This window comes from Rhea americana, unplaced genomic scaffold (assembly GCF_003343005.1).
Source record: "Rhea americana isolate MKP2758 unplaced genomic scaffold, rheAme1 scaffold_47, whole genome shotgun sequence".
Taxonomy (NCBI): domain Eukaryota; kingdom Metazoa; phylum Chordata; class Aves; order Rheiformes; family Rheidae; genus Rhea; species Rhea americana.
In genome coordinates, this window is record NW_028186612.1 from 4,690,578 (window position 1) to 4,762,666 (window position 72,089).

A 72,089-nucleotide genomic window follows, 5' to 3' on the forward strand; every position below is an offset into this window, starting at 1 on the left:
ACCTTCCTCCCCCACTCCTCCCACACCTTCCCTCTGAATTTCAATAGTTTTAAAGAATTGTCATGGCAATAAGAGCCCCTGGAGACAATCTAGAGGACTGAAATTTCCCAATTATTCCACAATAAATTTGCTTTCAGTATTGCAACTTCACCATGATGATGGGTGCCTGTCCTTGGTAAACCTCAAAAAAAAAAAAAAAAAAAAAAAATCAGTCCTGCTCCATTTTCACTTAGTTTTGTCCTTTTTGATGTGACTCCATTCAGGATAAAATATTGATTGTAGCCTTTTTCTCAATGCTAAATTCTGATACTTTTTCCTGGTTATGATCCCTGGGAGATATGAAACTGTAGCAATGTCATCTCAAAAATCTTGACAACTTAGGTCACATTGTTTACTTTTGTCTTTGGAAGCTCCCTATTTTCTAAATGTCAATAAAATCAGTGGTTGTTACTGCCTTCTTTAGGTAAAATGGTAAGATCATGAAATATTTGATTGTATCATTAAGGATTCTTTCAACTTTCCAGTATCATGAGACTGTTTAACCTCATTAATTGCTTCATAAATACTGGGACGTATTGAACTGTTTCATTCCGGCAGTGAAATGTAGCCGCTTCTCAAACACGTTGGGCTCGGGGGCTGAACTATGTCTGGCCTTGCATGTTGGTGGAAGAGACAGTTCAGTTTCCCAAGTAAACTGCTGTAGTACCATGGTCAAGGGGTCAGGATGCATGAGGCAAATGAGGTGTGTATTAATGAGTATTGAGTCCTCAAGGCTAGGAAGAAACAAAGATAGCCTAAAGTAATTATACCTTTGCTCTTACTAGCTCAGGAAATTCAACTACTCTGTCCAGTGAGGTCATCTGGCTTTGGTAGATTACTTTAACTTTCTTTCACTGTCTCACAACCTCCAGCAACAAAACAGGGTGAACTGACTCCTAACAAACCATGCACATATCCATAGACATTTTTTCAAAAATGATTTAAATAAAATAAAGAGCCACATTTCACTTATATTGGATCAATTTCTGTGTAACTTTCCTTGTGATCATAGTAATGGAGAAGGTCTTGCAGAAAGAGTGCAGAGAGAAAGTGGCAGAAAACAAGTGTTTTAAAGCAGTTTGGTTAGATTATTCTGTGTGTTGGGTGAAGACTGCAGAAATAGGGGTGTGAAGGATGAAACTGCCATGAAAGCAGATAAGATACTTTACAAATTAAGCAAGTTGGTAGCACAAGCTCATCTAAACCATTCTGCAAAGAGCAGCGACTGAATCCTGCAGAGAACTGCAAATGTCAGACTCTCGCCTTCGGAGAACATATGCGGAGAAGCACATTTTCTTCACTGCAGCTCTGCCATCTTAAAGGCAACCTGCCAAAACTGGAAAGAACTTGGCAGAGACGATGCATTCACTAAGGAGTACGTTGCTCACGGAGGTCAAAACAATGAGTGGAGAGAAAGTATAATAATTACTAATATGATGGTTGCCTCTACTCAGGAGAAATGTGGGAGTGGAACTGCAAGGGTTGTGATAATGAAGACTGAAGAGCTTGGATGGAGCAGATAGAAAGTGATAACTTGTCTGCGTCTGTGGTTTAGTATCTTTCAGATGCTCTTTTTGGTGAAACTAAGAAGCTCCAAGTTACATAAGCTATAGAGGAAACTTTTTTTTTTCACTGTTGATGACAAAATAGTCATTTTTAAAGAAAAAAAAAGATGCATAAGCCCATTATTTTCTTTAAGGCATACCCTTTTCCTTAATCAAAAACAGCTGGAAATTTGCACTGACTAGTTGCAGTAGGAAGGAACTCATTTTCCTGGAATGTCTGTGTTGCAGAAATTGATGGAATAAAACTGAAAAGACACAAAACTCAGGTTTTCCAAAACGATCAGTGATCATCAGTGTTTCAGTGTGGTAGATTTCAGCATTAAACTCCCATATACCAATGTTCACTGTTTGCCCCTGAAAATGAAAGTCTTTGAAATGTTTACATCAGACCCTCTATGTGCTCTGGTACATCGGAAAGCAGTAAGTAATGCCTCCCGTTTTTTTTTTTTTTTCTTTTTTTCTTTTTTTTAATTAGTCATGACTTCAACAGCAATGAATAAACATTTATAAATGATTCACATGTGGTGACTGAAATGGAAAATTATAATATGAACACCAAAAATTTACTCTTCAGCAATCTGTTTTGCTAACATATGGACCATGAAAAGTACAACCCTGTGAAATGTTGAGGTGTTACTTGTATGAAACACCACTGTTTATGATACTTTTTCAAGCACTAGCCCAAATGGGTGTGAACCGCGTGAGTTCTAGCTCAGTTGTGGTGTAGCCTGAGTATATTACAGAAAACGTGATGGATGCTCAGCCAAGATTTTTTCTTTATTCTAGAATCTGTGGAGAGGAAAGGAGAGATAATGTGTCGGGATGCTGCAACATTGAGTCTTCCCTGACATGGGCTTGTGATCTCAGCACCAGTCACTTCAGTTATATAGAATTTTCAAGGAATATAGTGATACTCAGTATTGATAAGACAGGTTGAACTCTAGTAGTCCTACTACTAAAAATATTTTGAGTAGTGCAAATGTTCGTATTGCCTAATTGAACCTTCTCAGATGGTAGTTTGAAGTAATCAGCAAAACACTCATGCAAGTACTAACAGTACTGACATTATTTTGAAACTGTGTGACACACTGAACTAGAGCCCTGTAGATGTGGGTTCTCTTACAAGTTTTTCTTATAGCTTTGCCAGCTGAAAAAGCAAATTTAACTCTATATTCTGTAATTTTTCTGTGCTATGTCTCTGCTGGAAAATGTTTCAGCTTTCAAGATTCCCTAGCTTCTGAAATGAGACTAGGGAAAATAAGGGAGTTTGATAGAAACAATTATAAGTGTTCATTTAAGAAGTTCTGGAGTTTCATCCTCTACAGCAAGAGTTCTAGAGAACTCTTGTTGGCCAGAGCACTGATCTGATTTTGTTGAGTCAGCTCTGTGAAAATATGCCCAGTTTAGGCAAGATATAAGGCTCAGCTGTTGGGGTGAGGAAGGCCACCCAGAAAAAATGACTGAAAAAGACAATCCCTATGCATACATTGAAAGGAGAGGTTGCCAGTTTCAGTCATCTAAAGACTCCTTCAGCACTGCATGTACTCAGTCCCTTCACAGCCCCAACCCAAAACCAAACTCTGAATACTTTGCCCCCCGCAGACTGTTCCAAATGGGGTCTTTCCCTGCCCTCCCTTTTGTAAATATAGCTTACCCTATGGGTGCTCCTCATGGCTGTGGTGACCCTAGGAGCTAGGAAGTCTCAGCATTCCCTCCCCAAGCCGTGTAGATAAGCAGTAAAGAGGCCACTTGACTGAACTGCAGAAAGATGAGCTGGGGAAGGCAGAGAAAATGGAGTGTCAAGGCAGGAGCAGGGATGTAGGATGGACTGTTGTGGGAAGATAGCACCTGGGGTTGAGAGTCAATTCTGAGGAAGGACACAATATGGGGAGGGAATAGCGAAGATGAACTTTTAAAGGTATTTCATATCTTGTGTCTTTGATTTTGCAGTGTTAGCATTTGCTTGATGCTGTTATGGAACCTGGGGTTCCTCAAGGTAGTATATACTCGTAGACAAAATTTTTCATATTTACAGCAGAGCTGGAATACAACTCACCTCACGACATGTAGAAATGAGAAGTTTAACTCTGAGTGAGACTCTTGTCTGGCAGTGGGGAGAAACAGGTATTTCTGGAGTGATTGATCTGACTTATCTTAAACCTTATATTAGGATGAAATTAATCAGCTAAGTTTACCTTTTTCTTTCCTTTGACTGCAGAGATATTTAACTGGCTCAGATTTAGATACCAAACTTTCAGAAGCCTGAAGTAAAGTGAGGCGAGTCCACCTTAAATTTGACCTTTAAATCGATGTGCAAAATGTACCAAACTATATTCGTGTTCACGTGCCTGTGTGCAGATTTGTTTTTTATTTCAAGACGTGTTAACATGGTCATTGTATTATGTATAAACACACTAACACAGAGGCAGATGGAAGCCAAAATAAGAAGTACATTTTATTAGAAGATAATCAATATTAAAAATACCTGCTAGGAGGGGGTTTGCTTCATGTCTACCATATTTTTTTAATGCAGTATAACCAACATTTAGAGCTGTTCATCCCTCCTAAAATTGTTTTGTGTCACAGAAATAAAAAAAAAAAACAGGTGTCTCTCCAGAATGCCAAGAATTCCCATAATCTTGGGTACATCGCTCAACTCATCCATTCCCATCTTTGAGCATGCAGCAAGGTCAAAAGGATGTAAAGCAACAGCTTAGAGAGTTGTTAATATTTAGTTCCCACTTAACTGTACTGTTACGTCACTTCTGTGCAAAAAGATAAATGCTTCGGATCAGCAACTGAATAGGAGAAGCAGAAGCTGAAAAGGAGGTGAAAGATGCTAAGAAAGGCTGAAGAGGCGAAGTCTGATACTTGCTTTGGAACATGAACTGTAGTGTCTTACACCACTGTGCCTTGTACATCCTGAGTCTTGCGGTGCTTGTAAGTAACTGTATGAAATAAATGTTTAATTTAGTGTTTTTCAATAATTGCACAATTTCTTCTTGGAGCAGATGGTCCGATAGAGCTCTGCTTCTTTGCATGACTATCTTTTCTCTTTATTTGCTTTGGATTCTTGTTAAACAAAGCAAGATGCTGTGTAAAGTGTGATCAGCAGCAGAAGGGACACATGCTGCAGGATCTGTGTACCAATGCATTTCATTGCTTTCATACCACACACTCACTAAGGAGAAACAAAATTATTGGCAGCAGACTATTTTTATGCAGGCTTTAAAAGATAGTGACAAAGAAGAGCTGTTACAACAGAGCAATTGAGCTCAGAAAGAGTTTTCTTAAATTTTAGCAAATGAAGTCTTATTAGTTATCATTTCGTCTGCCTTTTTATTAACAATAATTTTACTTAGTATGTGAGCAGCCGAGATGCTACAGATGACAAATGAGTTGAGCCAGCAGAGATTTGTAAGCCAGAATTAGAAAAGTCTAGTAAGATTTAAAAAAAAAATCCCTAAAGGTTTTGCTGATATTTTACTTCAGGCAATGATGAGTGAACTAGAATTCAGGATCATATCAATGTCAGGAAAGGTGTGAGAAAAGTGGGGGAAGGGTAATTTCTTTGCCTTTGACAGCAATGACATTTTCAGCATCTTCCTTTTATGATCCTTGTGCTGTATCATTTCCTCTTCCCTGAGGATTATAACTCAGAGAATCTCTTCTCTGAAGGATCATTTTTGTGAGGGGCTGCACAGCAGCCAGTTCTTTGTGGTTCGAGAGAAACACAGAATTGCGAAATGACTGAAAATACTTTTTCCTGGTGTGAGGCTATGGTTTCCTTTGCATTATCTCTGCAACAAACTCTGCTCCCCTGTAGCGTGATCACAGGAGTACCATTGCTTATGAGCAGAGCATCAGGATGCTGTGCGACTAGTTAATAGTATTACCGAAAATTTCTGTAACAGCCTGTCCCATTTACCACAGAGAGCTATTACGTTCTTCTACAAAATCACACTGGTTGCAATGGGATCAAAACCCATATGTTTATGTGTAATTGGATGATATATATCTCCTAGTGTGCATTTACATATTTTATTATGATAGAGGACAGGCAAACAACTGTTATTTTGACTAGAAAATGATGGAAAAAGCCATTTGTTTTCATTGTTGGTATAACTTAATAGTATGCTTTCCCTGGAAGAGATGAAGTCAACTTTTGGAAAGTTTTTAAGTGTTTAAGAGGTTGGCTTTCAGCTGAGCTTATTTATTTATTTGTTGCTTTCATTGCTATTGTAGTTCCTACTGTAGTGTGAAAGGTATGGAGATGTTGAGCTATTCTGATGTACATGAGAGAAAACAGAAGTAAAGCAACATTCAAGTAACAAGTTTTGCATGATGCTATGAAAACACCCATAATACTTAATTTGTTTTCTATCCAATGTGTGGTTTCCATGTTCATCTTAAGAGCATGATCTGACAGGGTCATTTTTATTTTTTATTTTTTTTTAATGACACAAGAAAGACTTTCAGCTGGGACCCTCTGACAAGATGAGAGATCTGTTTGATTTTCAGTGGTTATGCTAACCCACAACTCCATTTAATACAGTAATTAGTGGAGGCAGCAACCACAAATTTCTATTTGGAACGTTTCACTGCTTACTTCTTTTGCAGTTTCGGTCTTGCACCTCAGCAAGAAGGTTTTCATATAACATAATTTTGGAAGATAGCCCCGAAGGAGTGGGGCAGCAGGGGCAACCCTAGGTATCAGGTACTGCCATGGGCTCAGGGGGGCTGGTCAGGGCCAGACAGGCATATTAGTGCCTTCAGGGCCCTGACAGCAGCTCAGCTTGGGTGAGCCTTCCTTCATTACATCAATTCCCCTTTCAGTTCTTTAATCTAGAAAAAGCTCTAATACTCACAGGATATTTTTAGCTTCCACGTTTTCCACTTGCTCCTTACTCTTTGTATCCATTAACTGAGGATGTTGGTTAAAGTGGACATGGATGAATGGCAATCAGTGCTCTGCCTTGCCAGTGGGAACATCGTGAATATGTAGTTGACATTTCTACATGCCAAAATCCTTAAAAGGGTGCCTAGTGTCCAGTGAGTTTGTTGCCCAGTTTGATGTGACCTGGTGGACTACTAAGGATTCTTTGAGAATGCAAACTGGTTGGAAAATCAGGGACCCTTAAAAGGCCTGCATTATCCCAGCAATAATGATAAATCAGTAAATAACATGGAAAAAAATGGCTTTTAAAAGACTCCAGAACTGTTATCCTTAAACTGGCATGGACTTGGAGCAATGAGTTGCAAAACTGTCGTCCATCTGTTGTCTCCTCCTTGAGTTCCTCTTCTTTTAAATCCTGTTAACAGTCACTGAAACTTGTCAGATAAGTTTCTCTCTTTTTTTTTTTACTTGAAAGTCATATGTGTGGATGCAGAAGCATTTCAGATTGCGTGATTAAGAATCTACTTCCTAACTAAGCCTTGCTGAAATGTTTCTTCTCTTGAAAAATGGTAAATGAAAACTTGAATGAATGGAGCTTCTTTGACTTGCTAAGTAGTTGAACCTAGATTTGCTACATCCTAGACGATCATTTTAACCTTTAGCTTCTTAAAAATCTGTTGCTGTTCAACTGGCAACAGATTTTTAAAATGAGACATATATGTTCCATTCAGCTTTGTGAAATGATTGTAGCCACTTGCCTTCAAGAGAAGAATCTGGGTTTTGGACCAAAAATGGATGGAAGAGTTTTTGCAGGTCAATGAGTCAGTCATTTGAAGAGGGAGTATCTGTTTGCAAAATCTCCATCCTCCTCTTTCTATATCACAGATCATTTTCCCCTGGATTTCTTTCATACTGCAGCAAGGTCTACAGAATAGACATGCCTGCAGATCTCACCTGCTATCCACCAAGAGAAGTTGTTCTTTACAATCTACCATCTTCAAGTATGTAAACAATCATGAAAAGTGCTAGAACCTCTACTTCATGTTTCCTCTACTAATTACCAGAATTAAGAAAAAAAAAATCAACTTGGGGTTTCTCTTTTGCCTCATCTACCCAAAACAGGAAGCTGCCTAAGGTGCAAGAGCCCACATTCATCCACCATTTCACTGAAGAGTTTAAAGTAAGATGGCAGTTATCCAAGGCTCACTCTCTGTTCTGCAGGGAGAGTAATCTCTCCTGAGGACAACTCAGCTCCTAGGTAATCTGAATCACCTTCTGAGAGAGGTGTGCAATGAAAAGACAGGAGACAGTGGGCACAAACTGAAATATATAAAAGTTTGTTTAAACATAAGAAAAAGCTTTTTTAACTGTGAGGTGGTCAGACAATGGAAGAGGTTGCCCAGAGAGGCTGTGGAGCCTCCATCCTTGGAGATACTTGGACAAGGTTCTGAGTAACCTTTCCTAGCTGACACTGCTTTGAACAGGGCTTTGGACTAGATGATATCCAGAGATGCCTTTCAACCTCAGCCATTTGGTGACTCTGTGATTCTATGCCTGTCTCTATCTATGAAATACAGAGGGTGTTTCTACAGGGAGAAACCTAACACGGGTGAACCAGCAAATTGACAGACTGAAAAAAATCTTTGTGGAGCTTCATTTCTCTATGAATCCTAGAAGCCAGAAACATCTGTCTTATTGCGAGTCAAAATATCTTTGCAGTGATGATCTGCACACAAGCCTGCGTACAGGCAGTGGTTGCAGAGGGATTCATTTGAGTCAGTGCTGGAGCCAAGATCTGATTGAGTTATTTATAGTCTAGGGGATCCTAGTGAATGGAGCATAAGGCACAGTTCACATTACCCAAAAGTAAATGTCTAAACTAAATTAAATGAACTGTGTACACAAATGCCAGTATCTCTCTATCAGGTTCATAGAAGGAGCCTACGATAAATAGATATGAACATCTGCATAGATGCAGAAACCAAGTAGAGTTGAGTTGCACACACACAGATTCATGTTTGTACAAAACAACCTCTTACACCTCTTTACCATAGTTTGGAGCTTCTAGAAGTGAGTAAAGGAGGAAGGAACAGACAATGATTTTAAGCAAGTAAATCTATGGGATGTGTTCAGAGTGTTTGGGAATCTGATTCTACATCTTTATAGAGACAGATGTTCTAGGGAGGTGGATATACCTAGAACAGAGCCTGAATGGGAGCGGGATAAATCTTTTCACTTTATTTTTCCTACATTCTGTCATAACAGTGTTTATTCAAGCAATAGTTAATACTGTCCTGAATATAAACTGTGAGAACATCTCTTAAGGTCAAGGCTTTTTAGAGGAGGAGGCAATAATTTAAATTCCTGACACTTGATCAGCCTCACCTTTTTCTTTGAGATGCCTGAGGTAAAATGTTCTTATGAGTTTGGAGATTTATAAAGAAAAAGAAAAAATACATATTCTGGACTAGTTAGCAAGCCAAACATTCTTTATTCTTGCCATGAACATTTCAGTGAGCGAAGACAGTTTTCACAGGCAAAATACATCTAGTCATTTCTTTTATGCCAAGAGAAATAATTTAGGACCATGCAAATGGGTACATTTCCTGTCTGCTGAGATTTTTCTGGGCATAGTTCACCAGACCAAGAGAATGCTGTAAAATAGTTTTTCAATAAATGGACAACTGTTTTTTTTTTTTCCTAATGACTATTAAAGCTACTTTTTGCAACAGCTTCCATACACAAAGGGAAAATGAGGTTTTCAGCATAGATGACTTTCATTGTCTAGGGTGAGTGTCAGGAGAGGAAAATAGATAAATGTTGGTATGAGAAGAGATAGCAGATGAACTGTCTACCAGTTTAACAGGAAAACCTAAAAGTGCAGTAGGTGGGAAGCAGAACAGCTCCTTGAAATACATACACTTGGGTAAATGCCATTTACAACCACCATGGTCCAGGCCCCAGAAGGGAAAGGGATGCACAGTGAATCCAGCGCTCTCTTAAAAAAGTAGGCTAGAAGCCTAGAGTTAGTCAACGAACAGTTCAAATGCTCTGCAGATCAGCACGGGATAAGGATGTTAACACGGAGGGGAAACACCGGTTTGATAGAACCATTATGTTCTGCCCTCTGAACGACCTGAAAGCAAGCTATTTATTTCCCAGATTCCCTGAATATTAATTGTCCTTGTGCGGAACAAAACCGAGCCATATGCCAACCACCTGCTCACCACGCAGCTCGTATCCTGATTTTATTTCCTTGTGTGTGTGGTGCGTGCGTGTGTTTGTATGTCTGTATACACACATACACAATGCACTGGCACCCATGGCCCGGGAGCAGAGCTGAGCTGCGAGTGTCACCGGCTGCAGCCGGCCTGCCAGGACGGGAGACAACAGCTACGGCTGGGCAAAGCACGCAATGTTTTTTGGGGGGAAAAGGTGCGTGTGCTTTCCTACAGGGCACGCACGGGGCGGTCTGGATCCCTTCAAACTCTCTTGCAGTAAGCAGCTTGACTAAGCAACGAAAGTGAGAAAGCAGAAAAGAGGCTATTGTTAAAATTCTGGATGCCAATTTTTTCTATACCCCAAAGCAACGAATGCTGTTGGTCAGAGTTTTTCTCTAAACAACAGAATTTTACATCTTACCCTGTATATAGAAAGGCAGGTAGTAGAAGAGAGAGAATGGATTCATTCCTTCTGGAGTGAATGGTTGAAGGGCCCATTCAGAAGACAATTTTTGAAGCAAGCATACTTGGTTCTACATGTTTCACTGGAGGTTAGCAGGGGCATGTCTGTTCTGGGAAGTAGGAGGGCTTTGCAGCATGCCCACAGTGTTGGTTCCTTCACTTAAGAGGAGATGCTTCCAGGTATGCTCTGTTTCCTGGGCCCAGAAGAGACTAAAATAATGGTGTAAATAAGGCCTGCACCCAAACCTGGGCTCTAGGAAAGTCTTTGAAGCATTGCAATAAAATACAGCCAGAGAAATCTTGTGCACTTTCCAGTATGAAGCCTTAGCTCTATTCTCTAACAGCTGTACTGACTGAGGATCTGCTCTAATATAAATCAGCACCTCTCAGCTGCCTTTGGCAGGGCTCAGCTGGATTCACTAGCTGAAAACATTCAACGTTTTGTCAGGAGACAGTCAGTGTCTGTTAGCAGGCAGGGCTCTGTGGCACTTCCACTGCTAAATCCTAAGCCAGTGCTCTACAATTTTTATGCAGCCTTGTTAGCTGCATAAGCGTGGGTCTGGACTTAATGGCGCATGAGATCCTTCCCAACCCCTTATTCCTAATCATCTTAAACTCTTCTCGCTCTAGGTTGCTGGGAATGTTCACCCAGAATGTGATTTTATAACTGAGCTGAAGAAAAAGGAGGTTGAATGTCTGAAGGACTCAGAAGAGCGTGGAAATGCAACGCCAGGTATCTATGAGTGAAGGCTGAAAAGAGAGATGAAGAAGTGAGACTCTGCTAGAGTCAGGACAGAGCATACTGGCAATGTGAACTCGTTCTCCTGCTATGTGATATGGAATGTACTCTGTGTATAAGTCAAACAGTTTGAATGTTTCATTCAATGTCCCACATCCCTGTGCTCTGGTCAGCTTTTCTTCTATTTCCCTTTCCCCTATTCCTTCTGTTTCTTTTTTTTTTCCAGCCCTTTTTCATATTTGGATATGGACAGTCTATCTCTCTGAGTGCATCCAGTCCCACTCTTTCCCCTATCCATCTGGTTCAGATAGCAGTGATGAAGCAGCTGTATCTATTGACTCATGCAGTTATTGCAGGTTAGGTCTCTTCCCCGATTGCTTGATTTTGCATAGCGTACACAAGCCAAAGCCTAGGGTTTCTTACAAGACTGATTTTTGTTAATCAGTTCCTCCAAGTCATAACAAGGTCATCACTTGCTATCTTGTTTGATCTTATCAGAAGCTAGCAATGGCCTCCACGTTTTAGTTCTACTGTATCAAATATATGCTTTTAAAACATAAAGTTCAGTGAATAGGGATAGTTCAAACTGAAATGTTCACTGCGTGTCACCTGAGAAAAGGAGAATTTTACTCCTTATTGTGTGGAGAAGTCGTTATTATAGCCAGTCAATCACAGAATCTGCTCTGTGAGAAAATTTGGCATCTTCAGAAAGACGAGGGTCTTAAATGCAGTGGTAAGTGTGCTGAAACTTTCCCCTTAAGAAATGAGTTTGAAGAAGGGATGGTAGACAGAAGCTGAATCTGTTCAAACTCCCAGAAGGGAGTTTGACTGCAAAAGTTGCTGTATCTTACTGTTTTGTCCTGTCAAAGAATACAGCCTAAGGTATATTCCGGTGTGCAGGAAGAATCACTGACAGGTAGGAAAGTGGCTACGGGAAGGTGAATATACAGAGATGGAAGAATGTGCTTATTTTATTCCTTTACATTTAGGTGTCTACACCTAGGTGCCTGCTTGTGATTAAGGTCTAAGTTTCTATCGTAGTTAACGGAGCTATATCAGTGCAGTCAGTGAAGCCTAAAGACATGGTCAGCCTCAAGCAGACACCTAGCTTGGAACAGCTGGATAAAGACCTTAGCTTGGATCTTAGTTGTAGATCAGGTGTGTGTTTTTTTTTTTTTTTTTTTATCTTCCATTCTTTCTTTCTTTTCTTTGTCCCACTTCTTATCTGTCTTATAAAAACACTTAAAAACTGAATTGTTTGGTTTGGAAATTCTTAAAAAGTATCTGTATTTGCTTATTAACTTACACCGAGTGTTGGATAACTTCAGTAAATCCTTGTGTAAAGGTGTGTTGATCACTAAAACCGGGATAACCTCCTAAAAAGTGCCATAACTTGGTCTTTCTTCCAGTTGCCCATTCTCTCACATTTCCAGAATACAGTTCATTTATTGCATTATCTCTAAAAAAAAATCACCCTAGTCTAAGACAGGTCTAACTTAAGCAGAGTAAATAGTCCTCTGGAGGTGTTTATATATCATTATAGATTAAAAATTAAGCCTGCATCATTTTTATAAGAAATGTAACTGGTAGCGGGACAAAGTTAAAAAGAAAATTCGTTCATTTTGATCAAATTTAATTATGATTAAAAATATATTTTGCTTTCTATTTGCGAGGTTGCAAGAGAAGCTGGGACAAGCTACTGTGCTGGCCAGAAGCAGATGCTGGAGAGACACTTGCCTTACCCTGCCCAAACATCCTCTTTCACTTCATGAAGGAGCCAGGTGATGCACCAGCATGACTCTACTATTATTTTGTCCCAAGCCTGGGAAGCACACTTCTTTAAAAAAATGGCTCAATGAAATTCCTGCCCTGTGCTAAGATCAGAAAAAAAGATTTTTCATTACTGGAAAGATTTTCATAGAAGCTGAGAGCACTTGGCAGTTCTCCTTAGATCTTAAGCAGTATCCAGCTGGATATAATCCCATAGTCTGTGATGAGACCCTGAGCTGAAGAACACTGAAATCAATGGAGTGATTCTATGAGTGACTCCCATTAGTTTCCACAGTCTTTGGGATCAGCTCGTTGGGTAACTTTTCTATCAAGCTCATACAAGGGTTGTCTGGGTCAGAATTTAAGCATGGGCTTTTATGAGATTTATGCTCTGCTTGGTGTGGGATGAAATGAAAGGCTGAGGAATGAATAACGTGATTGTACTTTAAGATCAAGGTTGGTGGTACAAAATAAAATTTTGTCATTAAGTTAGTATGGGTATTGGATCAAATGCAAGACTGTGCAAGCTAATGCGGTTCAGTGTCTTTGTGGCTGCTTACTTTCTGGGTGACTTTGACCAGGAACAATTTGCAAGCCCATAAAGAGGAAATGATCTTCCAGGAAAGGTCTAAATTTGGCAGTTCTACAAGAAGAAGAAAAAAAAGGAAAACCTAACCTATGCCTCATCCAACACATGCTAGTTATAAATGAGGGATAAGGAAAATCCCTTTCATCTGTGCAGTTTCATTTCCTGCTCTGAGTTTCTCTTACTTATCCTTCATCTGACTCATAAATCTTTTTAAATATGGAAACGTGTTACCTTCACAGAAAAACTTATACCAGCCTTAATCTCCAAAGAAAGAGTAAGACTGTGGGGAGGTGCTGTGAGAGAATGGTGCATTAGACGGGTGAGTGCTGAATGAGGCAAAAGTCTGATGGAGCAGTGCTTCCCAATCTTTTTCAGCGGACCTCCTTGCCATTGCTGTGATTTCTTCCTTACCCCTTCCCACTTCTACTTTTTTCTCTGTTTCTCCCCTTGGTTTATATCCAGATCAAAATTAAAAGTTCTATACCTGAATATTTGTACGTAGGCGTGCATACCAACTCTGTGAGATGCTAATGGAGATGGTCCTTTCATGCTAGCAAGATCTCTTGGTTTTTGTTTTCTGTGGTCTGTGGCTCTTCACCGATTAAAAAAAAAGAAAAAAAGAAAAAAAAAGTGCTTCTATTTCAGCTGGGCTGGTGAGAAGGAACTGCACAAAGAAAGGGTGGTCTGACCCGTTCCCTTCCTACCATATTGCTTGTCCAGTTGAAGATGAGATTCCATTTGAAGAAGTAAGTTTGATTAAATAAATATTTGAGTGATGTACTAACATTATAGGATTCCTTTCTATTTCTGAAGACCCCTGGGGAAGGAAACTCAGCTGAACCTGAAATGTTCTTACCACATATGGAATGCAGTTCAAATTTTACTCTGGTCTCTGGAGAATTATTAAGGATATTTTATTATTCATGCTTAACAGTGTAATAAAGTCAGTTGCAAATTCCATAGACTTGTGAGGTTCTGTTGAACTTGTGCCAAGATATATCAGCTAAAGGTGAGACCCACAGTCTTCATAAAATATGGATTAAGTTATTTAAGACCTGTCATTTGGAAGATTTTACAGCATCACAACAGTACAGTAAATATGTTGCTTTAGTATGAGTTTTTCAAGTTCTGCAAAATCTTAGTTCTAGAGGGGATGTTGGTTTCTCATTCTGCCTTTCACAGTTTAACTTGATTCATCAAGGAAGCAGAAATAAAATATGTGCTCCAAAATCCAGATCTCTGTAATGCAGATCAGAAACAGACCTAGCAGTTCAGTTAAATTTGTGAACTCTGTGACATTTAAACTTTATCTAGACAGAAAAGAATTAATGCTTGATCTGATGAGGATACCAATATACTGTATAGATATGCTTAGCCTGATATAACTACTCTTTCAGAGAAAAGAAACAAGTCTAAGTAATGAATATGATATCACTTACTGAAAAACTATCACAGTCCTGCTAGTGTTATATGAAATCTGTGTTGTGATTGGAACTTACTGCTTATTAGCTACTTCAGAGTAAACTAGGAATAACTCAGTGGAATGAATCAGAAAAATATCTACTAAAGTAAACAGATAGAAAGGAGATGGGAATTAACCCCTGCAGACTGAGTAGGATTTACGTCATCAAACTTAAGATGTTAAAAATTAGTTTTCTAGTCCAATACTAATTCTTTGCACTACCTCTATACAGAGTAGGCACCACACTTTTGACCTTATTAGTAGGGCAAATGTCTTCTTTTTTGTCCAACATAGAGAAACTGAAAATAATATTCATACCATATTTGATATGATGACCACTGAGCTTGCTGCAGAGAGCTTAGTTCATATGGCACTGGAGATATTTGTCTTTCTGTCTTCCCACTGTTCTCTGTACTGGTTACTATCGTACTGTTTAACTCAAACTTCCTTTGCAGTCTCTGAGCCACAGTACCTGCTGCTTTCTGTAAATAAACACTGCTGAACTGTAACTCTTGATTTCCATCACCCTCCTTTATTTTATTGCTTCCTTGCAGTTCTGGTGTAAAAACAATCACAAATAAGTCTGCTGCATTTTTTTGGCAGTAATCCATATTTTGTGTCTAAGTGAACTCCTCAGCTGCTTGTTTATCCACTTAAGGATTGGATTATTGCTTTGTGTGTTTTCATCTCTGATTTGTAAGTGGAGGTGGCAAGCTAAGACGAACCTAGCACAGCTTTGGTATGCTTCTTATGAAGTGGTATCTTCTAGACTTCCTGCGTAGCTTTGAAGCTCTGATGCCTTGTTTCAGCTGTGGCTGGAATTTTGCATAGTCAGGTATATTGTAAATCATATACAATCTATGATTCGTCCATCAATTAGAATAAATGCATCTTATTTTACTTCTTTTACTTATTTACTTGTACTTTCCACATTATTTAATTGTACCAACCTGAAAAAAAAATGTTGTGTAGTCCAAAGCTAATCACCACAGAGTAGACATATATTAAAGCTTTAGTTTTGAGCACTGGGACAGGTTGCCCAGAGAGGTTGTGGAGTCTCCTTCTCTGGAGATATTCAAAACTCACCTGGAAGTGATCCTGTCTGATGTGCTCTAGATGCCCCTGCTTGAGTGGGGGGGTTGGACTAGAATTTTGCTGGCTATGTCCACACTTGTAAATAAAACAGACTAGAGACCTTTCTGTGTTGTCCCAGACAATATTGTCCCACTGTCCCAGTGGGGGCAGTGCTGGAACAGCCTGTGGCTTTTTTCTATTCTCAGTCGTGGCCAGGAAATATGAATTAGACTGGGCCAAAATTGATCCAGGATTGCATTAACAATTAAACAGACAGTCCCGTGACCACGCTCGGATGCTGCCCTTTTTAGTACTTTAGATTCATCTGCTCAGACTTAGACTGATAACTTTTAGATACCTAGAATAAATGAAATAAATCCTAGACAATATCAGCCTTATAATGACTTAAGTCTCAAAGAATTAAACTTTAAAACAAGTCTCTGTCCTTCCCCACAGTGAACTGCATAGTTGTGTGGATGTTAGGATATAGAAACATTGAAACTGGACCCAAAGTGCAGACCATGTGAGATTAAAAGGAAAGAACTGGACTGCATTTTAATTTCAGATCTGCAGCCTACGCCTTATCCATTCTATTTTCTGCTTCCCTGGGTGATGTTTGAAGTCAGCTCATCCTCACTTAAGAAGCATGTGTGATTGACTATCTGATTGAGTAAAATTTGAGTTTGGGAATAAGGATGAAGGGAAAAAAAGGATAAACTTCAAAATAAAATAGAAAAATAATAGAAAGTGCAAAAGAATAGGTGGCAAGGCTGTAAGTAAAGAAGTAGATTGAAGGGAAGTCGAGAGACATAAGGAAAGATTGGTGCAGCACTCTTTATTCATCACACAGACAGCTATCAAAAAGATTATCCTTCTAGTACTGCTGTGGAGAAAATGAAATGCCATGTTTATTGAAGTATATAAGAGTTTTTTTCCAACACCTTTGAGTGAGACGGACTTAGTTTTTTAGGATCTTATGAATGAGCTTGAAACCATCTTAAAACTTCTCAAACTGTGCTATGTCCATGCATCCATAGAATGGGTCTTCATAAAAAAAGTCATGAATGTTTGATTTCCATTGAATTTTGCTTTGGGATTAAAGGGGACAAAAAGGCAGTCAGGGATGTGAACAGACTGGAAGCACCAACTAAAGCAAAACTATCGGAATTTTTAAAACAGCTTTCATTTGGCTGCAGGTTATGTGACGATTCATTCTCTTTTTTTTACAGCAATCTTACTTTTCTACTATAAAGATCATCTATACTGTAGGATACAGTATATCTATCACCTCACTTATTATTGCTGTGACAGTTCTTATTGCATTCAGGTATGTAGAGTTGTCCTTTAACATTAACTCATTTAATAGTCCTTCGATCATGTCAGAAAACATTAGACATAAAAAAATAGTACAGATAGAAATTCAGAAAAATGAAACCGATAGACAGGATTGGTTTAATAATATTAAATTGAGGCTAGCCATGAAAGAATATGATCAAAGAAAGTCAGAAATGAGAAGAATCAGAGCTGGGAAATAAACCCAGGCTGTCTACTGGCAGAAGTTAGCAACTCGCTTTGATCCTAAATAACGGGTAGGTATGTTTGTTTGCTTTAGCTGGAATGAAGGACACTTTCGGTAAGCTAAGTGTGCTTGTCTTGTACAGGCTCAGTTGATTTTATATTAATGAGAAGATAAAAGAAAAACTCCATTCTGCGTCAGTGTTCCTACAGTACTGTGTATATGAACACGGAAATATTTGTACTCTAGACAAGTTTTGAAAGTTTGGCTCTGAATTTGGCTAAGATGGTATGATTTCTTTCCTACTGAACTATCCACCTATGAGGCATTTTCAGGTAATAATTAGGGTATTTGGAGTAAAAGCGGTTGTTTATTATCACTTTTACTGTATAGATCATGTTTGCTGTCATGTAGCGTTTGTTTTATTAATCTTTGTTTGTTCCATGTAATTGTTTATACCTTTGAGTAAAACTTGGAGGTTTATTATTATGTTGTGAAAATCAGGTTTCCCTGGGGAAAGTTTCTCGACCTCTGTGGTTCCTAGCTCATGCCTGGAAATCAGCAGATACGCTCGTTGACAGCCACGCTGACCTTGTGAAAACAAAGCAAGTCAAAGAAGTGGAAAGAAACAATGAACACAAAGAAACTTATAATAGGGAGGAAAGCGTTATAGTTCAACAGCGGGGTTGGTATTTCAGTTCAGCAACAAAATTCTGTATACTGTAAACTGGCTTTAAGATTAGGTGACCCTGTTTTTACCGGAACTGGAGTGAATTCAGCTTTTAATAAGACTAGGTTATCGTTTTAGCTAAGAGTTAGCTTTAAGGGAAGACATAGAATTGAAGTTGCATAACTCCTCCAAAAATCTGTATTTATCAATAGAAAAATAGTCAGAAAAATTACTTTTAACTAACTAAAGGTAAGAATTTAAAATAGATGTGCTAACTTATTTTAAAGCAGTTATCTGCATTCATTTAATTCATAAAAGTAATTCTGATAAATTAAAGAAGTAGCCTTTAATTCTGGATCAAGCTGTCTATATAGTGATTTAATGCAATTTCAATTATACATGGGATTGTGCAGTGTAGACAATCTTGCTAAATGATTATTGCCTCATTCAATGAGAAAATTCTCTATGTAGTCTGAGATATCTCTGCTTTTCTTGTGCATGGACGCTACTTAGCCACAGTCAAAATAATATCAGGGAAGGACATTGCTCAAATACAGGTTTTCCTTGGCCCAAAAATGATGCTAACTGAAAACCAGCCCTGCTCAGGTACAGAAAACATGAACTAAAGCTGAGATTCTTGGAAACTGTGAGATTCTTGGAAACATTAAGGGAGCTTGGCACCATCTAAAGGAGAGAGGAGATTAAGAGCTAGGCTGTGGGTAAATTGCACTACATGATGAAGATTCCTATTGACTAGCAACGGATTAAAGTTTTCTTTCTATATGTACCTGGAGGCATCTGAGATGGAACAAGGCCTTCTCATATATTTGAATTAATGTCAGCATAAGTGAGTGAATTACTTCAGAAGGACTTTTCTTCTTTTTATCCAGGAGGCTTCACTGTCCCAGAAATTACATCCACATACATCTCTTTTTTACTTTTATCTTAAAAGCTATTGCCATTTTCATTAAGGATGCTGTACTTTTCCAAGAGGAAGATATTGACCATTGCAGCCTCTCTACAGTAAGCACCCGAAAAGCAGGATATAGTGGTACTTGGTATTTTTTGCATGGTGTCAATATATGGTTTCGTTTTTCGTTATTACTTTTTCTTATATTTTAAATGTTAGTGTGGTATCCATCATTAATTAATTCTTTTATGCTTTATATTTTACCTTGATACACTTGGATTTCATGTCCTTCTATGTTTTGAATGCATCAGTTTGTAGTTCTGTAATACTCTAAATCTTTGTTATAGAAAAATAAGTGTTGTAATACTATTAACCTTCTATAATTTGAAGTTTAAAATTGAAGACATGTGAATGGTTCATAACACATGCTTTTAAATATGTTTTTTTCTGGAGGTGTTGGACTCTATCTTCCGAGGGAAAGCTCTGAATTGTAGCCTACGGGACATACAAGGTTCTAGGCAACAACTTGGCTTTTTTTCAGTCCAACCATAAAAACTAGCAATAAACCAACAGTTTTCAAAATCATGCTTCTGGGCTGATTTTTCTGCATTGCTCTTGGCCACACAAAATTTTAAAACTGAACTTAGGAGGAAAAGCAAAATATGATGTTTCCTTGAACATATTTTTTTCCAAGGGATATCGAGAGTTGGACTCTACTTGTATGAGGTACATTGAAGGCCAGTGCATTGGTGAGAGAAATCACATGCTTGGAAGACTGAGCTATATTTCTAGCATGGAGACCTAAAGCAAAGTCTGGTAGAGGTTGCAAGCTACTATGATAGCTAAAACTTTACTGTTCAGAAAGCTGTATTACAGCGGAAGATCTCTTTTTTAATGCATATGTAACTGTGAAATCTTACTCTGCATATCCCAGTCAGAATTACAGATGCTTAATTCATTTGCAAATGAATCACTTTTCCACATGTGTAATGTCAAAACTTTGCCTTTTTTATTCCCTAGACCAAATGCAAGATCTCAGTTGTTTTCTGTCACTACTTTATGATGACCAATTTCATGTGGTTGCTAGTAGAAGCTCTTTACCTAAACTGTCTACTACTATCATCCCTTTCTCACGGAAGAAGATATTTTTGGTGGCTTGTTCTGTTTGGCTGGGGTAAGTAAGGGTTTGAGTTGATGTTGAAAAGAGTAAGATATTCCAGAAGACTTTATCCATCTCACAAAAATACTGGAGGTGGGATCTAGTCTGTCTAATTGCTTTGCTTTTAATTTTACACATCTGCTAGTGAGGAACAATCGAATGTTTTAGAAGTAAGGCAATAAATGCCATATGAAATGTTTGGAAAATTAAGTATATTTGAGGACCCACGGAGAGACATCCAGTCACTTCATTTAGAAACCTTCTTCTCGCCACTGAAAACACAGATGCCTCCAAGGAGCTCTCCTAACTACCTAAGCGAGGTGTATCTTTCTCTATGCAACTAACAAAAAAAGCTAAGAGCTTCAGTTAATGTAGAATATTGTGAGTCTTCTTCTAAGAATGGGTCCGTCTTGAGGTGTAGCAGGTATCATCATAGGTCATGCATGGTCGTTTTGTGAATAAAGCACTCACTCAGGAGCTCTATCCACTAGATAGTTAGATGTGAGACAGCAATATCCCCAATCCTTTTTGTTGTAGTCTGCAATAAATGGATGGTTCAGACTTCAGTGGAGGCTTAAACATCAAAAATTAAGGAGCTGCCCCAAAAACCTGCTGTGTAAAGGAAAAGCCAAAGGACTCAACCCAGGGGCAACACGGGCAGGTGGAGGTGCTTTCCTAGAGACTGGAAATCTGGCTTTCAGCCAATTCAGGAAAACAATCCTTGTGTCTTGCCGCCAAAGGTTAAGGTAGGCCTGACAGCTAAGCAGACTGAACCACCCTTTGTGTTTTAGGAAGATTTGTTGTTCAGGAAGGATAAAGATAAACTGGATCTCATTCTGTCTTTGTGAATTGCTAACATTTCTGTTGTTTGAGGATTTGGTAAATGCTACTCCCTAATATTTTGTCATACTAAAAACACAACTTGTTACATAAATCCATGTTTGAATCTCCTGTTAGCATGCAGAGACTTCAGGTGAAATCACACTGATGAATACAGNTTTTCCATGTCTTTTTGTCTGGCAGGTTTCCCAACGCTTTTCACTCTTATATGGATATTAGCAAAATTCTACTTTGAAGACACAGCGTAAGTCGTTTTGTACACTGTTCTATCTTCTTGCGTTGTAATTCTAAGACAATAGTCCATCCTTTTGCCACCTCTGGATCCCTGTTATGAAGTTCTGAGTTCTGAAGGCTTATTCTGCAAAAATATGAGTGATTAACCAAAAAGAAGATGATGAAGGCTCATGTCATTTCAATGACATGTAAATAGTATTCATTACCCTCATTTCCTTTTCCTACATCATCCCTTAGATAAGTACCTGTGATGGGAGTTTTAAATTTCCATTTCACTACAGACGTAGTGAACAGGGATTATGACCTCCATTAGAGCGTATGATGGTGCAGATATAACTATGGAGGAGATTCTTCCCAGGAACCTGAGGCATTTATCTGTGCTGCAGGAAAACAAAGAAATTTTAGTGGGATAATCAGACTAAGAAAGCAAAATCTGAAGAACTTCTGGTATGAAATATTTTCTGATGCTTCTGAGGTCTGGAATGCTCACTATTTTTCACAAAGAAAATGTTTCCTGTCTTAAGTGACTTTGAAGAACAAAGCTATATTTTGGTATAATTCATGGCACCACTTAGTCAAATCTTTCATCAGAATTGTTGCATCCATGGCTGTCACTTAACATTTTGGAGTAATTTTATCTTTTTGGAAAGGGCAGGATAATCTATAAAGAATATGTCTTGTAAAAAGCTGAGTTTAAGTATTTGGATGCATGAGATATGCTGCTATACTTGCCTGAACTGCTGCAAAAATATATATGGCACATTATTTGTGCAACAAAAATATACCTGTTCAAAATTCCACTGCCACTGCTATGAGGTGTCTTGATTGTAGTGGTTACCTATACCTCTTTTCTAATCTTTCTGTTATTTTCTCAGATGCTGGGATATTAACCAAGGTTCTCCTTACTGGTGGCTAATCAAAGGGCCTATTATAATTTCTGTTGGGGTACGTGGAATGCTTCTAAACTTGTCAAAATTAATGAGGTGGAAAAAAAAACTTTAAAAATCAAATCTAGTTGCTGCTTGCTGAAATATTGTTTGCAGTAAGAAAGGGGCATGGTGGAATTTCTACAGTAAAAATATTTTATCAATTGCCTACATCTTAATTAGGCCAAAAAGAGGGAGAGAACCAGACCATAACCAAAAATCTTTCAAAGAAATCAGAGTTTTCATATAATTTTCAGTTCACGTGAAATTAGGTGGCTAAACCTTCCTTAAAGTAGTTGAAGAAGCAAGTTTTAGCCTAAGAGCATAGAATCAGCAAAAAATTTAAACCCAAGCTTTCAAGAGCTATAGGTTTATTCTTATAAACAATAACAATGATAACAGCTCTTGAGCTTGACATTTATTGAGTAAACTGGTGAACCTTAAATGATTAGGGTGTATGATTACTCCCATGTCATTAAACTCAAGTGATATGTGATAAAGCAGCTATTGGGTGGCCTTAAAGTAATCTGTTCAAAGATTAATTGGAGGACAGATGCATAAAATAAAGGGTGTAAAGGTGAAAAATGTGAATGAAGAATCTCCACTTAAAATCAGGTCACAGTTTGTTGTATTTCAGCATAGTAATACATTTCTGTCTCCTTTTAGTTTTTCCCCTACTGGTGCTCATCTGACACATATGTTTGAGGTCAAGAGATTCAGGGGATTGGGAAGATGATGCATTTTTCTGCTGGAAAGTAGTTGATGTGTGACTGAATGATTAAAAAAAAAAAAAGATTGGACTTTTTGGTGAAATGGGGACACTATCACACCAAATTAAGCATTTGGGCACACCTGGTGAAGATGTGTGCACAGCTGTTGTGTGCACGCACACACACAAAGTGCTTGCGGAGAAATTCTCTGATTGTGGAAAGCTGATTTGTAGCGTTGTACCAAATTACAACCTCAGAAAATTTGCTTCGCAAGTTAGGATTGACCCTTACTAGCTTTGGAGTTAAACTTCTTAGTTCTCTAAAGAGTCAACAAAGAGAAATAGGCGCTTTTGGTATATGATTCATCTGACTTATTTATAATAGATGTCTACACTGGGAGGAGATGACTCATCCCCACCCCACCCTAGACTCTATTGACTATGCAGGCTGGCTCTCCATTGACTGCAAAGGGAGAACAGGGTGATCAACTCAGATGCAGACATTTCATTGTAATTGTCTACACTGAGCCCTAGGAATAGTACTAATAATATCTAAAGCCAGAATTTATTGCAATAGCTGTCTTAAAACAGAAGAATGAAAATGGTATGAGCTACAAAGAAACTATGAATCATACAAGCTATTAACAAAAATAGTTCGCTTAGCAGAGTCAAATTCTCAAGTTTTCAAGTTCAGCTGTTTCTTTAAGGAGGAATGCAATGTGTTAAGATGCTTGAATGCTTCTAACAGGAGTTCTGTTAATAATCTTACACTGGTCTCGTTGAACCTGCAAAAATTGCACAATAACTGAAATCAAAAAATTATTTTCATAGAAAAGACTCATTGGAAAAAATAACTGATTTTTTTTCCCCAAAAACATTTTAAATAGGTCAGTTTCATCTTATTTATCAACATTATCAGAATTCTACTGAAAAAGCTAGACCCCAGACAAATCAACTTCAACAACTCATCTCAGTACAGGTAACGTATTGAACACAAAAATGAGCAATGGTTTATCCATAAAAGGTCATATCTTCTTTCCTAAATAGAGGAAAAACATGGTCATTGTTACAGACAGGCCCAGTTTGGCTAAGATTAAAATTCAGGAATTCCTGGCCTTATTCCATTCCTCCCAAAACCAGATAAAGTATCGGACTCATCTCACCTAATATTAACCCTCCAAACACGAAGTAGTTATACCAGTTTAATTATTTAACTTCCAACTACAACCAGTGGAGAGAGGAGAGAACCATTCGCTGAATTCATATAAGATCTCTGATTTAGGACAGGAAAAATTGCTCTCTAGAGGTGCCGTTGTCTGTATGTTGACTACAGAGGGAGCCAGCATAGTTCTTCCTCTATATTTTGTTTTAATCGAATGCTCCAACTTTCAGTGGCTAAAATTAGGCAAGACGTATTCTCTGCTTGTGTTTTCCTGAACTGTAGTCTTAGTCAGAAAGACAAAATGACAAAATAGCATAAGAAAAGACAGGAATGTGGTACTGCTGATTGGCAATAAGCAAAAGAAATCTATTTTCAACTATTTTCTTATGACATTTGTTGCTCAGTGTTGTAGTCCCAAGAGATATGAACTCCACATGTGGGCATTTAGATCATTTTTAAACTTCTGATGATCACTTCTGCATACCGCATGCCTTGGTCTTTATTCAGGAAACTAACGTTACCTTATTTCTTTTTCTGTCCTACTTTAGACGTCTCTCAAGGTCAACTCTGCTTTTAATCCCGTTATTTGGAACCCATTATATTGTCTTCAACTTTCTTCCAGAATATACGAGCCTGGGAGTCCGGCTTTATTTAGAGCTCTGTATTGGATCTTTTCAGGTAAATCCACTCCAGAGGCACCAGGTTTATTAGATTTTCTAATTTAATCCAGTTTCTACGTAACAGCTAGTAGTGCTACCAGTGGTATCTTTCCCATCTTCTCTGAAAAGATTAGTCCACTTTGGGCTGACATTAAACCATCCAGGGTCAATCAAAGCTGGAACTCCAGACTCCATTCTAACTTTTTGGCAATAAATGAATAGAGAGGTGAACAAATTAACACAGAATAGATCCAGGAGCTGTGCCACATTATTCCTCTTGAGGATTTAACCCATCCTGTTTATCCTCCCATATCGATCAATCCTGTCCAAATACACTTTGCAGAACCCACTCCTGAGTATCCACACTTGGGTTTGTCATTCACTGAGTTAAGTAACAATGTAAAGAAAAAGTAAACTAAACGAAATGATGAGATGTTTAGCTAATATCTGTCCACACAGGTCCACTGACTTGACAGGATTTTCCTGGCTTATTTCAGTTCAGGATATTACCAAAAATATTCAGTAAGCCATATTTTTGATCTCGTCTGATATACTACAAAGACACAGAAATTGACTGAAAACCTGTATGAGCGCTGTGCACAGGATCTCCTTATGAGATATGTATATTTCCCTACTGATTTACACAGCCTAAAAAAATAGCTTGCAGTATGTTTGGCTGTAGAACCCACCACACTTTTGCCAGCATAACCCAAAGAGAAATCCATTTTCCAGTTTCTGCCCTTACCAGCTTTCATGAAAGGGCACTAATTAGTTGATGGCCTGGTTGTGCAGCTTTCCTGGAGATACATACCAAATTTTCCAATTTGTAGCAATACTCTTATTTATAATGATACTTATTGTTTCACATAAACAGTAACACCATGAAGCTGGATGGTGCAAGTGGCTTTTTCAACAGTCAACTATTTTCTTTTTTCGCTTGTTTGTTCTTCTTCAGGGGTTTATTGTAGCAGTTCTCTACTGTTTCCTGAACCAAGAGGTAAGGGAATTCTTTACAATATTGCTTTGACTGGTAGACATATGGAGTTAATAATTAGTTTCATATAAGTGGATAATCAAATCTAGCGTCACAGAAAGGTCTGTTAACATGAGAATCAATGAAGTTGAATTTCATTACAATTATCTTCATGGGAATGAAGCCATCTAGTGGAGAAATGAACTGCTACTACTTTGCTCTCTAGTTCAACAAGCATTTTTATCCTTTCTGTGTGTTTTTGTCCTGCAGTGGTGCTTCGGAAACTCATGGTAGGTCCAGACTTCACAGTACAAGCCCTGAACAAATGCATATCAGAGAGATTTTCAATTACCAAAGGGTTATGGTTAAACTGGAAATAGTGTTTAACTTATAATAGTTACCCAATGTCAAAATATTCATCATATTCATTTTTTTAACACAGTCATTACGCTTCACAGTATTTCTTCACATTGATATATTCTTTTCCAAATAGAATATGAAGATCTGAATTTTATTGTGCATGAGGCAGGGAATCATTCCACTTAGCTTTAGCATAACTATAAAGTCAGGGCAAATTATAAAGCATTATAATAAAGATGCATCTTGAGTGAATTTCAAAGATTGCTGCAATGACCATAAAGCCACAGATTAATTTATCCTCTGTATCTTAAAGTGGGATGAAACTCTGGAATTTCCTATCTCTTTTTGGCCTGTAAGGCAGCTGAAATGGCTGTTTTAGACTTTGACTGGGATTCGGTTTCAGACTAAACTACAAGTTACTGGTTTCCAACTGATACCTTGAAAAGGGGAGAGTGTCCTAATTCATATAAGCCATCCCACAGAGCATCTTCTAGAGCATCAAAGGTATGTTTTGGAGGTGAATCCTGCTCCTAACCAACATAGCTGGTGACACTTTAAGAGCTATTCCAGTGGCCAAGTGCAGATGCTTGCGTTAGTGTGAGCTGACCTGCTCTGTAGACTCCAAGGACTATATTGACTAGATACGCATTTCCAAGTTTAAAATTTAGTGGTGATTGATTGAACACAAGCAACATTATATAACACTCCACCAGCCTGTTAATAATCCTAATATTTTCTGGAGATAGGTAATATAGCTTTACGTCCAACTTGACACCCCAGAAATACAACCTTCCAAATTAGATATTTCATTCTTATTAAACATCTGGGAAGACAAATTTCTAAAGAGAATTAAATGTGAAAGCAGGCTTTAGTGGCTGGTCTGGACCCAGCCACTGTGGACATGTGTGCATGGTTACTAACAACAGAAAGCAAATGTCTCTTGACTGTTGATGGCTTTCCCCTCCCAATCTTAAATAGGAAAGTAGTATTTATTATTTCTCAGCCACAAGTTGGTGAGTGCTGCAGATTATACGTTTCTAGAAACAGCTGGAAACAAGAAGACATCCCTTAGCAACCGACAAAGAACATGCAATGTGGAGAGGATGTGTTTAATTCTGTAGGCAGTGTTGGTGAGACTATTACTGGAAAATATTTCCAGTGGAATGTTTTAAAAAAATGGAGAAGGTACTGAAAGAGCCTGAGAAAATGTTTTACAGTGCTAGAGTTAGAAAGCTCAAGTTGTTTCATTTCTCAGAAGAGGTTTAAGTAATTTGACTGTGTACAAATACATCATAGTATAAGTACTTTGATGTGGAGAAAGTTACTTAGTGCTAATGGGCTTTTTAATTCAGCAGAGGAAGGTGGACTGAGGTTTACTGTGTGGAAATTGAAATCAGATAGCTTAAAAATGGAAGTGAGTCTTTTTCCTTTTTGCTGTGCCACAGCTCTAACAATAACCTTTGATTGCTGGGCCCAGAACCATTAAGTAGGACCACAGGACTGGGAGGACCCACCTAAAGTGAGTCGTTACTTCCTGAACGTAAGAGCGGTGTTCATTTGCCCCTTTGAACAGTGGAGATCCAACTGAGCTAGCCACACTAGGCTTTTTCATTGCTGCAGAGAAACAAGCATGCTAAGAAAAGCCAGACGAAAAATTCTCTGGAGGTTCCTACTTTTCTGTGTCAGCTAGAAAAGGAGTCCAGAGTGACTAGCTCAGACGGAGATGTCTCAGTTTTACCCATCTCTAGCCACCACTCACATCTTACCTCATCCATACCGGTCCTCCTCCCAACAGTAATTGACCATAAAATTTCATTTTCTTTCTTTCTGAGGTGCAAACGGAAATTGGCCGGAGATGGCACGGTAAGACGTACGGACTTATGCCTGTGTGGAGGAGGACAAGATGGACTACACCATCTAGTTCTGGAATGAAAATGACCACATCTGTATGCTAAATACAGCTTCAGGATCTGGAGCCTGAAAGTGATTAGGGAAAAAACACTTACTGATTACAGCTTAAACTCTCTGAGCAACTTGGAGGAAGATCTACTTCTGCAAAAGTTCTGCCCAGCAGACGTCTCTCACGGGACAAGCATTCCAGTGTCCGATCAAACACTGACTGGCTGATTGAAATAACCCTCTCACAGATATACTATGCATCACAGCAACCACAAAAATCACCTCTTTTTGGTTCATTTTCTGTACTTTTTCACCAATGAATCATACAGAATAACGGATCTAGGGAGTGGACATCACTAGTAACCATTAGTGGCACCATAGATGATCAGCTCTGGAAATCAGTATTCCATCCCCATGAACTGGGACTTGAAGTCAGTTTGACTTGTTCGATACTTGTTCCTTGTTTTGATTCAATGGATTTATGAATAAGAAGCCAAATGTTGTGACAAACTACAGTATGATTTAAAAAAATTCTCTCCTTTTTTTCCTCTATTTTCTCTTTAGAAATGAGAAGATTCGAAGTTAAAGACAAAAATGAGCACACTCTCAGGCTCGTGTTCATGTATTCTAGTAGCTACAGTCTAAAAAGTTTCTGATAACCACATAGTAACAAGGTGAGGTGTTGGGAAGGACAGGTCTCCGTAAGATCATTATTAAGGATAACAACTCTTCACAAGTAAATTACTAAATGAAAAAATACTTATTGGTGTAATGGATATTGCTGCAAAGTAGTGGAAGAGAGAAACAGTAGTAGCAGAAACAAATCCATCAAGTAAGAAGGTGAGATATTTAAGAAATAAAGAGAGAATTAAGTGGTATAAGAAGAGCAAATCCATTAAGAAGAACTAGAACAAATCAAGCAAATGCTTAAGCTGGGCAGCGTGATTCGGGCCTTGGAACAGAAAAAAGTTTGGAGTACTTCATTTTGCTGTCTGCACGAAGAGAGAACAAATGCTCTGTCCTGTTTCTGGAGTCAATGGGCAGCAGCAGCAACGAAGGTGCTGGAGGACCAACTCCCAGCTACGGAAGGGCCAGGTGACTGTCAGGAACACTACTAAGTATCTTTCCATATCTGGCTGTTTTTGCTGTCCAGTGCTGCAAAATATTCAGAATCTTGGAAATAATTTTGTATTCCCAATGTTTGTACCTGAGATTTTTTTTTTCCCCTCAAATAATTGTCACTGGTAGATTAACATCCTTGATGGAAGCATCAGGGCTTGGAAAGGAGCAAGGAAAGTCAAACTACTGAAGAGGGAGGGCCATGAGACTGAAAAGTTTTCACTATGCTCTTCTGGCCATTCCAGTGGGCTGCCAAGTCAGATTAAACAGTAGAAATAATAGAGGAAAGTGGAGCTGCCTTCTTTTTTCCTTTCTAGGAGTCAGAAAATTACAATTAACTTGAAGAAGTAGAATGTTATACTACCTAGTTTCGCATGTAAAAGCCAGCTGCCAGGCATAGATCTTCCTCTTTCCATGTAAAAGAACCGTTTTTCTCTTTATTTTTCCCCAGTCTGTGAAGAACATGCCAGTTCCTGAGGTCTGTCCTGAGGGTGGGGTAAGAGTCTGAGGGAGCAGGAGGAGGAGGTGTGCATCTCCAGTTCTGCAATGACCCCGTGGAGTTTGCATTGCGACATGGGGCCCGAGATGTTGTTTGTACAGGTTGCCTTCCCTTTTCCAGAAGGATTCAAGGAGATTTTAGATGGAAGCGTATACCCAATGCATGGTGATTTGTTTAAAGTAAGAGACTAACAAATAGGTGACCTTTCACAGCTTTCAGTGTTTCAAAGTTTCAGTTTGTTAACAGCATCTAGTTAATGTGAAGAGCATCTAGTTAATGTGAAGAGCTGTGATCTGTGAGCGTGACTGTTGAGGTAGCTGAGTGAGTCTTTTTTCCTGGAGGTGGAACTCTTTCCGCCTCGAAAAGATGGGCTAGAAAGGGAGCCCAGAGTGGCTAACTCAGCCTGAGAAGTCTAAATTTTACCCACTCTAGCCATTTGTGCTTGGGGACAAAATTTCCTTAGAGCTTCTGCATTTCCATTGATATTGTATAAATAATTGTAAAATTGAAAATTTATCATGTGCTCCATAACTGGAAGATGGAAGAAGAGGAAATAAAAAACAGACAAGATGCTTTCTGCTGAACAGATCAGTCGTTGTCGGCTGAGCCGGTTTCTCAAAATGTGATGCCGTTTTGCCCATCCCCATGTCTCAACCGGTGGAATAACATCATAAGATGGGACATATTAGGACTCTTTAACTCTTACTGTATTATTTGGATTTTCTGGCTTGTAATTAGGTCCTACAGTTCTGAAATATGTATTTCCTTGTATTTTCTCCAATGTAAATTGATTACATGACCTTTTTATTGTGCGTTATCATGATAACTTTGAAATTAACAGAACACATTAATGACAGACATGAAAGCACACGAATATATGAACTTCTCAGGACTCTTTTTCTCTGCTTTCATTGCAGACTGCATTAAAGGCTAGGCCCCAAAACCCTCAGAGTCAAGAATCCCAGAAGTCTTAGTAAAAAATTTCCATTGGCTTCAGATTATAGTTTATAGGGACAATATTTGACTGCACTACAGTATCTGCAGAAGGCTGAAGTGTGAAAAAATATTTTCTGGTATAGACGTTATCATTCTATTTTCAGTCTAATATATATGTGGCCATTTTTTTTCCCTATAAAAAGCCCTAACTTTTCACTTGTCCAAACCTTCTCCTTAATGTGCTTGTTATTAAGGTCCTGAGATCCATCTCCAGATTCAATTTTAAATTATTACAGAGAAAATTTTGGGTGCGAGAATGGCATCTAGTCTCACCTAAATTTAGCTACCAAAAATAAGTTATTTGTCCTATTCTAGTCCTCTCAGCCTTCCCTACCAAGAATCTTTGGAGAATACTTCATTCAATTCTGAAATAAATAGCTAATACAGCAGAAATACTCTCCTGAGCTTAAACTGGACACATAGATGGCTAAAATCAGATGAGGTGACTCCTACTATTTCTATGTTATAGGCAGACCTTGTTGGTCCCCAGAAGATTTTCCTGTAATTGCATCTTGCTGTGTTTCTTACAGCTGCCTCTCCATCATGTGCTATTACCCATTTTTGGAGTGAGGGATATATGGACAACTCGTTGACATTGATGCAATGTTTCTAGTGATTGTCTTTTCACCTTTGTGCTTCTTTCCAGACAAAAAGTCTCTCAAATGTAAAACCCGAAATTCAGAGTATTGATGAATCCTAAGGAAAAAGTGGGTTAAGTAAAACACTGGTATGTGCTTTGCAAAAAAGAACCATTCTTCAAAGACCTTAGAAAATGATATACCTGAATTATACACACCACCTACAAAAATATTAGTAGATAAAACTGTGATTTTTGTCCTTGATTTGATGCACTTTGCTTTCGGAGGAAAGAAGATCCATCTGCTAAAGGGAAGTAGATATGTTCCTGCCTCTGCTCCCATTATGTTTGCAGTAATAATGCCATTTCCCTTTGATTTCACATAGTGAGTTATGTCTAGCCTTGTAAGGTAATTTGCCAGTAGCAGAGAGTTTGCCTTCATCTACACTTATTTGATGAAAGCAATTGTACTCCCTACCCATCATTCTTTAAGTAGACTATTACTATCCGTGATGAACTAGGCATGGCATAGATTTTAGAGTTACATAACACTTTCAGTAAATTCAATCTTGACTGTGAAATGTTACACAGAATTTAAAAATTAAGCATTTTTTTTCTTTTTTTCCGTCCTTTTTTTTTTTTTTTTTTTTAAAGGAAATGAATCACATGGAATTTAGATGATAATTATCCAGCCAAGCACTAACTTTGGAATCCGTGCAGACTTATTTCATAACATTAGGTTCTTGCCTGCCATATGCAAAATTTGATAAAATTGTTATAAAAAATGTGACGAGCAGAAGCTCATTGACCTTTGAGGAAGAAATTATGCTAAGTATGATTTGCTTTCTCTTGGAGTAGGGCCAGAGCAAAGTAAAAATGATCTGTAGATATATAATCAGGTCCAGTGTATGCAAATTGCTGGATGGCTTACAGTGCTGTGATTAAAGCTAGAGGTAAATCAGAGTTTACAGATGTGATGGCTGACCTGATCTAACTGCAGTCTGCAGGCAAAAATAAAGGTAGTGAGTGCTTTTCTGCCAACTTAAGCACAACCTAATGCTTCTTTTCTTGCCTTAAAGACACCTGCCAGCTTCCTAAAAATCAATATTTTTGACATCATGACCTCACCCATTTATTCCCTTGAATGGAAATCTCCCATTGTAGAAGAACAAATTATTTTCTTGTACATTACATATTCAGGCTGTACTTTCTGTTATTCTCTTGTATATCTTTTACGTTGTTTTTTCATCTGGCTTAGTGTCTTACATTGCTTCCCAACACTGCAGAACCATTAATAACTTTAATATGAATCAATAGTCATAGCAAAGTCTCTCCTGCTACTATATGTATGTGTATATATATATATGTATACATACATATATACATATACATATATATATATATATATATATATCCCGTACACATATGAGCAGCTAGAGAGAGGCAAAAAGAAAAAAAAAGAAATAAATTAGAAAACAAAACGGTGCATCATATTCTGAAAAACAATGAACACGTTTCTTCTGGCTCCATCTAGAATTGAGGTAGGATTATTATTATAACATAAGCATCATGACATAATTTTAGCTTTGAGAGAACAAAGTGTGTCTTTTCAATGTTTTATCTGAATTATTTGAATTTCAATGCTTTATTTGAATTATGATTCAAAGTGTAAGACAACAAATGCTTGACACCTCCACCAAGAGATGTCCCACGCTCATAGGGACAGAGGTCAAAGCTTTGGTCTTACAATAGGATGTCACAGAGAAAATCAAATATAAAAGCACAGAAGTGTTTATCTACAATAGATTAGGCGTAAAAAAGGGCCAGCAAAGCTGATCTGAGATGCTCACAGCGTGTTTTATTTATAACGGCACAGTTCCCTGATGATCACGGAGAATTCCAAGAATCGAAACTCAATGAGATCAGACGTGTAATCTACATCAGCTTTGATTACAAGAGAGCCAACTACATCTTCACAGTCACTATCCAGGTTGAATTCTGCTTTTGTGTTATCAAACGAAGATATTAACATGCTTAAGGTGTCCTTAAAGTGAATGAGTTTGCAATTATTCCATATAGATAAAAGCTTTTAATCAGACCTTACCTACTCCAAAGCACTCCTGAAGAGAATGATAGTTTTTATTTGGTAAAAATGATTATATAGCATACTCTGATAAGTGTAGAGCTTTAAAAAATCACTTTATATAAATACTGTATTATTTCTTATGCTTGTCTAATATAGACATTACTTAATAACAAATAAAATACATCGTGTTCATACTTCACACTAGTGCATTAAATGACTTGAAATGTTAATTTCTATTATACTTTGGTTCATATGCCAACAACTTTAATATAGATTAATATTTCATAATATGAGAAATGAAAATAAAAGGATTATTTTTAGTTTTATGCAGTGATAGGATTCTCCTGGCCTTTTGTGTGTGCTTTTATCAAACTAGACAAAGAATATCTCAAAGCTGCAGGAAGACATACTGTGAATCCATAATAGGGTAGTATACCCACAAATATCTGAAATAAATCTGTATTTCTTTATTTTCTCTATTACACTGACTTAACCCAACTCGCTGCTTTATCTGCACTGTGGTCTGGGTCTGACACCTACAGAACAGTCTGGATGATGGTCAAGCTTCTTGCTCCAGCTTTATCTTGGTTGGCTGTTCCTTCTGGTCAATCCAGTTCCAAATTGAAGGTCTACACGTACCCATTTCCTTTTCCCAGATTTTACTGGAATCAGACTGATCTCTCACTGTTTTTTTTCAAGTTTAAAATATTAGCAAAATTATTTCTTTCTTCTAGTAGCTGCCTATTCTGCAGATGGAAAATATTCACTTAGCCAAATATCACCTTTTAACCCACCCTGGAGTAATCCTTTTCTCCAGTAAGAAAGGACTAGCTCTTTAGGCTAGATTCCTCATGACTGGGACAAACAGCTAGAACCGCACCGTTAAATTAGGAATGGGCTTTACCTCTAGCTACTGCAGCCATACTCAGGTTAGGGAGTGACCAGAGGGTGAGGTAGCACCTCTCCTGCACTGCCTAAGCACCACCTTCTCCTTAACTGCTAAGGTTGTTCTCCAGCCAGATCATTTCCTTGGTCCAGCTGGCTATATCTACACAAGTGCTGATGACACCACACAGAACATTATAGAAACATATTTTTGGCAATAGCTTTAATTTCCATTGATTTAGTTTGGTTTCAGGATGAGCTGAATTATGTCTATATTTTTTCAGATCCTACATTGCATGTAAAAGTTGTACCTTTCAGTTCCTGAAATTGAAATTCATATTCATTTCACTGATAATAGGAGTAGTTAATGTCATAAGAATTTTAATTTTGCCAAAGAATAGGAAATACTTTCATAAGCCTACAAGCTACCAGCTGAGTGGGCAAAGGAATCACATAGCTCAGTATAGGCTCATCGAGACTGTCTGTCCAAAAGTCTCTCTTTTAAGAAGAACCTTTTCAGAAATCCAAAGAATAAAAGTCGAATCTATTTTACAGTAGCTGGATGTTGGTTCAACTTTCATTACTTGGAATGAAACTGGATACAGTGAACTGACATTTTTAGTAGAACTTTATATTGTCAGCGACTTCTGCCTGGCGGAACTGAGAAGTCACTTTGATAAGGTAGCAAGACGCTGGGATGCTAGTAGGAAAATGTAGAGTTTATTTTCATCAATTCATCATGCAGGGTATTTTTTTTTTCAGGTTCCCCTCTCCGCTATTCCTTTGGATAAATTTCTGAACTCCCCACTCAGAATGACTAATGCTTTTAATGGGTCAGTTGGAAAAGTAAGGCATCACATGATGTGGACATCAGAATCTAATTCTTAATTACTATCTTCCAAATTTTCAGTCTTCATACAGACTTAACTCTTAAGGCCAGATTCAGGAGAGATATCACATGAAAATGGCTACTTGGACAAAACCAAGAAAACCAAGTTCAGGGTAGGAATATTGATTAAATCTCTGATACATGCTAGAAGACTCAGGATAAGGTCTGCAGAGAAGATGAGAATAAAGTTATCCAAGTCCATTGCAGAAATGGCATCTTCTTCCTTTGGAAAAAGGAAATTTGAAATAAACACTAAGAGAGGATACTTGTGACTGAAGTAAGAAGCAGGGACGAGAGGGCTACAGAAACTCCATCATTTAAGGTTTTTGAGAAGAATTTGATCAAACGTTTATGAAGTTTAGAGAGGGCTTATCTTTCCATGACGGTGGAGGATGAAATGGATTGCTGTTTCTCAACCTATAATCAAAAATAACAATGCTGACCAGAAAGTCATAAAGTGATCTTTCAATCGCTTCCACCCTCTCTAGCAAAAGAAGTACGCTCCTGTTGCAAAATGTACAATCTAGAAAATGAGTTGCGGTGGGGGAAATTAAAGTACTATATGGTCACTCTAGAAATAGCCTAATTTTTATGTAGTTGATAATGAAAATCACTGTGTGATTTTTCCATAGAGGAGAGGAGAAGGAGTCAAACTGTTTCAGAAATACCAGACAAGATGATTTCAGCATCCTTTTAGCTCTTATTTTCTGTGACTGAGATGGGCTTCTCTCCACAACTTTGTTGGTGTCTAGGCATCTTTTAGGCTCGTTTAGCTTCATAAGATTTTTTTCTCAAGTAGGCAGTTTATTTTACCTGCAGATTAGTTCTTGCTCTACAGGTGAATTTTATTATTATTCTTGTATGTATTTATATATCTATTTTAGTCTAGAGATACATCAGGACTCCACTAGATGGCAGCTGGAGACCTTCACAGACCTCATACCACTGACACCAGATTGTACTTTCCTTGGTTTCCCTTGACACAAATCAATTAAGATATTCCATTCAATGGATGAATTATTTCACTGCCTATCCAATGAGACTCCCAGCACTCGGTACAGCACCAGTGGACTTCACTACACCTCCTAGAGCTAGGACATTACTTTTTTTTCTTTCCCCTTTCTGCTTGACCTGGATCTCCAAAATGATCACAAAGCAGCCTGTGGCCCGGTGGGCTGTCCTGTGCGAGTCCAGCTCTACGCAGTAGTCGTGTGTGTTTGCACTGGACATGTCTATGTACCACAAGCTCAAGGTGCCCTTGAGGCCCTTCAAGTCGAGAGCACCTTGGGTGAGGGCAATGCTATCGCCGTGGCTGCACAGAGCTCAGTTCAAGCTCTAAAATCCACCACCAAGGGAAAGCTTGAGCTAAGGACTGAGCCAAGTGCAGTGCAACAGCACTTCAGCTTTTGTGGTGGTAGAAAGGTAGTTCAGGGATGTTCCCACAGTGTTTTAGTCACTTAGTTGTGACAGCAGTTAGTTTAGGTATTTGTCAAAAGGAGAGAAGGCAGGAATGACTGAAAAGTGAATTTTATGGCTAAATGAGCATTAATAGAATTATTTTCCATATGTGACCATCATGGATTATAGAGTTGTCATATTTTATGCAGGGAATTAAAAAGAATGCCGTTCCAGTTCTGACTGAAAATGACTTTTTCACTTTACATACAGAAAAATTTGCAACAATAAAGGTATTGAAAACATTAACTTACTATTCATTTCATCACCAGCACTAAAAGGAATATTTTGGAAAAGTCAATGTTTTATTGGAAAAATGAACATTTTCTACTGATTTTGCAATATCTGTATTTAATATTTCTGAAGAGTTCTAGCACTCTTGGACAAAATTCAGTCACAACTGAGGAAACCAGCTGGATCTATTCACATACTGCATGCTGCAAATGGGCTTAAGTCTCTTCCTGGGGCAATGCTTATATTAATTGAAAGCACATTTTTTTTTAATCTTTGTTGACATAAAATTGGCTCTAGTATCATCCTAACAGATGTTTCATGGGGTTTACTTTTGTCAAAGATGATGTTTTTTTTTTTTTCATCTAAGGGTGTGCCTACCATAGGAGCTGTGTGGTCTTACTAATGGGAGAATGAATCTTTTACCGTTAAAGATGTATTCCTAGTGGGAGCATCTGGTCACCTGCAAAGAGAAGGGACTCATTTGGCATTATTTAGTTGTCTAAAGTAGATGCCTAAGCCAAGCCAGAAACCCAGACTATGTTTATAGTCAAAGAAGAAAAATAGATCATTTTAAGATGTGATTTACCTGATCTGTTGTGGATACCTTGCTTTAGGATGACATGAATTGGACCATGGACTCCCTGACTAGATCTCCATGGCTTATAAAGGGGCTCCATCTAGATCATCTACAGATGTCTACATTCAGCCAGATGATCTCTCCCATCATGCTGTCCTACATACAGACAAGTGGCAGAAAGCTGTGAACATTGATCATGGTCACTGTAGCAAGACCATACAAAACTGTAGTGTTCAAGACCACCCTGGAGACACTTCCAAGCTGTTTCTCATCAGGCTTGGCTAGTTTTACTATAATCTTACTAGTTAAGTATTTTGTTTGTGTCCCAGGATTCCTTATGCATTCACAAATCCTTTTGCTTTCCTGCACGAGGGTGTGTCAGGACCTTGCAGGAGATGTCAGGGCTATTATCCAGGAGACTTTTAGTGATCTGCTCAAGTGTGCAATCCCTGGACACATGCTAGTCCATTTACACTAGTGCAATTGCTCTGGTATTTTCCCTAGGTACACGTGCCTGTAATGGTATTTCTCAGAAAGTATAATTTCCGGCAGGCAACTTTTGCCAGGTGATTACCCAACACTCTCTGTAGTCTGGTCCTGCTGCTGGAGGAGGTTTCTGGGCCCTGTTAAAAGTAATGCAATAGCCTAGCCTTGGAGATGAATGTCGACAGGTCTTGAGTCCAAGAATGAGCATTACAAGCAACATAAATACACCCTATATTTTTTATACCAGGATTTTTCTGTGTGAGCTATCCAGAGAATCCCAGCGTTTATTTCAGTGCTTAAGCTAAGCAGATGCTTATCATCTTTGCTGGAGTGGAGCCTTAGGCAAGAATGTTTCTGGCATTTGCATGGGCATGGGACATATACACTGAGGTACCTGTGTGCAAGCACGATCTATCCTCATCCCTCGGCTTTTAATGCATCTGTTTTCCTGAGTGCCTTTTCAGAAGCTTGGTAACAAAAGGAAAGTAGCTTTTAACTGCTGGTTGGATTTTAATCTAAGTCTCTCTGCTTTAAAAGCTTGGGGAAAAAATAGAGAGTAGCTTTTAATAAAGTAGCAACTATTGGAACACCAGTAATTTTCTTTCCTCCTAAGACATAATGGAGAATATAATTTAATTTGATTAATTCACAGATCACATTTAAAATGCTAGGTTCTCTCTCTCTTTTTTTTCCCCCTATGTCTCTTTTTTTCTTTTCCCCATACTTTCCTTTTGGCACTTGCATTTATAAGCTGTCTGAAAACAATTCAGATGCTTTTAGCAGGAAGTGGCTACTTCTGTACCCAGCAGGAACATTGCCAGAACATTGGTACCTCGACTTCTGATATGTGATGGAGGGGAACATTTGGTGAGTCATGTAATGACACAGTGAGACAAAAGAAACCTAAATTCCTCTAATTTTTCTACTCTTTTGCTTCACAGGTGACTACTCAGGATTTGTTCATGTACATTTCTAATCGTGCTGCACTTTCCTTTCTTTATATGCGTATATTTAAGCAATGAACTATTAAAATTACAAAAAGAAAAATGAAATAATACGTTGGCATTCGAGCTAGCTGGATTTTTTTTTTTTTTTTGCTTGTTTTCAGAGAGCAGCAAGTGTGTCAAAAATCCTTTTTCAGTGAAAACAAGATATTTTGTATAGAGTATTGATTTTGAAGAAGGTTTTCAAGTTCATGCTGGAATGTTTGATCAGTCTGAAAAAGTGAAAGACAGACCTAAATCTCAGACCTTTTCAATACAATTTCATTCCGTGAAATCATTTTGAAGGTTCTATTTTGAGTCTTCCTTAGAGCTCCCACAAGCTATTGGGTAAATGCTTAATATTGCCTTTGTTTATGGCATAATGACAATACACAAAGACAGTCCATTAACCGTTTGAAACCATTTGAAACCATTAATCTGCAGCTTAATTTCAGGGAGGAATGTTACACTCCTCATGTTCTATTCCTTCAGGGCAGAATGGGATTTTGTTTGTTTGTGTGTTTTATCTCCATTATATCACCTCCCATCTGGCTATGTATAAAAAAAAAAAAAAAAAAAGGAAAAGCCACTATCAGGTAAAGATATTTCAAGAAATATACACACACACACACACAAACATACATTTTTTTTTCTGGCGTTACCTTACTCAATACCTCTGCTGTTCTTCCTTATATAGAGATATTATCTTTCTGACTGCTCCACGTATTCCAGGTTAATTTATCCCTGCGTGTCTGTTTACCTGAACACTTATAAAATTGCTACAGAAATTGTAACCAGTGGAAACATTTTGATAATGAGATTGTTAGCAGAGATAGGGACAGTGTGTGGCACCAGTAAGAGGAGACACAGCAAACAGAGAAATATAGTCTGATGAGAGATTCTTCTAAAAACCTGTCTCCTGCAAAAGGCTTTGGGGATCTGATGTGCTGAAAAGCTTTTTGATGATAAAACAGGGCTTTTAGCAGCAAAATTGGACAAACACCAGGTAGCTGATTTCACATCGGGTGAAAACGTGCAGAGCGAATGGCAGCAGGGGGGTACTTGGCCCTTGTGGCTAGTCTGTGTTCTGCCACGAGTGAAGGAATTACAGGAATTCACATGCGCTGCATGAAAATAAAATGCGAGAGCCTGTTGCTAGGGGTGTGTGTAGCAGCCAGCCCAAATAACCTAGCACGGATGTAATCCTGAATTAAATAGATGCTCAGTGAGAAACAGGTATCAGGCCCTGGCAGCAAGAGGGGAGGAAGGTGTTTTGGTGAGGGAGGCAGTTGGGTGGACTGTGCCTTGTTGACAGGTCAGAGCTCACACCACAAATAAGAAGATGGTTAGAGCTAGCGAGATGCTTCCCTTCTGCAGGAGGCAGAGGCATCCAAGGAGGTTAGCCCAGTGTACTGGTCGAGGATGTTGTGCAGAGACTGCAAAGGCTCACCTGGCCCTTGGGAGGTTGTCCCTTGCTGCTCATCTTTGTGGGCTCCAGTAAGACTGCTGTATGCAAAATGTCTAACCAAAATATTGCTTTCAAAAAAAGAAAAAAAAAAAAAAAAGTGTTCCAAAAGGTTGGGTTTCATCTAATCAAAACCAAGGTGTGTATCATATGCTTCCTTTGTAGTCAATAGACTAAACAGATTACCTCCTGAAGATGGTTCATTTTATCCTGAGAAAAGTATGTTAGATAAAGCGATGAACCATACTCCAGCCACGATATTACTCACCAGTGGATCTCAAGGGTGCCTTTCTGCAATTCAGATGTTTGACTTTTGGACATCTAACTTTAAATGCCTACATTACAGCGGATGAATCCTAACTCAAGAATCAAAGTTAGCTACTCCCTCTACTGTCTGTATTTGTAAAAAATGGCTTTCTGACAAAAAGGCATGTGGGATAATGAGAATGAGACGGAAGGGTAAAGGAGAGACTGAAGGAGAAGTAGAGGCACTTTGTGAGAAGTTTCAGACACAGAAGGAGAAAAAAAAAACAGAAAAGAGCTGGTGGAAGATAAGTGGAGCTGGCCACAGGGCAGACAACCAAAAGGGGTAGTTCCTGGACATTAGGTAAAAAGTCAGGGCAATTACTCTGTAGTGGGGAAACAAAGTGAACTTGCTGAAAAAAGTCAAAGTCTGCTCAATTGCTCCTCTTGTTTGCTAGGCTGCTCACTTCACAGTCCTCTGCAGGAGACTCAAGAGACACTCCTGAACACTTTCAACAGGTGAAATGATTAATTTATTCCTCTGTCTTCTAAGTCTAAGGTAAGACTTTGAAGAGGAGAACCCTGCTGCTTTATGTTCTGATTTTTTTTTTTTTTTTTTTTTAGGACAAGCTAAAAATGTCAACTGTTTCATAATTCTGGAATATGGTTCCTAGAAATGATTTTTTTTCTTTTCCTCTCTGCTGTTTAATACAACTCTGCTTGGATAATATTCATGAAATGAAGTTTGACTTTTTTAGTTGTCTATTAGCTGCTTTATTATTTCTTCAGGAGTTCTGTTTCAAAATTTATTAGGAAACATTACAAAAGACACAGACTTCTGATTCAGATTCAGAGGCAGCTCTCTGATTTCTCTTATGTTCCACATTGAACTTGCATTAGGGCAAGTTTTTTTCATACCGCCTTTCCTAGGTATTTCAAGTACAAACTGTACTGACCGATAGGCATGTAATTTCCATGTGTAATTCAAATAATTTGGGTGGGACTTTCCTTACTTGGATGATTTTTACTTAGATGACTTTTAAATTCCATATAGTCAAATTAGGCTCCCTGAATATGCAATGGAGAGGAGGAGACATCTTCCAGAGAGCAGTTTTTCTGATCTTGGATGTAGTATCCTGAAATGAAATAAATTGTCCTCTGGAGATGCCTTACTCTAATCCGTAATGGGATGCAAGAGGACAGCTATATCAGACTAACTTTAAATATTAAGTTAAAGGAGATGAATTCTGTCCTTCTGTATGCTAAGGCTGCAGAGAATCTTCTTCTTACTAATTCATTAATACTAATTTGTAGCTATTAGTACTCATATTCACCTTCATAGAAGAGTGTAGGTGATCTAGAGGTGGGACTGATATTAGCTAAATTTAACCACGTTGCATAAAGTGCTAGATTCAGTTGTTCATAAATTGGTGCATACTGCTGTTTGAGATGTCCTGAAGTATCTTATACAGCTGCATGAGGCTGGCAAACATCATGTAGGAGTGCATGAAACCTTCCGAGAAGAAGGGAAGGTGGAAGTTTCTCTTGTAGGAGAAGCTGATTAGGTAGTGTCTAAACATGTGATTCAGTTGCCCAAATGTAATCACCTAGTGCCATATGAGATGATTCAGGACAGCTGTATGGAACTGCAGGCTACGACTCAGCACTTTCAGGAGATCCGTGCAGCTGAAGGTCAGGGAACAGACTTTAGGACATCTTTAAGAGGTCTTAATGGTTCCTTAGTTTTATACACAGTTGGCTCGAGTCCTACAGCTGCTGGACACTGTAGACATTTGCATTCAGGTTTTTGTATCTGGAGCTAAATCTCACTAAAAGCGAGAGTGTTATTATCAAGGACTTGATCCAGCGATCCACATACAAGCCTCTTGTGTCCTTTGAGATGCCTTGGATTATTCAGTGTGGCACATATGACTAAGGGCCCACTGGAGACCTGTGCCATTCTGGGACAGATGCTAGAGGCCTGCTGAGGTAAGAGTTTGCAGAAGACTGTCATACATGTTTCTTGAGCTGCCGATGTGTGAAATAACTCATTCTTTGTATCATACAGACTTCAGCTCAAAACTTTGATACAACTGCTATTTATTGTTCACTAATAATCCTGTTTGGAGTTAAGTATTATTTTATGTCCTGGTTATTTTTGAAAACAGTACCCTAAGAGAGTCTGAGATTACTGACTGGGACTACTGACCCTTGCCATGTGCCAAAGATGTAGTTGTCTCTAACCTTCAGCCATGCCATGTGGTAAGACAACTCTGTTCAGCTCTACCAACCGAGCTGAATGGGATTTATGAGAAATGATCGCAGGATATACCCAGTGATACTGTTGCTATTCTGGCAACATGATTTTTGTTACTGCAGTTGAGAATAGAATAATTTTATTTTTAATGCCTGTCTTGAGGTTAGAAACCACAGACAAGACTTCATTTTAGTCTCTTACTGTAGTGTCTTCTCAAGAAGATGAAAATGAAGGTGTGAAGACTTCAAGCATTACAGAGGCTCAGAAAGAACAAAGACAGTGAGAAAGAGAACAGCAGAAGCTGAAGAAGCAGCATATTCTACTATGAAATATTATTCTTAAAGATGTATGCAAAGGAAATGCAGCATTGTAAAGGGGACTGAAGATAATCCCAGACACTGATGACAATGTTCAGACAATGAAAGTAAATTGTTTAATTGCATATGCAAATTGCAGAAGAATTAATCAAAATTCATGGTCCCATAGAGAATCATTGCAGTGTCTAGTTTAAATGACAGAAGGCCTGAAAGCAGAAGAAAGTGTTTACATTATTGCATAGGTGGAAGGAGAGATTTTTCAAAGGTGCATAACTTTTTTTTTTTTTGCATAAAGCAGAATACATGGTAACAAAATATTATACTCCTAATTGGCTTGGGCAAGCTGAAACCTCCCCAAATTAGACTGCATTCTAAAAGTTAGATTTTGTCTCAGAGGATGCTGTGGGAGGAGTGAGTACAGGGGTCATCGTAGAGATAAAAGAAGACTTAGTAAGTGATGAAAATAAACTAGCCCAATCAAAACTAGTGAGCAGCTGGAGTTCTTTCTACCTCCCATTAGCTAATTGAAAATTAGAAATCTAACCTAAGCTGGTTGTGTAGACTCCCTCAGTCAAAGCTGTGAAATCCAGTGAGGTGAAATCCAGAACTTCCTATATGTCATTCATCTAACCTCTGTCAGCCACACCTTAAGAGATACTGAATTGATCTTGGAGGTGCCTGTATGTCTCCATTGACTGTAGAGAAGATGCTTAGCTTTTAGATGAGATGAATCCTACCTCAACTGTCTGCTCAAAGCAGTAAGATAGACATTTCCAAAATTATTGTTCGGTCATACGTGCATTTCACAACAGAGGAGAGTGGTACATAGACAGAATCTGTCTCCTTATAGGTATCTGAGAGTATAAACGGAGAGATAAATAGATGACTTCAGGTTGATGAATTGCTTTCATCTTCAGTTGATTGACATTTTGCTTCTGAGTTTTCCCAGGTCTTAAATCTCTATTTCCATTAATACAGAAACCCTTACTCTATACCTAGATTGAGAGTGCTTAAGAAGTGGGGAAATTCTGCCTACAAAGGACATCCAAAAGAAGATACATACATTATTCATTCCCCCCTGGGTAAGGGTATGGACCAGATTAGTTACTTCTCATGAGCAACCACTGGTAGATTGGCCCCAGCAATTATTATAGCCATTGCATGTCTAGGAGGCAGATGATCAGTCAGCCAATCTGTTAGACTTGCTGTCTTGGCATCTGACCTATCTACCTATCTATGTGTTCATATCTCCTAGCTAGAACTATTTATCTGTCTGTCTGTCTGTCTCTCTAGGGAGATAGTTCTGTCTGCCTATCTATTGCTTTTAACAATCCTTAATTTGTAAGATATATTCTCAGTTGATAGCAATGTAACAACATTCAAACCTAGCTGATCACCAGGAGTTTTCTTTTCCTTATGGGTCAACCCAATACTGTTTCCTCTCCCCATAAGGCGAGTTGAATGACAATAAATGCAATTGGCATTCAGATGAGCTTGATGAGGGACAATGAAATCAAAGAGGCATCGTGGATCCCCGGAATAGAAAAAATCGCTTTCTCTTTTCAGCTCCGTAAGATTTTGCATATTAAAGATAAGTAATTTATTGTGATTTTATTAATCAGGATTTAATTACAGATGCATTCACTAATAAATATTGTCACCAACAGCTGTTTCCATTAATATACTGCATAAATCATTTCCCTACCCATTAATTAAGTGGATGGTGTCCTGCTGAGAAAAGACCCCTTCCTACCACCTTTCTCCCGCCACTCCACTTAGACATTTTGTCTTCAAGGTTGCTATTTATGGAATAAGACTCAGTATAAAAGTGGTCCAATAGGACAGCTCTTTCAATGGTTGTTCACACTCAAACATCCACAGGGATTTTCCCTATGCTATTAATTCATGAGAGAAAAAGGGGACATTTATGAGCGTATTTATCTATAGAACATATTTCTCCTGAAAATCAAGCATTTCTCTGTCAAGTAGCTTCCAAGTAGTCTAAAAGAGCCAATTTATTTACTTTGCACTGTTAAGTAATTGAAGAGACTAAGGCAGGAATAATAACATGGGTTTGGTAGTTCACAAACATGAAATTTGAAATTGTAAGGATCCTCCAGAATGATTATTGTGCATTTTGAGTCATGTATCAATAATAAGTAATTTAGTGATCTGTTTTGAAGCTCTCTATGCAGCCTGTGCCCTGATTTTTCTCAATTTTCTCTCAATGAAATCCATGTTCTGATAGGCATGCTCCCTAATTTCTCATTGCAGCTAAGCACAAAACTAAAGAATCACTGAAAATACAGATGGGAAGGACCTCAAGAGGTCCTCTAGTCTCTATTCTTAGACAAGACAAGCTCCAAGACAAGCTCTTCTCATCTAAATAATCATTTTAGATATTTATCTACTATGCTCCAAAATAAATCCAGAAATTAAAATATTGCAATCTAGCTAGTGATCCTTTTTGCTAGGATACTTTGCTTTATAACTAGCCTAAACACATCTTGCTGTAATTTAAGCCCTTTTCTTTTTGTCCTAGCAACAGTATACACCACCATGAATGTACAGCCTTCCTTTTGACAGACACATTTTATGTCTTTAAAAGACTGTTATGTGGGGACCTCAATAATAAGTATTCTTTTACTTGCCCTGCACAGGTTTCCTACTCAGAAGGTAACAGAAACATTTGTAAAACCCTATAAATTAAGATACTGAATGCCAAGAGGATAAACATAACAAAAAAAAAACAAAAAAAAAAAAAAAAAAGAGAGAGAGAGAGAGAAAGCCGAATAAAAACACTTCTGCATTATGCTCTTGTCTTTGAATCTAGTGTGCATAAATGATGGAAAATAAAGTTGACAAAAATGTCAAAAATAGTTCCATACATGCATTTTTTCTCTTCTCAGGTTTTCTGGTAGATACAAAGCACAATTTTATTATGCTTCTTTAGGCTTTGTGAAATGATTTAGATTAATTTGCTAATTAATTACAATTAATTTTATTGTCAGAGTTCTCCATTCAAGCTACTTAAACAAAAAAACTGCTTAAAGTATCTTGCCAGAGGTCCTACTTATCAAGAGTACAATATTCCCTGTATAACCGTAAATATTTAGAAGCTACGTGTATCAGTCTATGCTGGTCTTCCATTTTTTATAGTCACCAGGGAGGAACATGCAGTAATTTTATTTTAAATGAGGCAAATCATCCTATAGCAGTGTTTGTTTCTCTCCAATGCATATAAGGGGACCTAAAAGTGACTTGTGCAGGCTTAGGCAGGTAGCGTGCCTACTTTAGAGTAAATAAAACTCGTCTACAAAATAAATCACATCTATAAGGATAGAGTGGATAAACTAATGCATATGGGTTTGTAACAATAAGTATTGCCATTTTCTTGACAGTAAGACACACATACCTACTTGCCCAAGAAAAATTGCTTAGAACAAAGCTCACAGCAAAAAATATTCACCTAATTTCTTGGTGGGTGGTTTACTGACCAGACTGTATAACTGCCACCCAGACTGACATCGTTCCTCTATTAAGCAACTTATCAAATATCTAGGCTATTACTGAGATAATCCCCGCTGATTATACACCAGTAATTCTTCACTTAGTGAAGAAAGGGGATATAATGAAATGCACACCTAAGTTTTGCTTTTTAAAATTGCTTTCCTGCTCCTTCTGGCAATGGGTCTGTCTACTTTCCATTTGATTCCAAGCGAGCATTTTAAAATCTAAACTTTAAATCTGTAAAAGAGCTTCAGGATTCACATTGAGTGGATAGAGAAAATTCTATCAAATTTCCTCCATTCTTTGAGTGATGGAGTTCTTAAGATACTTAACTATAAGAAAGTTAGCCTTTTATCACAGGCAGTTCTTGCTTTACATTAACCAAGGCTCATCCTGAATTTAATTAGCACTTCTGAATTTCTGCACGCAATTCTGGAAAATACAATCAGGAAGTGAGTGACTTAAGACTGTTCCGTGATAATACCACTTATTATCATACAAGCTGTTGAATGGTCTCCGTATGCATAAAATCAGAGCTACAGCATTTCAAATGCGTGACTGTCGTGACCTAACACAGTCGTGGGCAAGTGGGGCGAGCAGGTAGCTTGCCTATGTGACCACTCATTGGGAGAGATCACTGCATCCAATGAAGTCGGTAAAATATCTATATCTGCCTGTCAGACCCTAAAAAGTTGACTCTTTCTCCATTTCTTTTTTTTTCTTTCTTTCTTTTTTTTTTTTNTTTTTTTTTTTTTTTGATTCACATTGGTGATTTTCTTTTCTACAGGTAAAAACCTGTAGATGAGATAAAAATAAGACTACAATTACTATTAGTGTGAGGACTACACAAAAGGAAACTGCGAGAGCCTGCATACCGCTCCTCTTAAAATAGATACCAAATCACTGTCATTGACATCGCTTTTGTCTGTGCAGTAGCTACAGGGCTGTAATATTCTCTCTGTGTTGGCAGTTCTTGAGCAATATGTAAGAAACCAAGAACTCAGCTAAAACAGAAGTTGTATAAATTGGCATAAACATCTGCTGGGGATCTGATAGATATAAGGGGAATAATGGAGGCAAAAGAAGATATTTAATTTGCTCCAAGAGTGGCAGAGTCTGATTTCATTCTCTGCAGAATTAGGGCACATTAGGAATTCAGCTGCTGCTTTTTGCATATCAGGTAAGGATGACAAATCAGCTAAATTAAACAACTCCTTCAAATCTGTCCGGAGGTTGCATTGAGTCTGAAATAAATTATTATAGTATCTTGCAGGTATTGCTATTGAGCCAGGTTTATGTTGGTCTTTAAATTTCTTGAGATGGGAATTGTACCTTATAAGATTTATGAAAATAGCTATGTGCAGTCCTAAAGTGTATATTAATACAGAAGAGCCTAGTGTTAGACAGCATTAGGAAAACAAAGAGAAATCCAAATAAATGTCAGTTTTAATAGTAAGGGCAAATAAGCCAAGAAATAAGTCTCCTCATCCCTCACCCTCCTTCCCTTTGAACCATGCAGTGGTTTCTTCAGCTTTTGAAAAGTGGCTGTTCACATCAGAGCCCATGCCTTCCTAGAAGAGGGCTTCATCCCAAACCACAAAGGGTCTTTTGGCCCCATGGAAAAGTGATCAGATGAAATTATGGAGCCAGCCAGGTGGAAGCGGCCAGACAACACCAACTTATGATCCTTCCCACCTTTAAGAATCTCATACACCTTGCACATTTTTTTTTCTTTCCCAAATTCTGAGGGTCTCTCACTGTCCTACAGACTGGCAAGGCCTTATCAAGCTGCTCTTCGGCCATAGGTAGACCTGCCTGCCAGTCACCCCAGCTGGCCATTTGTCTCTATAAGCTCTCCCTTTAGCCACCTACCACCATCATCTGCCCATCTATTATCTTATTCCTTAGCAGAAATACTACAGTCTCAGTCCCACATACTGCAGAACAAAATCTCCTTTTTCCCTGTTCTCATTCAGGATTTTGTTGCTTTAAGGCTGTGATATACTGCATTTGTTTGGTTTGACTATTTCCACTACTCATGTAGGGATAGTTAGTTCGCTCAGTTTTGTCACGTTAGAGTAATCACATTGTTTCATTAACTGTATGATGTCCCTGAGTTTGCAACAAGAATGTCACATAAAAGCATAAAATGCAAATTGTCCATTTTTTAGGCATTCCAATTAGTTCTTCTATTCAGCTACCTTTATTTCCACTGAGGATGAACAAAGCACTACCGCTTTTTGAGTTTACTCCCTCTAGAGTCTTGCAGAAGGAATTGCTCTTCTCGTTTAGACCTCAGCAACTAGACTGACTCCTCCTTTGCATATTCTGTTTTAAAAAAGGGAAAAAAAAAGAAAAAGAAAAAGAAAAAGAAAGAGAAAAAAAGGAAAAAAATCATTCCATTTTATTGCTTATGAAAATCATGATTATGAAAATGATACCTTCATAGAAAGGGTGATCCAGCAGACTGGATATTGCATTAACATTCAGGTGAAGAGTTCAGCCTTGTAGCCCCCTGTGTAGTGACTTCTTGTGTGAGACTTAATAAATCACTTTGGGTCAGATGTGTGAAGCTGGATAAAGTGTGACAGCACTGGTTGCAGAGGAGGTGCCGAGCTACCGAGGAGGATTTGCAGCGTTCAGGGCAGAGTTAGGGGCAGAGGGAAGCGATCTGTAAAAGCCACCTCTGCGAGCAGGAAAGGGCTGGGCAATAAGCAATGCTAAAGAGGGGACTGTGACTTGAATTCTGCCACTCTGGAGGATTTCAGTGTTTTCTTCTGAACTGTAAGAAGCCACCTTTTCTTCATAGCAAATTCATAGCAAATTCACAGCCTTGTGCACTCTCCTGGAATGAAGTAACTTGGTCTTCTGTTTAAAGAAAAAAAAAAAGAAAATTTTTCTTCCCAAGTCATGTGTAAGGGGAGTAAGTTCTGCCTCCCTTTACCTGGGAGGATGCTTGACAGCATATTCCCTTCCACCGTGAGAAACTTTGGAGTGCTCCTGAGAATAACTCTGCACATGTGCACGGGGTACTCCAACCACCAAGCTATCAGACGTGCTGGGCTCGTGCAGGATGGGGGAAGTGGATGTTTTCACTGTCTCCTTAAGCTCTTCCATTTTGTATGAAATAATTCAGCCTGAATTGGACCACTGAGAGAGAGAGAGAGATCACTAAACGTAATTTCGAACCCTAGAGACTAGTCACTTATTGGAGGAAAGGGAGACAGGCTTCAGTCTCACTTCCAATTAATGTAAATAATGTATGTATTCATCAGAGCATGATATAAATGCCCTGTCTCCAGTGTGCATGTGCTAACTACAAGTCATATTCCTTTCTATAGCTTGGGTAATGGTTAATTAACGTGCAAAGCAGAAAAAAAAAATCAGGAGAATTATAAAGCCTACCAGACTGCAGCCTGGCAGTTAGGATGCATTTCTGTGCATTCATCTTTCCTTGGTTAAGAGATAGACTTAAAATCTTTGATCATGAGCTTTGGGATGAAAAGGGAACAAACATTTTGCTTAGCCTGCAATTGGTCTTTCTGTAAGACTCTAAACAGGATTCATGACTGTTTTTTAAATCCTGACAGTGCATAAATATGAATTACATGCTTAGCTGCTCAATGCTATCAAAATGTACATGGCTCTGGGCAAACCCAAAGGAAACATTTATCTGCTTGTGGAACTTGACTGGTAGAAATGCAATCACTTAAGGAACCATTATTATTAATATAAAAGCTGCTGTTGACCCCTGCCTGCTGCTTTCTTCCTGTTTTAAAGTCTGAATGTTTGGAAACTAGATGACTAGCTGATTTTGAACATGAGAGATGGATTTTGTACAATAAAGTGCAAGTGTAGCTAATGTAGATGTCTATATACAACCCAGTACCCTTGACTCCCTCCGTAGACAGTGGAGATGTAGTCACTATAGTCAATGGATTGTATGACTAACTCAACCCCTTCTGAATAAACACCTAAAACAAGGTAAATAAACCATGCCCTAAAATAACACTTTCTCTCTCCATTAACCATAAAGAAAGACAAAAAGGGATCAGTTGTCAGTGTCAACTGCTTCAACTAGTCAGACAAACTTAATGCCACCACAAACAGGGTAAAAGCAATTGGTCTCATGATCTAGACCCTTGAACCGTAAAGTTGTGATGTGTACACTCTGCTGCTGTGGGGAGAGTAGCCCAGATGCTACGTAAATGGGAAACATTTCAGGAACAGACCTTGGTATAGACAGCTGAAGCCCTAGATTTAGTGGTTACATTTTCCTGGAGGATCATTGGAATGGCTGTCAACTGTCTTCAAGAATAGCTCAGTGTTAACAGTGACCAATTCAGCAGGAATCATCATTCCAGCAGCACCCCACATTTCTGGAGCTCGTCTACCTGAATGTTATGTTTGTCATTATTTGTTTACTGGGCTGGAGGGTAGAAAAACAATGTTCACTTGTATCTTGCTAGTTGTTTCTATCTGTACTAAAACTTTTCTCTGGATGAAGTTTATTGTTCTACTTTCTCACTCACGTAGAAACTCAGCTCATATTGGCCTAGTTAATACATACGTAAAGGGTAAACTATAAAAGGGCCTCATGTAATTGAGAAGGGTTTCCCATTGGCATATTCTTTCCTTAACATGTTATGAAGATCTGTAAGAAATTATTTGCAATTGGCTACCAGAAGTTGATTGTTCCTAAAGGATTTTTTTTTTCATATGAAGTAGATGCTTCTGGACAACAAATGATTTAATGACTTTTTTGGTTGAAGATGAGAAATTAATACCCTGGGGAAAAAAAAAAAGACTTTTTTCAAAAAGAAAACCACATAATTTCCATGTGACTTCTATCCATTGCTTCCTGGGAAGTTCTGTTCCATATTTTGAGGTGTGGTGGTGTCCTTCACATCTTAGCATAGAGCTTATGTAACATTGCAGTTCAGACTTGGCAATGTGCTATAGGCTCATCAGATAGTTGCAGCTACCAAGTTTGTATATTATGAAGAGTTACCACTCTTTGGCAGGGAGCTGCTGCTTTTCTGGGGAAAAGCTGCATAGACTCTGCAGCTGTATTAACTCCATCTGGCTCGCTTCACGCTACAACTAATATGCAGCAGATGCATGGTCAGCCATCAGTTCTTGGCTGAAGGGGAGTAATTTTTGCTAACTCATCTGCATGTTGTATGCATGTAAAAAGGTTAAAAATGGAGCAAGGCAATATAATTTAGACTGATGTCATAGAAATTAGGAACATTAATCTGGCTAAGTGTATTCCATCCTTGGTAGGTAGTTCTCTAGCATACCAAAAGTAGTTTAGAAGAGAATACTTTAGAAGATACACTATTGAGTATTAAGCCATCATGTGATGGGTTAGTGCTTTCAGAAGTCAGAAGGAAATGTATATGGCTTTGTGATTACTATCAGGCAACTCTTTGAAATAGCCCAGCTAGTCCTGTCAAAGAGCTACTACATGTTCATCTTCAGAGTGATGGAGCTCAGTTAAAGATCTTGATATGTTCCCGTTCCTTTTCACACAGTCTGCCACCATCATGTTCCTCAACATCTACTTGTCTAATCTTCTTTCTAAAAAAGAAAGACCGTACTTCTCTGCTTTTGAAAGAGTTTTAAAATATTCCGTTGTCTAGTTTCAGGCAATCTTGAAAAGCAGAAACTGTAGTACTATTAGCTCCATTGCTAAAAATCCCACAGCTCTTGGTTAAATGAACAAGATGATGCATTGCAGGTTTGATCATTTCCTTGCATTCATTTGAATTCATATTCATCAGATGTTATCAAATGTAATAAGGTTTTGGAAGAACTTCCCCAGTTCACAATTATACTTTTCTTCCTAAAACCTTAAAAAAACTGTGGCTTAGTTGTTGAAACTCTGAAATTTTAAGACCTTAAAATGAGATTGAAGAGATTTTCCTGGAAAAAGAAGTGACTAATTGCAGGAGTTATGCTATCTATTTTTGGGTATAAGATTGATTTCTTCTAGCTTAATGCCCCAGCCTCGGACCCCTTTATTTAGATGTTACAGCCTAGATCTCCATGTATGAGTTAGGTGTCGGAGCTCTGTTAATTTGCCTAGTGTAGGCTTCTAGTGCCATTTAGTGCCATGGGATGTCCAAAACATCTAAATGGAGCTGGCAGATATAACACAGAACCTATGAGGACCTATTGCCCTCTGGAGAAGCACCTGATGGCCAGGCAAGACACTTCAGGCATCTCAGATGACTTTAAATGCTTCTTTGTGAGTGACTGAGATAAATCCCCAAAGTGGATGGGATGAATATTTGTCTAAAGATACTCTTCAGATGATACTCCTGTTACTATTAGGGATGGCTTAGACTGGATATCTACTTTTTGGGAATCTAAGAGTAGATAACATGAATCTCACAATAGATTTCTATAATTCCATATCTTGATTCAAGTCTACTGTGCATAGAAGTCAAGTTAGAAAAAGTATATATAGCAAGTCTGGGTGCTTAGATTTTATGAGAACTAGAAAAGAGTTTCTCTACTGCGGTTTCATTAACACTTTCCAAGATCCTATTTTCAGTTTCTCACAGCAAGATTGAGAATTCCAGAAACTCTCTGCTCTGCTCTTTAGAAATCTTCTTCTAATTTTCAGTCTAAAATCAGGTGAGACACAGCTAAAGAAACTTTTTCCAAAGATAATTCTTTGAATATGGAGTTGTAGAGAATATAGAGGAAGCCTGTGGTGATGCCCTCTTTTAGGATAAAGTTTCATCTTCAGTGACTTGACTGTTTCAAATCATGCAATAATATTCACCTAGAGCCATACTATAGCTAGTATAGCTAGTTCTGTGTCCTCACTCAGCACAAGGCAATTTTGCCTTTCTGAGGGTATGTCCTATAAAATTAATTCAAAATAAAAATATAAGAGCTTTGAAGATCTTCTTGAAAAGAAAGCCAGATGAAATCAGATTTATTAATAGTCACCATTTCACTAAAACTTTGAAAACACATTGAATTAAACAACAAAGTAGTAGAAAGTTAAATAAATTTGTTTTTATTAGCTAGCACAACTTTATGGGTAACTGAATGCCACCTGGGTTTTTAAAGACATGATAAAATGCTTTTAGGTAATCTAATTAATTTCCTTATTAAAACTACTGCTCCCAACTTACACATATTTATTAGCATCCCTTGAGTATTAAACTATGTTCATGAAATCTTAATTCCATTTCTCACATTATACAAAAAGAGTAATGATCCTCTGTATCCAGAGCAACTATCAAGGGTAATAGCTAGCACATACAGCTTATTAACTCACTGTGCCACATGCACCAAGAGTCCTTTTCCTCTTCTCTCAGCTGAAGGATATAGCATGGATGTTCACTCTCTTTTATTTTCTCCTACTAGGATTATTCAGTTTATTAAGGAACTTACAGAGTTACCCATGTAAAACTAATTAAAATTGAAGAAGCAGCTCTTCTGTGTTGTTCACACTTGTTAATTCATTCCTACACCTAATCAGTGTAGATTTAATATAATTATCCAGACAAACGCATAGTATGCTTTTGGAAGACTCTCTTCCAAAATTCATCAAAAGGAACATTTTCCATGACCTTCACTCAGCTTTGGACTACGCCTTTATATCCAAAACTATCTATCTTTTTACCATTAATTTAAGAAAGTGTATGAAACCCTGCTGAAAGTAGCTCTTTCTTTTTGAAGGGATGTGAAAAGGACATTAAATACTCTCATCTGTGTTTTCCCTGCCAAGGAGGTAGAGTCCAAAAGACTGGATGCCTGCCTCCCACCTGGCATCCTCTCCTCCCCTGTCCCTGGAAACAAACAGTTGCCTCCAGAGCTTGCTCCTCTGATAAATTTTAGTACCTTTTTTTAGGATAACGTGCATGGCTCCCTGGAAGATTTTATTTTCTTCTTTGGAGTTCAAAGGGAGCAACTAGCATAAAATTAGACATCTAAAATTTAGAAGCTTAAATTCAGACACATGCATCATATCCTGAACTATATTTACCTCCTGTGTTATGAGCTAGGGGGGAACAGAATCATTCTCAGAACATCCATTAAACTGCATCTTTTTGGTATATTTTTACATGTGCAAATCAGGGCTCTTTCATCTCTTTTTACTGGAAATATTTTTTACAAAAGAAAAAGAAATCTCTTGGTAAAAGATAGAGATCCTTTTTTCCCCACTTGCTGAGTGAGGGCTTGGTTTCATCTAATCTTTTTATCCACTTAAGTGTTTGGCATCTTATCTTCTCTAGCGGTGTAGCAGGATAAGTCTGGAGAGCAGAGAGCCCTGACAGATGCTGATTCATCTTAACTATAAATATCACTCTTACGGTGCACCAAAACAGTGCCTATAGGCACGAACCTCCCTTTGTGTGCTATGACCACAGCCTGAACGGCTAGAAGGTCATTTAGCCTCAGTTTTTGAGTAATCTCCTTATTCTCTTGGTACTGGGTAGTCTGAAAACTGGATAAAATAGTGAGATTGTCAATTTTCTGGATTCAAAACCTTGGCAGCTCTGATACTGTTTTTCTACAACACGACATCTTTACACCTGTAGGAGTTTGCCGGGGGTGCTGCCATGTTTTTTGGAGGAGTATGTGCTATATATTACTCAGCATGAAGTTATATGATCTGTGCACTCTCATGTGGACTTTATTTCTCTCCTCCTGATTTCACTTGATCTCTTGTGAAGTCTTTCAGATAATATAAACTGTGGCCATCAGTGTAGAAAACGTAACATAAATGAACCCCTGAAAGTGTGAAAAGGAAAACTAATATACATATATATATATATATTTTTTAAAAAAAGATCTCAATCCCCCAGGCTGTTTTGATCACTGAACTGGTAGTGAATTCAGATTAGTCTGCTTACAATACATGTGATTTCTGCTTTCCCTGCTCTTTTGTTTTCTTTAAAGCTGCAATAGGTGGTAGAAAAGAAATATTGTGTGTTTGGTTTTGAGCATTCTATTATCAAGTGTATAATGAATTTGGAGTAGGTGGATACTGCGAACGTGGAGTAAGTGACAAGAGTTTTTGCTTTATAATTTTTGCTATGTGCATATTATCCTGTTTTAAGGGTAACTGAATAGCACTTCGGCTTCAGCAGACATAATAACACCTCTAGGCAAGTGAGTTCTTTTTTTCTGTCAAAAATACTTCACTCTCAAGTAAAATATAAATCATTTCCTACTTTACATTCCCAGAATTACACTGTCTCATATTATAATCAAGCGAAAAATAATATTAAAAATGGCTTTCTGATTCAAGACATCTGAATAAGAGTGATTTATCAAAAGAGATTTGAGTTTTTGTATGGTACAAAAATGATCTCTGTGCTTTAAAATGAAGATGGAAGCGGCTGAATTTGGGCTAAGATCTTTGCAGACATAAAAAGTGAATTTTGCCTGAAAATGAATGTAAGCAGAAAAATAATAGAAGTTGCATTCACTTGACAGTTTGAAGGTGCATATAGCAAGCGCAGCATTTGTGTGCTGGTACACAGAGCACCTAGCAGAAAGACCCGTCTTTCTTCGTTACAGCTGCCTTCACTGTGATTTCTGTAGGCATCCACGAGAACCAGCTCACACATGGTTGGCATGCGGAAACCCTTTGGGCCACTGTGTCAATCCTTGTTGTGGTGTTTATCCCACAGGCGTAGCCAAGTTAGGCATCTACCTGTGCATCTTCTACTCTCTTGAAAAGACAAGACACCTTTAGAGGGGGTTTCATCCAATCCTAGACTGACTGTCTGAACACGGAGGGAGGAATTAGCCTGTGGGCATGTCTTTGGGTCTCTGTAAACATGGAGACTCACTAGACTGCAAGCGCTGACCTATAGATATCAACGTCATATCTGGCAGCCACGGAGAGTTGATCTGAAGTAAGATTCTCCATTGCAGCCATCACGGGAAAACGTACATTAGATGCCTAACATTCAGCTGTCCAAACTAGGTGAACCAAGACTGATCTCTCAACACTTCTGAAAGCACGGGGGGAAAAAAATATTCAAATTATATGCAAGGTCTATACAAGGTTAAGGATGGCATAAAGAATGCATCAAAAACTTGCTAAACCCAACTCAGTTCGCTTCCAAATCATAGCATAACAGTAACGAGATCCTTATATGTGGAGTCTGAAGAGAAAGCAAATTTAAATGGCACTTTACATTTTGGAGTTGTTGGTGCTGCACCAAAGTAAAATAAAGTAAAACAAATGAAACAAAATAAAGAACATATAGTAGATTAAAGGCATCAATGCTGAAAAAGGACTAATTGCCCTGAAAAACTGATATATCAGAAAATATTAAACTAAAAAAGATTTTATTTTTCTTCTGTCAGGTCTTGCCGAGGATGAAAAAATAAAATGTCTTCACTTTTGTATAGCAACAACTGAGAACTGAATGTTCCTTCTTGGATAATTTTTTAAATGGAAAGATTCGTATCTTACTGAAAAGTTCACCACTTCGCCTTTTCTTCTGACTCTCAGTCTGCAATCAAGCAAATTAGAGAGCTGTATGTTGTTACTATAGTAATAAATGTTGCAGGGCATAAAAAGAAATTGGGCAGTCTCAGATATGCCCCAGGGAAAATGGAATACCATTTTTCGTAATTTTGACCATTCAGCTGTGGGTTCTAAGAAATGAATGTTGCTATGTCAGCCCAAAAGCTTTCCTACTCACTTCTCATTTTCAAAGTGAACAGAACAGAATTTGAATCAAAGCTAAAAGTATATTCCAAGTTAGTGGTGTAAGCAGAGACACCGAGTTTATAGTACAGCTTACACCCCTGTGTTCTTGAAATGTTGTTGAATTGTTGACTTTGAATTTGGTGCCTTCTGCTCCAGTTTTAAGCTTAATTTTCAAGATTTGAACTGAAGAAATTCATAAAGAACTAGAAATGAATTTACAGTTTTATTGTTCAGGCTACATCTCTTTACATATACAGAAACAAGATTTTTTGTGTATCTACATGTAATATGAATCTGTGCTTCTGAGTCTTTGTGAATACATATGTTTGTATATTTAGAGAAGTGTGTATGCATACACAGTAACTGGATTGTAAGGATAAATTAATCTGGAGTAAATTAAAATTTACTACTAAATTAGATAGAATTAAAACATAATGAGGCAATAATTGTGAAAAGAATGAAATAAAGATAACTTTTAAATATAATGTAATGCACAATTAGAATGACAAGTAACTGATTAATTAGAAGTAAAACACAAGAGGATCTGGAGGTAACAGTGAACTCCAGTCTGCATATTAATTCACAACATGATGTTATTGTCATTTAAAAAAAAAGGAAAAATGCCATTTGAGGTAATGCCATTTGAGGAAAAATGCCATTTTAGGTAATTATAAGCTCACTGGTACTGTGGACCCTTTTGAGTTGCAGTGTCTGGCTTTGGGATGTGTAGATACTGAGAAAAGATGTTTAGCTATGTGGTAATAAGGGTGGGATTCAACTAACAGATACAGAAGTCTCTATTATTTCAGCCGATCATCTAGAAGCCTTTTAAATTCAGTAGGGAGAGACAGAAAGTATATGATTAATCTCACCCCAGAGCAGATGTCTGAAGCAGGTGAGATGAATGATGGCCTCCAAGTCTGTGCTTCTCTCATTGACTATGAAAAGAGGTCGTAAGGGCTGGCTCAGATGCCAGTGTGTATTTTATAGATATATAAAGTTCTGTGAAATGGATATGGCCCTTGACATTTGGAATAAGTAACTGGAGTGATCAGGGAAGGTCTATCAATTGATATTTTTAAGAATAAATCAAGCAAGCATCTGTCAAGAATAACATTGGGAAGTTTGATCCTATTTGGAATCTGGAGATGGATGAGATGGTCTTTCCATCTCTACATATCTCTGATTATAAAATACCATCAGAGGTCCTCATTTGGGGTGTAAATAGTGTTAGAGGAATTAAAAACAGGCAAGGACATCAAAAATGTAATGTTTTAGTATCCTGCAGTGCCTGAGTAATAAAAGTACTTTTCATGTACACTCTTAATTCATCAGACTTGTGAAAAGTAGGTGTTTGTTTCTGCATTTACCTTTCTTTTATGGTACAGAAAATTACCTGCTTAGACCTTTGAAATCATTAACGTGAGAATCCTTTTTCCTTTTCCTTAGCCCCTCTCCCGTTTTTTGGAGCAAGAGCACAACCCTAGCTCTTGCCAGAGTTGCTTGGCTGAACAAGGGCAGACGACAGAAACAAAAATTATAATTTACTTACACAACTTTCAGTGTTCCTTTCCTGGGCTGTTCCACAAAGTTAAGCAGACCCATAGTTTACCCATGGCTTAACTTGGACTGAGATGTGTGTTACAGCAAATTCTCCAGGCTGCCTTCATCCTCTGCTGGCATCATAGCTGTTACACCTTCACCTGCTCTTGTTCAAAGGTGTGAGAGGAGTCTCATGGTGTCATCCCTACAGTTCTCTTGTGCACTTTTATCCAATAGGGTAATCTCCTTTGCTCAGATCCTTCTTCTATCCTGGGAGAAATATTACCTTATAAGCAAAACAGAGTACCAAAGGAAGGAAGAGAGTCTTTCTTATGCTGCCTAATACAGCATAGACACAATAGGGTGTTCTACAATACTTTATCCTTGATGAATATAGATAACCGTAGAATCATAGAATCAGTAAGGTTGGAAGGGACATCTGGAGAGCAGCTAGTCCAACTTCCTTGCTCAGCAGGGTCACCTAGAGCATGGTAGACAGGGTTGCATCCAGGCGGGCCTTGAAGATCTCCAGAGAAGGAGACTCCACAACCTCTCTGGGCAACCTGTGCCAGTGCTCCATCACTCTCATGGTGAAGAAATTCCCTCTCATGGTCAGGCAAAGCTTCCTGTGCTTCAATTTCTGCCCATTGCTTCTTATCCTGTCACACGGGACAACTGAAAAGAATTTGTCCCCGTCTCCTTGACACCTTCCCTTCAGGTACTAAGAAAATGCAAAATATGAATAGACTAAGCATTAAAAATATATCCTAAAATATTTACTAGGAGTGTATTTGTCCTTGCCATAGCTCGCTTTAGCAGGAGACATACACAATCACAAAACTGTCTAAGGCCTAATTACATTAAATTAACTTAATAGATTCAATGGAAGGAGTGCAATAATGCAGTCACTAATTTTGCTTAGTATTTTTGTAAGGGCCAGTACACAAATTATATCGTCTCGTCTCCCGTTTGCAGCAGAGGAGCTATCTGCTCATCAAGCGCATGCAGAAGAAGTGTACTGTCAACAGAGAAACCGTCAGTTACATAAAGCTGTCTCCAAAAAATGTGCCTGCATGTGTGCAAAGCTAGTGAGAACATGGCACACAACGTGCAAATGATTACATCGCTCATGCCTGTTTTCAGAAGTGACTGTTCATTTGGAGACCCTTCGCTCTGGAGCTGTGTAGAAAGAAACCTAGTTTGGCTTTTTCCCTTTTGTTAGTGATGAAAAGTGATCCTTCAACTCAACCCCTGTGATATTCTGAAAATGATTTTTCTTTTTTCCCCCCTCTCTGGAATTGTCTGATATTTGGAAAAGTTAAGTTGCCCCAGAAGTTAAGAGACCTTGATTAATTCTCTAATTTGCCACAGACATCTCGTTACAGCTTTGAGCAAGACATGTCACCTTTCTGTGTTCTCATTGCTCATATTTACTGTGGGGATAATGACATTAAAAGGCTGGTGGTTAAATAGTTCAGTGGTTATAGGGGACTTAGAAATCAAAGTAAAAATGTGTGAATAAGTTCCTGTGAAAGATGTTTGCCATTTCTGTTCCCCCCCTTCCCCCATAAAAGTACTGTCTTGGTTATCTGTTTTTTTTTTTTTTTTTTTTTTTTTTTTTTTTTTTTTTTTTTTTTTTTTTTTTTTTTTTTTCCAGTGACTGGAGGGAGACTATCTTTTGCCAGAGCTTCAGAGGTTTTCTCTTCTTTCCTGTTAATCTCAAAAGAATTTCTTAGCTTTGATGACAACATACTTTCTCGAAAATTTGTTTTCCTTATCCTCTCCATTTCTTTATGCATACTGTCAATCTGTTCATCTGTCAAGAAATCTTTATGCTAAAAGCCTGACTAATGCAAAAGTTTCTGTCAAAGCATAGTCTCCTCAGAGGAATAGAAGAGTTTTCAAGTAGTTATTGAACTGTACAGTAAAGTCAATGGCTAAACTTCTACAGCTGTGAATGGGCCCTTATACTCAGCAAAATTAGTGACTGTATTATTGCACTGCTTCCATTGAATCTATTAAGTTAAATTAATGTAATTAGGCCTTAGACAATTTTGTGGTTTTACATTAAAAATCTATTTTTATGCAGTCACAAAACTACTATTTTTGTATATCAACAGCATCAAATTGTGTCAGTTGACGTCAGCATATGGACAATAATACTCAAAACACATCATTTTGCAGAAGATTTTGTCAAAGTAGGGTGTGAACATTAAGGAATATAAACTCATGATGTTCTCCACATTTTTAACATGGCCTGCAGCAGCTGCAGTGCTGCTCAGCACTGCTTGATATAGAGTCAAGATTTTCAAATATAACTCAGGCACAGAGATACTTGATGGCAAACTTTAAAGGGTTTTCTAAAATACTTATCTAAGCTAGGGATTTAAGACTGGAAGAACTGAGCTGATCTCTGTGATCAGTCCTCTGTGACTGAAAGCTACCATGGAATAGATAATAAAAATAGGATTCATCTCACCAAACTTTTGCCATTGAGTCATGTAAGTTCCCCCTTAAAGTTCAAGGGACAGACAGATTTCTTCAGAGTCAATCTATAATAAAATAACTATCTAAAGGGCAGTGAATCATCTTTTAAATCTTGCCTTTATCTTTCTACTGATTATGAAGGGAGCTTGATGACTAGTTGAGTCTAGATGACTAACTTTTAGATGATTGAACTAGATGAATTAGATCCTGATCCTAAGTCAAAAGAGTTCACAGAACATCCACTCCGCCCACCCCAAAATTCCAAACACTTCTCAACAAAATAAAACTAACAAATACTTCAGGAAAAGACCTTAAGCATCTAAGTGATATTCAAGTGTATTTGAAAATCCCCAGAGATCACTTATTGCCATCTTAGTTTCCACAGGTATCTCTGAAACCTTTTTGAAAACAAAAATTGTACTCCTAAATCATGGAAGTTCAATTAACCCTGCCGGTATTCTTTGTGTCTTCTTCCTGATTTTATGGAGTCTGTATCATCTGTGGCAAATCTATCTACAAATCTACTACGACATCTTTTACAAAAATATGTGAACTGAGGAGCCAACTTATAATATGATGAAGCAAGCAGTGTCCTGGAGCCCACAGAGGAATAAAGCTGATACCCAAGAGACATTGAAAACAAAGAAAGCACTAGATTTGCATGAAAGAAAAGAAAAAAAAAGTGGAAGGAGTGAGGAAGAAAGCAGAAAAAATTACTAACATCAGAAAGAATATTGTGAATGTTTTGGGAGGATTACTGTGAAAAGGAATTAGTGCCATTGCTTCCACTGTTAGAACAGACCCTTAGTGCAGAATACTTCCATTTGCAAAGATGTGGCTCAAAAACGTCCTGATGGGAATGAAGAAAAACTCACAGGTAATCTTTCATTTTAGGAAAAATGTCACAGACAGATTCTCACTAGGAGAGCTCAGGAGCAGCTACTGATCAGGCGAATTACAGGCTGCTGATGAACAGAGTAAAGGCATCATTGAAATGGATTATTGTGAAAGGAGAATTAGCAAAAGGAATTACGTTATTAGAAGATCTACCTTAAAATCATCAGTAATTAATATTTTTACTAAAGGTTTACCACAGAAAGTAGCTGCACACAGGTGACATTTGCTGAAGACGGCATTACCCAGAGGCACAGTCCAAATGCTGGAGAACTGGAGAATCACCTTAGAAAGCCTGTATACCCCTGATGAAGGGCTAATAGTGGGATATTGGTAAATTATTATAATGGTCTTCAGCACTCTTTTGGCCAGGATCATTTGGGACCTCCCAGGCACATTTCGGTCATTAGGCTTGTCCAGGAACTATTCCCAATAGGAAGTTTGGATGCAATCATGTTTTAACACGAAGGCCAAGAGAGTTGAATAGTAGAGTCATGGTGAGAGCATGTCAGTTGACTTTGAGATCACATAATGGATCATAGTACTGGTTAATTTATTAGTGTAGATATAGTTGATGAATTTTAGCTAATAAATATGAACATGGAGTATGCAAACAAGGTCATTCCAGTAAATATAAATTGTGTTAAGCAAGTGTGTTTCAAAAGAGGTCCAAGATTATGGTAATTTTATATCCCTACATGCTCAATTTGTTGATGCAGAAGACCCTGATTTTCAGACTGTAGAATATCTCAGCCTATCTCCAACAATTTCATCCCTTAAACCTCAAGATCTGTGCTCTGATTAAAGCTTTTTCACTCTTGAGCAATGCCTGGAAATAGTGGAAAGCAGGTGGTACTTCCTTGTTCTCCATTAGAAACAAACAGCAACAGAAAAGAATTCTGGCAGTTTTCAGTTTTCACTTAGGCACTGTCATGACTGCTAAAATATGACTGAATTGCTTCAGAGATTTAATGTGAGTAAGCTTGAAAGTAAAATAGATTTGAGACAAACTCACCCACGTCACTGAGAGGAAAGACATCTAATTAAATTTTTTTCTAGAGATACTGAGGCTATGTTGATTTTATTACAATGCAGGAAGAGCATGTAAGGCCAAATCCAAAAATCAATGGGTGGAGCAAGACTCCTTCACTTTCAACACATCCCCTGGAGAAGCTGCAGCCTGGCGCATGTCACATCTTGCTTGCCCTCCATCCAAGCAGTTTCCTCCTGGGCCATACATGCAATGCCAGAGTGAAGGGTAATCTACCCTGAGCAATACTACGTGTTCTTCATGGCCATGCTCTGATCCCTGCTCAGCACAACATGGAAGATAGGGAAGTCTATCTGAGGCTATTCCTGAGTGACAAGGCTGGAACAGATGAAGCCATCTCCATTAAGGGCTGCAACACTGAAATGCTGCCTTTTAGGAGGTTTCTCTCATCATGGAATGTGTGTATGCACATAGCGCCTATTTTTGAAAGACCCTCAGATATAGAACTATCCTATAAAGTTGGAGAGGAAAGTATTTTTGTGATTTTAAGAGACAGAAACAAGCCTCATTTCTAATAAAACTGTTTTTGTGCATTACAAATCTAGTCTATCCTTCCTCTAAGTGTGATCAGTTATCCATCCTTATTACTTTTTTTTTTTTCATTTAATGCCCCTTAGATATTATCATGTCTCTTTTATTTATCTGAGGGGATTATTTCTGGCTTTTATGAGGCAGTTTTATGAGATATGACCAGAATTATGGAATAGTTCTCAAAAATGCTACATTATTCCAGATGTGCTGTAATTAGATGACAACAAATGCAACATTTTATGTGTTAGCTAGCTTGCAAAGGAAAATCTAATAGCCTATTTATAAAGGTTTTGTTATAATTTTCTCCTGAAGCCAGACTAATACATAGCTTGAAATCCTTTGGTTTATTTCGGTAGGTTTTAGATCAACATAAAAATCCTCAACACAGTGGACATATTTCCACTTAACAGACTATAACACTGTGTACTTCCAGGATCTTATTTGCTATGTATATCTACACACTGACAAACAAAAGGTAAATCAAGGCTTGCATAGCTGAGACTTATACGAATAAGTCTTGTAAACAATGCCTTACCAACCCAGGATTTATGTTTCCTCTGGGGAAGTACATATTTAAAAACCTTGCAGCCTACAGGTTATGGAGAAAGGCTGGAAGAATAGGTTACTTTGGAAAATGTGAGAAGGCCTAAGATGACTTTTTTTTTTTTTTCACCCACTTTGGAAAAAAAAAGCAGAGAGAAACTGGTGTGAGGCAGCTGTTTACAGTAAAATAAGAGTACGCATAGAGTTTGAGAGGAAAGTTAAAACAAACAGGCGGAAGTTTTACTGGTGAAGTCTGGCAAGTTTTGTGATATTACACTTTCTGGCAAAAAGTTATTAATTATTAATCAACTGCAACTTTCTTCAGTGGGACATTAATCTTTTTAGCATCAACAATTTCATGATAGGAGTCAGGAAGTATGGGGCTGAGACCAGAGACAAACAACTGGCAGAAGCTGGTACCAACCAATCCCCAGATCCTGAGGAGATGAAAAACTGGCATACATGTTTGAGCAGGAGAGATGATCTGTCAAAATAAGCATGGGTGCTTTGGCTCCAGGCATGAAGAAATGTTCTGGAGCATGGTACACAGACAGTATTTGATCTAAGGGTACATGTCAGCATCCATCACAGGCTCCCTTTGGAGACCTTATCAGTGGAGTCGTTGGAGCTTATGGCATGATTCATCTAATGGTAAGGTAGACATCTAAATATGCTAGATGAATTACATCTTAAGGTACTTATTTCTTCCCATTATCTGTGAAAGAAGTCTAGACTATATTTCAGATGCTTAAAGTTAGGGGGAATATATTCTAACATATACAGAGAAGGCTTAATTCATTTAGAAGGTCTTCAGTAAGAGGTAGTCATTTTTCCCAACACTAACTACGATCAAGGTGCACCCAGCCTTCATTTCCTGATACTTCCTGATAAATCTATTCACAATGAATTATTCTTCCATTGATTGTTTTAATGAAATCCGAGTTTCTCAGGAAGAAAGCTGAAAAAAAGGCTGTAGGTGACTGATGCAGCTTGGACCTGCCTGAGTTTGAGCCTTTGTATCCTTCAGTCTACACCATCCTGTTGATACTGTGCCAGTGTTCTAAGTTTGGCAATGCAACCCACTGTCACAACATATTTAAGAAAGTAAAGTTTTTTATTTTTTTTCCAAATAATTTGTCTTGTGGAAGAGTAAAAAGCAGGAGAAAGGGTAGTGCTTTTCTGGTGATGATTTCAGGTTTTAAAAGCTAGTGTCTTCTGCTTTTTAGAAAATAACAGTAAAAAAACCCCTTCACATTACTTTCAACTTTGTGTGCCTAATTCTCTCTCCACTAAGGATACTTACACTCCAAGGCCTATCTCCGTTGCTCCAGTAAGTGCATATATTTATTTTCAAGATGTTCTTGTCATTTTCATGCTCTTTGTGAAGCATGAAAACCAATTTGTTTCTTTTCTCCTAGATGTTAACGCATCCTTCCAGCTGTTTCTGTAAGTAGTGAAAAGAAGAGTTAGGCCAGCACTCCATTTTTTTCTATGATTTTTAACCATGAGTGAATTTGTTACTTCTGGAAATAGGAGCACTAATAGCCATAACTGTAGCTGACTACAATCTCTGGCACTGCTGTACTTTTCTAATGCAGCTCTTCCCCTGTCCTGATGCCATCAGGTGTCTCGTAGGAATGGGCATTTGAATTTTGTAGGTAGACCTTGATTTTTTATTATTTCCTTTCATTTTTTTCTTCAATTTCTTCTCTACCTTACAGGAGGTCTGGCAGGTAACATGCTCCAAACGTAATATTTTCTGCAGATCATCCTCTCAGGAGTCCCAGTGCTCCTCCTGGAGATTTGGAAGCATGTGTTAGTAGTTTAGATTGGCTGGAGTAGTTAGTCCCTTGGGTGCCTTCTGACAGGCTATGTATGTCTGAGTCCCCAAACTGGAACATTTGATCACTCTATTAGGAAAAATTGTTAAAATCAGAACTTCCTTAATTATATCCAATATATATATATTATATATAAGTTGAATTACTGTCATTTACTGAAGTAACAAGAACAGTAGAGCTGTAGACCCCTGAAAAATCACTTTGCTGTATTTTTTTCAAAAGCCTTAAGAAAACATAAACAAATATAAATCCTTAGGATAACTAAAACTTTACTTTGATTTACTCTTCCCACCTCAAATCAGACCTCACCAGATAGTATTTTACCATGAAGTGGGCACTATAGCAGTCACAGTTTGGATATAATCTTGCACCACTACAACAATTACAACATTGCTTATAAACACCAGCTCCTTTATGAGCCACATAAACGAGAATTGAGGTTTGGGGTAACTCATATGAGAAAAATGAAAAATTCCCCCTTTGAACTGACATTCAACAGAATTTGAAGTTTTATTTTTAGAAATAAATGAGTTCTGCATTCTTTTGTACTCAGTTTCTGCACTAGTTAGTTGCCATGTGCCTAAGCTACTCACACATTCTTGCAAAACCATACATTATCTGAGAGATAGAAAGCATCTCCTTTTTCTGTTTGATCTATCATTTAGATTATAGTGATATATGTATGTCACGGCCAAATCACAGCTTCATCGAAGCACAGGAAGTTCCGCCTGAACGTGAGGGAGGATTTCTTCACTGTGAGCCCTGGCACAGGTTGCCCAGGGAGGTTGTGGAGTCTCCTTCTCTGGAGATCTTCAAGGTCCACCTGGATGCAACCCTGTCTACCATGCTCTAGGTGACCCTGCTGAGCAGGGAGGCTGGACTAGCTGCTCTCCAGATGTCCCTTCCAACCTTACTGATTCTACAATTCTACGATCCTATGATTACACGAAGCATTATGCAATGATATTTAAACAAGCTTTTGAGTTGCTGACCTTAAATTTAAGAATATTGTCATACTTAGGTAGAGACTGAAGAGTAAAAACTCCAGTGAAAATTAAAAATTCCAATGAAGTAAAAAAAGTGGAGTTACAAATACTTGGAACTAGTGAACACAGATGAGATAGAATCCACACACGGGGATGCCCAATGACAAGGAAGAGTTTGGAAGGTGCCATGAAATGCTGTCATCCCTGACACTTTCCAACTTGCTGTCTGTGAGTGACAGCATTCCCAGGAGCTATAGTCAGGATTTGTTGTGTCTTACAGGCTTTTGGGTCATGGCACCATTCTGGGCCAAACAAAATCATCCTGGAGGATTATCAGCACTGATCAAGGCAGCAGGGATGAGAGCATAAGCTGACTGATGAGAGATCACTTCCCTCTTCCAAATTCCCATATTGTTCGGACAGGGAAAGATAAATGTTTAGAGTCAGAAATATTTGTTCTGAGATTAAAGGTTTCTTAGTAGCCTCTCAGAGGCTGTCACACCAAGCCTGTTCCTGGGACATAAGCCAACAAGCCACAGAAGTCCTCACAGGGGACATTTCTAAAAGAAATATTCTCATTGTGGGCCCATTTGAAGATTCGGAGCCCTTTTTTACTGAGACATCTACATGTTATTTCCCAAGCACATATAATTATTATCTGGAAATGAAAAAATGAGTTTAGGTCAGTGTTATTACTAGGTGGGGAGTAACTCAGAACTCACTACATTCCCGAGAAGAACTTTCTGACTGACATTGTTTTGAAAATCAGTTCATTTGTATAGAAAGGGACCAAAATTGCACTTTATTGCAGGCAGTTATTTTGCATTTGTTATTTACCCAAGTTCATTCAGAAGCATAGCAGATTTATATATTTTTTTCTCCTGTTATTGTTACCTGCCCTGCAAGTTCATATCGCCCCTGGGAATGACGTAAAAATAGTTTTCCTGTTTCGAGGATGTGAATAGGTCCAATAAACAAACTTACTTTTTTGTTTGGCTTTAAACTCATTCATAGCAATGATATTCAGGATGAGAAGTTCATAAAAATTAACAGTAAAATAAACAGCAGTGAAATTTCAAAAAAAACCCCAACGAATGGAATTTAGAGAGTAAAACCATACTGCTGAAAACTTAAATATGACAATAAAGACGGAATAAATAGCATTTAAGGAACTGTCTCTGGGAAACCTCCGAAAGCAAAGGGACAGGCAGCCAGCAGCAACGCCGCTGTCGTCGTGCATGTTGATGGCAGCGTTGATTCCCCATCTGGCTGCCACAAATTGATGGGAAACGAAACTTGTGTGTTGCAGTGCTAATGTTTGCAACGCACTGGCTCAGAGCTTCCTCCGGCCCCCGCTGCTGCTAGCAGGGTGCGCGTTACTCGTCTAGCACAGCCTGGGGCGAGCGCGAAAGCCACCAGCCTTGCACGGGCAACGGGCTCACGCCGAGGTACAGTTTGTGCCGCCAGGGAGAAACAGGTAGTAGCCAGTAATGAAAGAAGAAAGGCCTGATGCAAAAATCTACTCAAGTATTTAAGCTGATTTGTCAGCTTTGGGTCAATATTTTCACAAGTGCATGAAATTACTTTTAGCGGTATTGAGTGAGGAAGAGTTTGTGGAGAGAGGTAAAATCTTTTTATTCAAGGATACTATTAAAAAAAAAGACATACTTTCAAGCACAACATTCATACTGCCTTTGCTATAGACTTACAGATGACATTTTTCATTGGTAAACAAATCCAGCTACATTTTTAAATGGTGGTAAGGTCTAGACAACACATAAAAGATTTTGTGTTACTGAATTACTGATGTCACGAAATGGCAGTTGAGAGCAATTGCTTCACATTGTCTGAAAATACGAAAACTTTATCAAAACAGTGCCACAAATGTCAGTGCCTTTGATGAACACCCTGTCCCCTTGCCCCTTGCTCTGCTATCTAGAATTGTCTCATCAAAAATAGGATCCAGACTGTAAGATCTTCCATAGCTAGCATTTAGCAAAGATGTCTATTGGGGGTAGATTAGAGAAGGAAAAAGAAATATCCATATCAGCTCTTGGACAAGAGGGCAAGAAAAGAAATGTGCAGATAAGAGGATGTTTCAGTAGACATTGTACGTATTTTAGTTATTCATTAACCCTGAATACCTGATCAACCAGGAGGCATCTAGGAAGCACTATTGATACGTCAGCATAGGATGAACAGCCATTTAGTAAGTGAACAGCCTCATTAACGACCTTGTAGCTACAAAGACATGACATCTCTAATGGGACAAATTGGAAAAATGAAAATATGTTGAATGGTAATTTTAGGAGGAAATGATGGATATGACAGCTCCTCTTTCTGTTCTGAGGGCTCCAAAAACACTGAACAACTCCAAGGGTAGAGTTATTTCTTCTTTCTTTTGGCAGTTTGGTTACAATGTGAAAGAGTCGGTTAAGTCGGATTTTTCTCTGAAGGCTAGATTTTGCAGACAAAATGATTAATGGGTTGACATGGCCCCTTCACTACCCCTTGTATCCCTAGGCATCTCTCTGCTCCACAGTCTACAGCAGAAGTTTCTATTGAAATTACTGAAACTAAGACTGAAAATATAAATAGAATGATGGGAACGAGGTAAAGATTTATTTTTAGTATTCGTTAGAAGTGTGAGCCGATCGATCTCATTCTATAGAAGCATGAATGAAGTTCCACAATTTGCTAAAGTTTGCACAAAGTTCATTACCCTTTCATTCATTTTTTTTTCCTTTTTGGGGGAGGAGAAAGAAAGATTTTATTCACTTGTGTCACATTCTGTGTTTCTAGACAAGCAGCAAAAGCTCAATTGTCCACAGGATTTTTGTGACATTGCTGAATCCTGTGTTATACCAGAGAAACACAGGGCACTCTGAAGTGAAAAACACAGAACAGATATACCATCTGTTGCAGAAACTTTCATTAACGTGTAAGATGTGAAAATAAATCTGAATATAGGTGGATGGACAGAGAGTAGAGAGAAACAAAGATGTAACACTTGTCACTGTGAAAGGCAGTTATCAGCACAAAAAACCCCCAAATTTGCCACAGCTGTCTATAAGCAGCACAGTAAAGAAAAGGCCTAAGGAGAAATCTGAAGGTGAACAGCGAGAGATCTTTGCTGTTATTGATGGGAACCCCCTTCAGATGAGACAGACAGAACAGGCAGAGTAAATAAGCATTTGTCAATTAAATAATAAGTTGACTGAGGCTGTTTTATGGACTAATTTAGGGCCTGAGTTAACAGCATGTTATCAGGTGGAAGAAGACAGCTGAGTTTGTGCCACAAAAGGCATTAGAAAAAAGCATCAGGTGAGAAAAATAGGAGGTAAGGTGGCAGGGTGAGAGGGAAAGCATGCTTGCAGCTGGGGTTTAAAGCAAGATCATCAACAGAGAAAAGGCTGTAGCAGAAACAGTCTGAGTGGGTGAAAATATGAATAAGGAATTAATTTATACACAGAAGATGGCATCTTCAAAAAAGATCAGGAAAAAATCGGAAATATTTAGATGCAAAATAATGCCTTGTTGATGGAGTCTCCAAGTGCAAGGGATTAAGGGATCGGTTACACCTTTTCACTCATGGTTGTTAGGGGCCTGATGAAGCTGGTAGAGCTGCGGCAGCCTTGCCACTGTCAGCCTATGCCTCCATGTCCAACCAGCAGCGATGCTGACCTGTGTTCCCAATAGGTATGTAAATATATAGATATATACAATATACATGGCCGCACAGAACAGCAGACAAACACTCAGCTCTCACACAAACGCTAACAGCACCGGTGACTTTCTGCTGTTTCCCTCCCTGATCAGGATGAAGATCCATCAGTGGGAAGTATATACACATACACACAGTGAGAGTCTCTCCAGCTGCTGGGCTTAGACACTCAGTCCACCCCGTAGCTGCCCTGGGATCTTCAGTCTTCCCAGTTGCTGGCACCTGGACCTAGGAGCCCCTGAGGCCCAAGTCCCACTCCAGTTACTGATATAGACCACCTTGAACACATCGGCACATACTGTGGATCCCTCCAGTAGTTGACCTTAGAGACCCAGCCCACTCAGTAGCTGGTCCTGGATCTTCTCTCTTCTCATGTGTATCACCACCCCCCCCCCCCCCGCACACATACAGGTGGGTCTCCCACACAGAAGTAAGGATCCCAGTTGACTCCTAGACCTTTCAGGGTCTACAGTAGGTCTCTGGGACTCCCCTGCCCCCTTGGTAGCCATCTCCTCCTGTGGTCTCCTGCTGACTAGTTGGGCTTGGTATTCGCCAGCAGTCACACACACACACTAATTTACATGCCCTTGCTCACTTAGTTGCAACTACAACTTGTGGGCTCCATGCTGTTGCTGGCACACAAACCTCCACATGCACAAAGCACAGAGGGATCCTCACCCAGGAAAACAAGGTAGGACAAGGTAGGACTTGACTGAACTGTTGCAGAACATAGCCAGCCCTGACTGGTTCCTTTTATGCCCTTATCCCTCTATTTTCCCACATTTGTTCCTCTCCAAACCACCTTGATCCCTCCCTTTCTCTGCCTTTGGGTCCTCTCCTAAAGGACACCAGATAAATCTTGTACAATTCCAAAGTGCATCCCATAATATGTCCCATATCCCTAGACAGTAACTCCCCTCAGTCTAAAAAGTGATTCAGGTTCTTCTGGTGATTCATCCTGAGGTGCTTCACCTTCAGCCCATGGGGTTGGGGCTCTCCTCTGACAGCCCTGTGCAGAGCTGGGACAGCGTCTCATTTCCCTACCTGGGTTACTGGGGTTCCCCTGCCTGCCTTGTGCCTCTGTGCTCCTTCACCTTTGTGGACATGAGCCTTTCACGGGTTGCTTGTTCTCCTGTGATGGTTCTGGCAGTGCATGTCATTGTTCTTCTGTGCTCCTGTGTGAATGTACAGACAAGCTTTTTATCACATAGCCTAGTAGTGGTTGACATAGCAAACAGCGTGATGACTTGGTGAAAATACAAAGAACTCTGCTTTGGAGTTCTGAACCCTTTGGGGTTTGGGGCATCAGGAAAGATTTGAAAACCGTAGAAAAGACTGCATTCATCTGGATATAGATATAAGAACTACAGATTTTAAG

General features: G+C 38.4%; 1 protein-coding gene across 1 annotated transcript; it reads left to right on the forward strand.

Moving 5' to 3' along the window:
- The first annotated feature begins 4,487 nt into the window (after positions 1-4,487).
- On the forward strand, positions 4,488-27,891 carry GHRHR (growth hormone releasing hormone receptor). The gene is made up of 13 exons (XM_085316414.1): positions 4,488-4,544; positions 10,815-10,917; positions 12,597-12,704; positions 13,928-14,028; positions 17,048-17,145; positions 18,895-19,027; positions 19,935-20,088; positions 21,097-21,157; positions 22,023-22,092; positions 23,670-23,761; positions 24,493-24,622; positions 25,559-25,600; positions 27,769-27,891. The coding sequence occupies exons 1-13, from the start codon at positions 4,488-4,490 to the stop codon at positions 27,889-27,891; spliced, it is 1,272 nt and encodes a 423-aa protein (XP_085172540.1).
- Positions 27,892-72,089: the final 44,198 nt, after the last annotated feature.

Bases quoted from the DNA above. Each gene is read 5' to 3' on its own strand.
- GHRHR (XM_085316414.1), top strand. From the start codon at position 4,488: ATGAACTGTAGTGTCTTACACCACTGTGCCTTGTACATCCTGAGTCTT. The intron at 23,762-24,492 runs GTAACGTATTGA...GTCCTACTTTAG, and splicing joins AACAACTCATCTCAGTACAG to ACGTCTCTCAAGGTCAACTC. The intron at 24,623-25,558 runs GTAAATCCACTC...GTTCTTCTTCAG, and splicing joins TCTGTATTGGATCTTTTCAG to GGGTTTATTGTAGCAGTTCT.